This window comes from Aphelocoma coerulescens, chromosome 2 (genome assembly GCF_041296385.1).
Source record: "Aphelocoma coerulescens isolate FSJ_1873_10779 chromosome 2, UR_Acoe_1.0, whole genome shotgun sequence".
Taxonomy (NCBI): Eukaryota; Metazoa; Chordata; class Aves; order Passeriformes; family Corvidae; genus Aphelocoma; species Aphelocoma coerulescens.
Window position 1 is genome coordinate 51,465,363 of NC_091015.1, and position 70,783 is coordinate 51,536,145.

Here is a 70,783-nt window from a genome sequence, read left to right on the forward strand (position 1 = left end):
AAATGAAGGTGACAAAAGTTAGATTATGCTACACTGGGGAAAAGCTCACATCTTACAAAAAGCAGGTACAAAGAGCAAGAGGCTGGACTGCTGCCACAGTTCAACCTTCAAGTGAAGCAGGGGTATTTATCTTCTATGTCCAGACCTCATACTTTCGCTACGGAGGTGTAAGGCATAAAACAGTTTCCTTTCCTGTAAAATCATAGGATATGCGCTGCCAAAACCTTATGTGAATGAAGGACATCATAGCTCATTAGGGGTGCAGAAGGGGTCCAGGGAGTGAGGATGATCTGTGGCATAAACAGTCTTAAAGGAAGAAAATTAAAATTCTCTCTTGTGTGACGGAGAGTACCGATGTCAGTAATCTCTCAGGATTTCAGCAGGGTGGCCTGGAAGAGATGGCTGAAGAGAGGGTCTCCAAAGAACTGCTCATTTTGGTGAATTTCAGGTGTCAGTTTAAACTTCAGCCTCCGAGCTAACCAGTGACAAACTAGGCATCCCAAAATATATTCTAGCCACAAGCTACCAGTTATTTTTCTGAGAGTTACAGATGGATACTTGGGAGCCACGATGCGTGCTTAAAAAAAAATGGAAAGCAAATATTCTGTTAACCACAAGTTGGTAGAAAGAACTGTTGAAAATCCTGTCCCCAAAGAGCTCATGAATAAAGGAAAGAAGCTCTTTGAAAAGAGAGACAGAGGGTGTGAAAGTCGAGGTGAACCACATCTTTATTTGTTATCACCAGCCTGAAGAGCTAAACACTCTTTTATTTTGTTACAAACACTCACATGTAGAAAAAAGGAAACTACTCCTCTGTGAAGACTTTGTTTTGTTATTTTATTAAAGAACAAATTCCATTTCAAGTTACCATTTGCTGGTGTTAGTTTTATTTCTCAAACAGAAGCAGGGAAGCCCTGTGGTACTGAAACCCAGCTGATACTGGGTGCTTTTAGCAGTAACATCTAGATGGTATTTTATTTAATTTACAAAATCAGATGCTTAAGGCTTTGCAAAGGCAGATCTGCAGCCTTAATCCATCCCCTTGTGACAACAGGCTGGAATCAGCCTTTATACATGCACAGTGTAGAGGAAGAGGCAGAAGGAACAGATAGGCATATTAATTAAAAACAAAAAATGAATTGATAAATTATACCTCACAATATACAAAAAGGAAGGTAAGACCAGATGTATCAAGCCAAGTCAAAGACCAAAATTTGTGTAGTCACAGTGTGGTGAACACACAGAGATATTGCACATTTTCAGTCATGTCTCTTACCAACAGTGATTCTCATGGAAGCAGGACACAGTCCTCTGTTAGAGGAATTCCTGCCAGGAAGGGTGGGAGGATGAAAGAAGTTGTGGTGATAGGAACCCCTTTTTATGCAGAACAGCAGGTGTGAGAGAGTAGGTCAGAGTACATAGGGCTGGGAAAGCAAGAGGCAGGAACCTCATTGAATATGGGAGCCATTCTCAATGACAGGGATGCTGAGCACTGCAGTTGGAGGATTTGTAATGACAAGACATGGTTAGCAGGTCTCATAAACATCCCATGTGGAAGAAGAGTGATTAAACGGATCACCTTCCCCCTGCATCTAGAGCCCTCTCATGCTGTGCCAGTGGCAACAGCCAGCATTGCTCCTGCCACTTCCAAAAATGCCTCGGGTTGGACATTGCTTGGTGCGGAAGGGAACTGGTCTCTTACGACCTGGGTAATGTTTCTCATGGATTCTGGGCCCATGCTCTCCCACTTTCTGCTGGACAGCTCTCCACACCTCAGCAGTTAAATACACGACAGTGCTGTCACCTTAAACAGGCAGACTACAGAACACCACAAAGAGCAGAGCACCATCAATTCAGTCACTGAGTGACACGAGCTACTAAGAGTGATGAATCTTTCCTACACGGACAAGAAATGATTGATTTGAATAATTGCCTGGAATATTCACATGACACTCGAACACAGTCGCTGTCATGATTACCAATGTCTCTCTTTCTCACAGCAAGTCTATAATTGGCAGGAGTGTCTTAGATAATTTATACAGCAACAAGATTTTCACACTTTCCCAGTTTTGGATAGTTGCTAATATTTCATGAGACAGTCATTTTGTCATACAAGGGAGATTTTGGCACATCTGTTGTGCCGACTGTCATTGGATTTCTCCAGTTTCCTGTCTTTTTTATTCATTGTCACTGGTACCCACCTATTCCTTTTTTGTATTGTGGAGATTTATATTTAGTCATGGTATTAGATTAGTGCAAATCTTTTTCTGTATTTAACAGGAACTTCTACCTCAAGTCCATATGTGAATGGATTTCCTGTTATAAGGAAAAACCCCTTATTTCTTAGTACTTTGCCTGTACCACGTGGTTAAATAAGTGAATGGCTAAATAAATCAGGTGTTTGCTTATCTAACTGTCCTGCATTCCAAACTAAGCAGACCGCTCCAAAAACCAAGCAGAAGCTGTCACTACTCCACGAGGAGCTGGCGTTTCTTTGCTGTCATGCTAGCTCAGATTGCCACATGCTGCTCACTTCTGTGCTCAGTGGGATCCGACTGCTAACAGCAGAAGCAGGGGCCGGTGCCCTGCTTGTGGGACTGGAAGGTCTTTTTGTTCTTGTAATATCACCGTGAAACTAGTTGATAGCTTTAACTGTCATCCTTAGAAGTTTTTTGTTGATCTTTCTTTGTATAGAATAGTCAGGTTTACTTACCTGTTTAACAGCACATGTGCTCTTTTCACCTCATTTTACCTGCAACAAGATAAACAAAGCCTTAACCACCTTTGGCAACACCAGCAATTACCCAGCCCTTGGACTCAAGGAGTTAAACACTGGGATCAGAACTGTGCTTTCAGAACGCCCAGTGTCCTCACCACCTCGTAGGGACAAGTCATTTCAGTGGCAGAGTTTCTCAGCAGCAGATTTATTTCTTTTTCTACTCCTGCATGTGTTCGACATCAGTGTGTGAAAAATTGCTACTAGAGGGCAGATACTGATCATGATACAGCTATTACTGGCTGCCAGATACTGCAGAGATTGGGGTCACTGCTTCCTTTTTCCAAAAGAGAGACAGTTTAATGAAATCTTGCTCTTTGGAAGCAAGAAAGCGTTTATCCCCTCCAAACAAGTTCATAGTCCTGAGGTAGAATGACATGAATATGTATGATTTCTTTAGTGAATTACATGAATTTGTAAGAGAGGTTTGAGGCATATAGCACTTTCAAAGTCCCTCGTTCAGCTCTCTCTGCTGTCTGCATTTAGCATATGCTGAGCAGATGTGCAGAGTTCCATGGTGCCTTCAGTCCCCAAAGGTTTCACTGATGTTTTTGGCTGAAATGGTTTTCCTTCGCAGGATGATTAAGCAGCAGCACACTCCATGGATGTTGCTTATTACCTCTTACAAGACTGGAATCACTAGTGCTCATCCAGTTTTACAATACTGGCTGGTTGGCCTGCAAGCTCTGCTGAGCTATGATTATACCACAGGCAGACTGCCACATCCCTTGGGCTTGTGTGTCCCACTACCCCCACCAAATGCATTTTACAAGGCTGACATTTAAAAAAATCTGAGTGGCTAAATCCCAGCAAGATCCTACCAACAACTTGTGTAGACCCTTCTCTCTGTCCCGCTGCAGAAAGGTTAAGAGCACAAGTGCCCACAATTTGTGCAGCACATAGAGGTAGTGAAAAGCAAGGCAAAGCAGAGGCAATAGGTAAATGACCAAAAAAGCTGAGGCAGCATCACACAGAGACACGCAACAAAGAAGCCAGTGGATCTAGTTGACTTCAGCTGAGCAAGGCTTGGAGTGCTGTAGTCCAATGTGTTGATGTTCATGAGCAGGCACATCAGTGACTCTGGTGGGTGGAGTCAGCTTCCAGGACCCAGCCCTGTGATATTTTCTCATTCAAAGAGGCTGCACATACAGAGAGAGCAATAGTCCAAGTGTAGAAGGTGATGTGAGGAGAGGATGTATGAGTTGGAAACATTCCAATGTTTACTTCAGGTTGGAGATACAGCTCCATCTGTTGAACCATAAAGGTTGGCTCAACTGTTCCAGCTCCCAGTTGTGAGCTCATCCCCTGCCTGTGTCTGTAAAAGCTGATTTATTCCCTGAATGGTCACATCAGAAGTAACTTGGGCAATATGACTGTGTGATACAACGCTGAAGTAACTTGGGCAATATGACTGTGTGATACAACGCTGAAGCTCAAGTTCAAGCCAGGCAGAGTCTTCTTATAGGTCCCGTGTTGTATTTACCAACCTTGTGCAGATGTCTTGGGCAACCTAAACTGTCCAAAATTGCACTAGGCACCTATGCCTGGGCACCTGAAGGGCCTGTCTCTACCATTAGCACGTTCACACTCCTTCCAATAGGTACCCCCTGTAAAACCTTGCATTAAGGAAAACGCATCCCTACCCCTTATAGACGATGGACTTAAACAGATGTGGGTCTACAAACTTCTTACTCCAGGAATAACAAATGAATGGTTTTGCATGAAAAGTTTATCAGATTATGCTCCTTTTCCCATCACAGGTTATTCTGAAGCAGACATGACAATAAACCACCACAATCCTATGAATATTTCACAGAAACACATTTCAGCTTATGGGTGTTCTTTTTTCTTGAACGATTAGGTCTGTGTCTTTGGCCATTCATCATCTGTGATACGTGACTAGCCACTTGATCCAAATTACTGTAGTGTCTGGCTTTTGACTGGTTCATTAAATATTTCATAACAAGGAGGAAAAGTAGCACTGCAGATGACATTTATGTGAATATGCAAGCAGGTATTTGTGAAATTTTAGTCAGGATTTCTACTCACAAATGTTTTGGGAAGATTTATAGATACCTCTAAACATTGTTGAAATAGTGACTTTTTATTCCAGTGAAAATTCCAATGAGATAATGAAAATTATGATGATAATGATTATTTGGCACTGTTACTCTAGTTAAAGGCATGGGGGTCCAGCATTCTGAAGTGTCTCCAAGACTGGACTATAACTCAGAAACTTATGGAGAAACAGAGTGGATGGTATCTCTCGCAATGGATTTCATTAGTGTAATAGCTCTTGAACAAACTGGAAAACAAATCTCAGAAGCCTGACATTTGCCTTGTCAGTCCATGGGAGCTCAACACTAAAATTCATAGAGATGTAATGAAATTAAATTTTAAGTAGCAATATGCATTCCTGAAAACCCTCAGTTCTTGTGTGTATCTCTTGTAACCCAAGTTAATTCTTCAGATCATAAGCTACAAAATCTGTAAGGCAGAAAAAAAGAGGCTGGAGGAAGAAGTACTAAGCTTTTATATTTGATTTCCCCCAAATGACTATCAGCTTTTCAGGATCGAACTTTTCAACAGTTAAACTTTTATATTAAACTCCTGCATGCATGTTCAGCAGTCCTGTCACTCTGGAAGCATTTAGCTATGCATACAAACACCAGCTGATGTGAAAAATGCTACCAAACCACTATCTGTCCTTCCCATTGAGTGAGAGCTCTGTCGGGGCCTGGGAATGGGAAGCTCCCATGAGAAACAAAAGCCTCAGTGAAGTGAATGACAAAAGCCCCATTGACTTTGGGAGAGGCTGGGAGCAGAGGTACTGTTACACACACGTGTCCACCTGCTCAGACGACTCAACCTCTTGTTGCAGGCTCAGCATGCTCTCGGTGGTTTATTCAAGCTGTAATGGTCTCTGGGTTGCTCTGGTGAAGCCTGACCCTAGCAAACCCCACCATGTGAATGGGACCCGCCACTGCTGTCACAATTTCCCCGGTGGGAAGGAACCTTCCTCCACTAAGGATGCAGGTGCCTGCGATCTGTCAGGTTTTCCTGGTGGATTTGGAGCTATGTACTCATCATAAGGATGGCTGCCCTCTGCTTTAGCACCTCCTTCTCACTGGAAGAGGGCAGGGAGTGTGGGCAGCAAGCAAGAAAGGACCCTGTCAGGCAGGGAGAGCAGAGGGTGAGGAAGGGACCCAAAGGGACAGGGGAAGGCCAGTGTGAGGAGGTGCTGGGAGGGACAGCAGAAGAGGAGGCTCAGAGGGGACCTCATTGCTCTCTACAACCACCTGAAGGGAGGTTGCAGTGAGGCGGGGCCGGTCTCTTTTGCTATGCCTAGCGTAAGAGGACAAGAGGAAATGGCCTTAAGCTGGGACGGGGGAGATTCAGATAAGATATTAGAAACAAATTTTTCACTGTTAGAGTGGTCAGGCATTGGAATAGGTTGCCCAAGGGCGTGTTCAAACCACCATGCCTGGAGGTGTTCAAGGGACACTTGGATCTGGTGCTGGGTGAAGAGGTTTAGGGGTTTACAGTGGTAGTGCTGGGTGGACACTTGGACTGGATGATCTGAAAGGTCTCTCCCAGCCTTGATGATTCGATGATTCTATGATTCTGTGGAGGCTGGAGGAAACTTGGGAGAAGGACGACAAGCAGACGGCTGGGAAAATCAGAGGGCTCCAGGAAACCGATCAGCCGAGGAGCCAAGGGCTGGGCAGCCCGGAAGAAAGCCGGGAGGGGAACCCGCCGGGCTGCGGTGGGAGCAGGGGTGGGAGCTGGGACCGGGTGCAGGCTGTGCGCTGAACGCGGGGCAGGAGCGAGGGCAGGGTGTGCGCTGAGCGCCCGGGCAGGACGCCCGCCGTGCAGGCCCCGCGAACTGCAGCTTCCACAATGCCCTTCGCCCGCACCGGGCATGCGCGGCCGCCGCCTGCGAGGGCCACCCGCCCCGTCCCCTCCTGGCGGCGGGCGGGGACACCGGGAGCGAGGAGGTGGCCGGGGCGGCGGGGCCGGGCCGGGCCGAGGGGCGGTCGCTGCCGCGGGCGGCAGGTGAGGCGGTGCGGGGCGGCCGCGGGGCGGGGGCCGGTCCGGGTACTCGCAGAGGGCGGTTCGCGGGGGCTGGCGGCGGCTGCCGCCTCCCGCCCGAAGGGAGAACGGGTGATGGGGAAGCGGGGGGAGCGGGGCCATGTCCCTCGTTGTCGGCGGCGACCCCACGGCGAGGAGGCGGACAAGCCAGTGAACCCACCGGAGCGGGGCTGGCGCCGCGGCCGTGGACACCTCCGCAGAGCCGGGCAGCGAGAGCGGTCCGGCCCGACAGCCCGCGGTGAGGGTGAGCGGTGCCTGCTCTTAGAGGCAGCTGGTCAATTACAACTCCAATAACCTCCCCAGAGGTCAAAGGCGCTGCAGGTTTAAAGCCTACTGGGGCAGGTAGAGATGTAATTATGTTCTCCTGACAGTTTTCCTTGATGGCTGAGTGCCTTGGGACTTCCCTCCCCCCCCCCCCCCCCCCGACACCTGTCTTCGGCTTTGAAAGCTTAGCAATGAATTTGTGAGTTTGGCCCCAATGGATACGGATGCTGGGTTTATCACATCTTGCACCTTTTTAATTATTGCGTGCTGACTAAGCATGGTGAGAAAGTTTCTCTTGGCTGCGTCAGCTCTGGATGCATTGCACATGCATGTTCCGAGGTCGGGATCAGCGGTGTCTGCTGGGTCCCCTTGCTTCCTTCCAGCCCCCCTCAATTAATCCAGTGTTTAAATGGGCTATGAAGATGAAGGCTGCATGTTGGGAAAAATAAATAAATTGGAGAGGCACACTCTCCTCTGGCGATGAGAATAAGGACTGTATCTGAACAACTGCTCAAGCCAAGGGAACATATCAGTGTTTTCACACCAGTGCCATAGTTGGGTAACTATTGACAAATGCTGACTTTAAAACGGTGACTGCTGACTTTGGTAATAAAACAGAAACGGCTCCTTTTAAGAGCGATCTCAAAACACTTGAACTGATGGATTGGCTTGTTAGCTCAAGCCTTGACTTAGCTGGGAACCAGAAGAGCTCTTGTTCTCTGCAAGGACGTTCTCTGTGAAACAAATCTGACTTATGCTAAACACATCAGCTGTAAGACAGGGTGTTTATTTTGCAATGTCATTTTCAAAACCGTGGTAGATAGCAAATGCGTGAACTAGATATAGGAAAGCTGCCTTGCAGTCTGCTTTTCTGCCAGAGTGCATTTTGAACGGTTTATGATTGCAAGGTGGCAGTTTTTACTTTTGTGTTTTAATTAGCTGTCATCAGAGCTGGAGGTCAGCTTCCAACACTTGTGAAGTGTGCCGTGAACGTGCAGTCTAGGTACCTGGGTAATGTTTTGGGACTAATTACTTAGAGCCCATTCTCTATTAAGCAATGTGCAAAATGGATTGACTGTATGAAAATCTCTTTCCAGTTAAACTTCCAATCTCCTGAGTTGCATCTCACTGTGAACTTACTGAGGTTTGCTTCAATCATCTGGCAATTGAATATTCTTACTCCCTTCTTTCTCACCCCCTTTCTCTTAAAAATCGTTGCTTTAAAGCGTTCTATAAGTGCTGTGGGTTTAAATGTTCCCTGTGACAGCAGCCCACATTCAGTTGCTGTTCCCCAGAGTTTTTAGTGTGTGGCCTGTGCTCTAACATAGGAGGTGTTTTAAAACATAGAGGCTTGGAGCTTTTCCACAAGTAAAACTATCAAATGATCAGAGATTACTTTTCTCAGCAGAAGAAACTGCTTTCTACTTAAAATGGCTTTTCCAGTCAGGGTGTATCTAGGCTGTGAAGGAATGGATTTTTCTAGGAAGTAGTGGGAGGCAGGAAGAATCATGAAAAAGAAGGTGGTGCAAAGGAGAGCATTAAACCACAGAGCCAGAACCAGATCAGAGGTCCTTAGCTACACAGATAAAATTTCTTAAAGAGGACAAAGAATCTTCTCACACTGTGGGATGGTATTTTCTTAGCTTATGTTCCAGGGTGGCTGCAGAATTCAGTGCTGTAGCTCACACTGAGAGGTAGAGTGAGTCTGTGGATCCACAAAGGTCAGGGAAGAGTGGGCTAGGAAGGGTCAGTGGAATTTTGGGGAAGATGAGTGATGCTTTCCCTGTTTTGCTGGCTACCTTCCTGGGGAAGCCAGTGGCTGTCCCTAAGGGACTTTGCACAGAGCACTGACTGAGGGTTAGCATTTGGTGGTGGTTCTGGTGTGCTGGATGAAGACATGACATGGGACCCTCTTCCGCCTCCTTTTAGGTCTTCCCCTGCCTTTCCTTCACCTTCTGTGGTAGAACATGTTCCCTTCTTCTCCATCAGCACACCACCTCCTCTGCCACCACTCTGCCACCTTCCCTACACAGCTGTCTCTCCCTGTCCTGGAAGCCACCTGGTAGGTGTGGGGGGCTGGAAGAAAGTAGGTTTCTTTCTTTGCCTTCCAAGTAGGCAGACTGGGCCTGGTGGCACAGGCAGGGGAGAGAGGGCCATTCACACCTGGTCGTGCCAGACAGTGCCCGGCTCCGCCTGTGTTTGGCACAAGCTTTGAGCAGGGCATTGAGCTCAGCATGGGGGAGTCTCAACTGCGAGTGTTCAGAGCCAATTACTGGATGCAGTCTGTGTATGACAAGCTTCAGTTTCATTAGCTACCTCCCAGGAGTATTGAGCTGTGCGGCTCACCTTTGCAGAGATCAGAGTCTCCTCTGTGGTGTTATTAGGTGTTTTTAAAAATAACTTCATCAATCCACTTTAAAAGAGCTGGTCTGCTCTGGTAACAGTGCCTGCTGGTGCTTTTCCAGATAAGGAACTTGTCACTTTTCCTGCTGTCATACAGGCAGCTTCTGCCCTATTTAGAATACAGTATAAAAAAGGACTACAGAATAACCACCAGTCTTGAGTAAAGATGTATGTGTTTAGTTTAGAACAACTGAACACTCCTTATTTAACTGCTTTGGACAGTATTGGCTTATGAAGAAGTTAGGATCAAGCTAAATACAGAGTTGAAGATAATAACTTCGCATACCGGTGTCTTGAGGAAACCTTCATGATAATCTCTCTTATATAACAAAATGACAACAGGCCAAAGATATCTTTTTTCTTTCTGTCCCAATTAGAAATTCATTGGCTTTAAAAAGAATCTGAAATACTGCTTTGTGCATGTATGTGTATCATCTATACAATGGTGGGAAGCAACCAGATGAAATAGTGTAAAACCAATTTCAGTCTCTTTTGGGGGTCTGAAAAGTAGTTCCCAGCAATATCATGAGGAAACTGCAATTGCAGGACATACGTAGTAATTCATTCTGTAATGGTGTATGCAGGAGCAGTGTTCTAATTTGCACATTTCTTTGATGTTTTGTGAACAGATGGCATTTTTAGAAAGGTCTGTTAATTCTGTGGGAACTTAGTAATGGCTAATTGCTGGGGGATCAGAAAAGAGTAGTAGTCAAAGTCTGACTTCTCTGCTCTCAAAAGGGAGACAGCCCTCTGCAGCCTCATTTTTAAGCTACTATGCTTTTAGAAAACCTTGCTTAAGAATATTTACCAGTGCCCTCAGCATAAATTTGGAACTTGTTGATTGGTCTTCATTAATTGGACTGTTCTCCATGAACCCATCACCTGTTTTTACAGGTAAAAAGTACTGGGGTGATCATGGCTTATTGTGGGACACAGTGCACTGTGGATTTTCGTAGGAAAGTCCTTTACTCTTTCCCTCTTTCCCTTTTTTCCACTTGTTTCAGGGTTCCTTTCCTTTCATTTTTCCTTTCTCTGTTTCTGTCTCTTTCATTGCACCTTTGACTTGGTTCATGTACTTCAGGCACTTGCCTAAAGTGTTTTCAGCACAGGACCTAAGTACCTATTTGCACTGTGACATGAAAGGATCACTTTTTGAAATTACAACTTTTCCTTTGAACAAGAAGAAAAAAAGGTTCCTGGTTGCTATGGTGACAAGCACTATATAAGTGCCTATAAATAAATAAAGTAAACAGCTGATTCATGGACTTTGATTTGCACTATTTTTTGCTTTTCTAATGAGATATAATTAAATATCAGAATGTGAGGAAGTGACTTTCTATCAATTTTATTAAATACATGTTATGCCTTCTCTTTTACAGTATTTCAGCTGAGAACAATTAAATAGTAAGATGTATATTTTTCTCTCTGTGGGAAGTTAATGGTTTGGAAAATCATGGTCTAGTATTTATAGTAAAAACTTTCAGATGCCAAAAGGCACTCTAGTAAAAAGGTGGTGTCCATTTTCAGTTTAATCAGAACAGACATTTTGAGCTAAATGCCTATTTTTCTTATCTCTAAGAGACTATTATAGTTGTTGCAACCTTTAAGTTCCAGTCACAAGTGTCTGTAAATGTAATTATGTTCTTCTGCAGTATTTGAAACCCCACTGGTGCACAACAACAAAACTTGAAAATGTCACTGACTTTTATGTCAAAATGACAGAGTGAAAAATCAGATATTCCTTGTTAAAGTTTGAAGAGGAGGGGAGAATTGGCTTTTTCATAAGCCTTTTGTTCTCAGGTCTATGATGTAAAAGTAGCTTTCTCTCTGTGAGAAAGGTGATAATTGTAAAATGGATTGGATGGAGACAATAAACTGCTTCTTCAGAAGTCAGGGAGTAGCCATCAGCCATTGCTAAGAAGGCCCTTTTCATTATTAAGCTCTGGAGCCAGTCCACTCAGGTGCAGTTCCTGAAGCAGGACTTGAGCCCAGTTCCCCACCAGTGCACTGGAGGAATCCCACACACAGGTGTTTCTCACTCAGGAAACGGGTGCACTTTGATTAACAGCAAAGGAGAGTCTATAATGGAAGGAGCTGTCCTTAGGGGAAGGAAAAAAGGTAGGTGTAATATACAGAACTACTCCTTGGTTAAAGGATTAGTCTGGTTTCTTGGTGGGAACTGATTTTGCCACAGTGGCCTGAAGAGAGATTTCCTCAGCCCTGAGCTGAGGAGTGCAGCTTGTGCACTGACGGGGAGTAGATCCGCTTTCTACCACAGTCACAGCTTTGTATTCAAAAGAGCTGTCAGATTTCCAAAGGACTTTGGAGCACTATCCTGTTCTATTAAACAGTGATAAAATAACACCACATCCTTCACTGTCTTCCTTCCCTTGGTGCATTCAGATTCATGTCTGTTTGCTTTACCAATTAAATGTATATTTGACTAAATACCTCTTACTTCCAAGCGTGTGTAATTGGGAGGACAAGGATATGTGGTAGTTTTTTGCAGTTATGCACAACTACTTCTCACAGGGCCAAACATGCATCTGCACACAGCTATTGAAGGCAGGGGCAGAACAGGAGCAAGGAATGGTGTCCCCGACAGTCTCACTTGAGCAGTGACAGCCTACTCCAGTTTGATTTATGTTTCGTAGGCCTGACACTTTTGTCACAGCTGAGCTGCTGCTGTGGCCAGGCTGTTGGTGCTCACCTGAAGAACAGTGACAGCTTCAGTGAAATAGCCATAGAGCTGCTTCTGAACCTGGTGTTTTGTGCCATGGGACTGTGCTGATCTCTCAGAGGGTGGCAATGTCCCAGTCCTGACCCTGTGCCTGCCACAGCACTTTGTGTTTCATGTGTATCAAAGGCAGTTTTACCTGGATTGAGGGTAGGTTTGGACTGTCAGTGTTTGACCTGCATGACTGACAGTGGAGAAGGCAATCCAAGGTCTCTCCTGAAAGGGTCGCTGCAGAGGCTGATGAGGTTTGTAGGCAGCCTGAACCCAAGCAATCTGCTCCTTGCAAGAGAACAGGGATATGGGAAGGGTGCCAAACAGGGAGTCTTGAATGTGCTTCAAGTTTGCAGCAACTGCCAGGGCTAACCACATGGGTTTGGTGTTCCTGGAGACCAGGTTGGTGCTAAAGGAACTGGAGTCATTGATGGAATTTTCTCAATTGAAAAGCAGCACTATTAGTAGCACATACTGCCTTTAATGGAGAGGCATCTTTATTTAGAAGTCTTTTCTTTGGAGAGGAGGATGAAATATACATATAGATACTAATGACAGGACAAACTGTTGAGGACAAGCTGGAGCTGTTGTTTATCTCCTTTTTTGGCATGGTTAGGACAAAGGGTGAAACAGTGCATATACCAGATTTTTTTTTTTTCATTCCTCAGAAGCTCTGCTTATGTGTGGTTAGGACTTTTTTTCTGTCAGAATTTTTTTTAATAGATAGATATGATCCAGGACCATCTGGTGGAATTTGCTGTTGTCACATCTAGGTTTTCTGATGTATTGCCTGTCAAGTTATGTTGTATGTTCAGATGAATTTCTCATATGATCTGCTGACAGCTACTGACAGCCCTGAGATGGGAAGTTGGAAGCCTGGGGGGAAGAACAGAGGGGCAGAGCTAGCTTTAAAAATGTGACTTTGATTGCTTTTGATTGGTGGGCTTTTATTTCTGGTATTTATGGGTGACTTTTTTAGTTAAGAAAGGTGAATGAGTGAACTTTAAACCAACTACATCTAAGTGCACCTAAAGTACTGTACTTTTACTTGGAAGGTCTTGGAAGTCCACCTGCAGTTTTGTTGTTGATTTTTTTTTCTTTGACATTGGGCTCCTCAGTCTTTCTCTATCCTTAGCTCTCCATCTGTAGACAATCTCACACCTACTTAAATTGCAGCCTTTTCTTCCTCCTTTACTCCTCAATCCTTATCTGGTCCCTCTTTGGAAAGATCTCAAAACATTTTTGTATTTATTAGGATACCATTAGGTATCCTAATAATCATAGTATCTGTCTGCTAATTCTAAATCCTAATGCCATAATAATTCTGTAGTAAAATGAACTTAGATTTTTGACAAATTAGTATTAACCTTTGCAGACAGATCACATATAAAAGCAATAAGCAGCTCTGAAATAATGACAGTAATTCTTTTCTTGCTGGTATAATACTCAAATAATTAATTAAAGTAGATGTTTTTGATGTAGAGGTCCACAGAGCAATTGCATTTCCTCACACACTGACAAAGATAATGCTGTACTTTGTAAACCAGAATCCAAACAAGCCATAAGCACTTCGGTTTTGTTCTTCATTTTTTTTCTGCTATAATTTGAAGCGCCAAGTAGCAATTATAGGCTGGTGACAAGATAAATTTCACAACTTGTTGTAATTTGTCATTTTTTAATTGGCCAGATCAGAAAAGAAGTGATTTGTGTTTGAACTTTAAAGGTTTTTAGTTTATGTAGTGCTGGTAGAAAGCATAGTACAGGTAATTCTGAATGGGTTGGGAGGAAGCCCATTTGTAGACAGAGGTGGGATTGCACTGCAAAGGCATGTCCAGGTGTGGCTCTAAACAAAGACTCCCCCCTTCTCTCTCAAAGCTGTGCTGGGTATACCGGGCCTCCTGCTTGTTCCATCCTGCCTAAATGTTGATGAAGTTGGATGTCACCCTTGAAAAGGAAAAAGCTTTCTTCCATGGGAATTTGGATCTTAAGATGACAGTCCCCAAGCTCAGGGGACTCCTGCTGAGGAAGAAGCTGGAAAGCATTTACTTGCCTCTCATTACTCCTGTGACTCCCTGATGCTACTTCCTGGTCTGGGGACTGCGAGTGCCCTTCTGTAGCAGTAGAGAGAGACATTGTATTAAGCTGGCCAGTAGAACCTGAATATAGGGACTACTGTTGTGTACTCCACTCTTGTTCCTAGAATATCAGATTAAGGAGATTTGAGACTTGGAAATGATCCCACTCCTGTGATGTCATAGGGGATGAATTGGGTGTGCAAGGGTCACTGTAAAGATACAGCAGCTCTCCATGGTGGTGGTCTGTGTTGGATGGAGCACTGTTCTCATACTGCTCAAGCATCAGCTTAGCTATTTTCAGAAGAAGTGGACTTTGAAGGAAACCCCATAGATGGAATATGGCCAAATTCTCTGCCTGTAACATGTTTGATAGCACTGCAGGGTGGCAAAGCTGGTCTTCAGTCCTTAAACGCATTAAATTAACTCTAGGCAAGCTTGCTGAGAAAAGGGTAATGAAGCAGGTCCAAAATGGGGCGTGTGTGCTCAAGCGGATGCAGTGGCCTTAATACTCCAGGCAGCATTCCCGCAGGCATGTGGCTCGGGAGCAGCCAGGTCATGGAGCACACTGTGCTGTTTGTCAAATGTATTCCAGACCCCAGGTGCAGCCAAAATGTAGCCAGGCATAAAAGAGAAAGTCACTTAGGAGGGAGGGCAATCCCAACAGGAGAAACTTGTGATGCAGCCTGGCATAAGGCTGGCTGTGGAGGATGTGTTCTAGTCAGCACCCTCTCAGGACCTGCCTGAGCCCATTGCAGCAAACATTTCAGCTTCTGGTAATAGAGAGTGATGATGATCTCAGCACATGGATTGTATTGTTTCAGGTAGAGGCAGCATCTGAACAGATCTGACATTGTGCAGTCTTCAGCTTTATTTCATGTGATGAAGAGGTGGGAAGGAGGAGATTACTTGAAGCACCTGGCTAGAGGCAGAATGTAATTTATCAGAGTTCATTTGTCTGGAGGAGTACACAGCCCATATATAATTTAGAAACATGTTAAAAAATAGGGAGCTGTTGTCTTTTAAAATCAGTGAGCACTCAAGTCTGTTGGTTTAAAATCTTGCAATATGTCTAAAATTAACTAGGAAAGTGTGTATAAATAGTACTGATAAAACTAAGCCCTTGATAAACTCAGAATAATGTGTATTTTCCACATTTAGGCTGAAGTACCTGGAGCTGCACGTGGATTTATCAGTTCTTCTGACATCACATTTAATAGAGATGTTCTTTTCAGATGTGATCTGTAAACATATTTTTTTGTTTTTCTTTTTCAGTAAATGTTGCTTCCCCTACATTTTTTCTTTTCCCTTCTTCAAGTGTTTTCTCCCTTCTTCTGATTTAAACCTGATGATGTTATGCTATAGTTAAATTATCAAAGAGGGTGAGCGATATCTGTGTCCTCCACCTTGTAAAAAAAATCTATATTTTTGTTTTCTGCAGCGTATTGAGAGCAAGATGAACGAGTAGGGTGTTGCCATCCTTTATCACAGTCAGAATGATAAATGACATGTCCTGGAAAGTTTAAAGATGCGTAAGAACGCAAATCCTTGGCCCACAAGGATGTGTGGTTGAAAGTGCTGATCCAGCCGGGAGTTAGGCACACTCTTAAATCTGAGCAGAAGCATTGCCTCCATTGGGCATATATACCTGGTGCTGTGCTGTGTGGGGTAAGCAAAACTCATTCTGTGAAAGGAGGTTTCACTTGTTGTAGTGGCTTGAAGTGGGATAAGGACTGGAAGAGCAGTCTTGAGAGTAGTGCAGGTGTTGCTGTTCTGTGTTACTGTCCTTGGCTCAACAGTGTAACTGATGTAGATGGAAACCCTGATGGTTTGGTGTTTGCTACCTTACAGTGCCTCCCTCCACTTCTCCTCTCTTTTCACATTCTGCCTGTGTCTGGTAACCATAAGCAGAACGCCTTGTTTGTAGCAGGTGATACAGCACCCCAACACCTCTGCCTAGCAGGGTGGAAGCACTAGAAGAGACTGAGGATATTACACAGTCTCCTCCCTAGCAAACAGCAAAATATGTATAAATTTTCAATAATTTACAATTCAGCAAGGAGGGCCAACAATATCCTGGGGGGCATCAGGCACAGCATCACCAGCTGGGCAGGGAGGGGATTGTCCCGCTCTGCCCTGCAATGGGGCAGCCTCACCTCGAGTGCTGCGGGCAGTTTTGGGAGCCACAATGTAAAGAAGATGTTAAGCCATTAGAGAGTGTCCAAACAAGGGCCACAGGGACGGTAAAGAGTCTGTAGGGGAACTCTGGTGAGGAGTGGCTGAGGTCACTTGGTCTGTTCAGCCTGGAGAAGGGGAGACTGAGGGGAGACCTCACTGTGGTGTTCAGCATCCTCAGGAGGGGAAGAGGAGGAGCAGGTACAGATCTCTTCATTCTCGTGACCAGTGATAGGACCTGAGGAAATGGCCTGAAGCTGAGTCAGAGAAGGTTTAGGTTGGATATCAGGGAAAAGTTTTTCACTCAAGGGGTGGCTGAACGCTGGAAGAGGCTCCCCAGGGAAGTGGTCACAGCACCAAGCCTGACAGAGTTCAAGAAGCATTTAGACAATGCTCTCAGTCATGTGGTGATGCTTGGGATGTTCTGCATGGGACCAGGGGTTGGACTCAATCTTTACAGGTCCCTTCCAACTCAGCGTATTCTATGATTCTATGATTCTATGATTCTATGATTCTATGATTCTATGATCTTTTCTCTATCTGGTTCTTTTTCTGGGTCCTTTAGTGGAAGTACTCTTTTTGGCTCTGTTTTCTTTCCTCCCCTTTGGTTCATTTTCATGCCATGTTTCTTACTTTGTATTTGATGTCATGTGTGCTTTCTGAGGATGCAGTGTATTCTCTGCACTGGTTGCTGTCCACATATTCCTGGTAGCGTGAAGTCATCTATTTCTTTCCTCATGGATTTGAGCTTGCTTTCTAACTGGGAGATGATATATCATTTTTGTATACAGATGTAAATGTTTTTATTGGTTTTTTTTGGTACTGAATTAGATGTCATCCCTCTTGCATCCTTGAGATTCTAAGAGAGATGGAGGCTGAGTTTTCCTGATGCACTGATTTTATAGCATCAGTTTCACTGAATTACCACCAACTGATCTCACAGCATTGCAGCTGGCACTGAAGTTCTCACATTCATCTCCTGTGTTTTAAGTGATTTTGCTTACTTCATACAGTGCAATGAGGTCTCAAGCTCATGAGTGGAAATTTCTTGGTATTTTATTGATAAATACAGATCAAAAAGATAATCTCCCAGTCTCATCTTTTTTTTTTTTTTCTAGAGTAGTCTCTGAAAGTTGCACATTCTTCTATTGTACATCCTTTGTCCAAGTGTGTTTTCTTTTTGTTCTCTATTCCCCGCCTACTTGTTTCTTCTCTTCCTTTCCTTCATTGCAGTCTTAGGTCTTCTTTATTCTTTTGGGTTGTTTTGTTTAGGTTTGAGAAGAGACACACCTGAGTTTAAGTATAGTTGGCTATTTGGAAGTTTTCCTTAAAAATGCCATGTAAGCAAAGAGCTCAGTAATTTGCTCCTTCATCTCTTCAAGCTTTTTCCAGTGTCAACTGAAAAGTTTCACAAACTTTTCCCATCCTGCCTCCAGCTTTCATTGCCTTTTGACCATTCTGTGCTCCAAAGCTTGCTTTGTCATACCTGTGAGAGGGTGTGCTGCACAATTCTCACATCCAAACCAACTGATGTTTACCTTTTCCATTGTAAAATGTTTCAACTTTTCCTTTCAAAACACACGTCCAAGTGTTCTCCTCTCTTCTGGCCTTTGACTCTACCTTATAAAACTGCAACAGAGATCTAGGTACTCACTGGCAGCTGGACTTCTCTGCTCTGTTGCATCCAGGAGCCCCTTCTTCAGCTGCTAGATGTTCTGAAGGCCACATTTGCATAAAAAGGGGACAAGGCGCATTTTGATATTAAACAAGGATTTCTTTGTTCTTGTGTGGAGGTGGCATATATGGAGCTTGAGATTAAACATGAGAGGAATAAGAGTTTATTTGATAACAGAAGGGGTTTCTCATATTTATGAAAAAGTGTTTTTTGTACCACCCAGCTTACTTGCCGAAGTTCAACTGCGAAAATGTAATTCTCAGTGAAAATGGTTCATTTTTGCAGTTTCAGAGATTTCTTTGTATACAGTGTTAATTGCCTTTCCATCTTTTTACTGTTTTACCTTAACAATTTGATTACACATGTGTTTTTGCTCTCGAGAGACAGTGGGTGTGATGCAATCTCTGTTTTAAACTGCTGTCATGTAATTAGCAGGGAAAGATGTCTCTAAAGTCTGCTCTGCTGTCTTTGCTGCTCAAGAAGCAAAGAGGAGCTGAATTACGGGATTTGAATCCTCGACTGGAAGTCCTTGTTGTGTAAGTTTGGCGTAGGCTACTGCTGTTTCAGAGAACCATCTCTTTCTTCAGCTTAGAGCTGTGTGCTAGGACCATGCTTTAATGATGTCAAGGAGTTATGATGAGTTTCTTGGTTATGCTCTATGTACCTCTTGTATAAAGTGGGCTTGCACATAGATCCTTCTTATTCATCTAGTTGTGCTCTCTGATAGTAAACCGTAAGATACCTCTTGGGAAGTCTTACAACTAACACTGAAAAGTAATCTTTGCTCTCCCTTCTCAGAGCTTCCTGTCTTCTAAACAGACTGTTTGGGATGTTTCTGCTACATTCTTCTCAAAGCCTTGTTGTGAGTTTTTAATGTCTTTCAGTGCTAAAATTTCACTCATGTGCAGTTGTGAGGAATGAGACAACTCTTAGTAAAAATTTAAATAATTTAATGAAAACAGAAAAGTAAAAAAAATTACAGAAATTAGAAAAATATAAAAATTTGGGATCCGATGGCTTGATAGATGGTATGCCCCAGGAGCGCAGGGATTTTAGATCTTCTGGCTGAAACAGCACTAGACCTCAGGTAGAGAAAAAGGACTTACAGTGCTAGGCTGGCTTTTGGCTGGTCCAAAAGCCAAAAATATTTCTAAAGGCTCCTTAATAGGAGTAGGCTTTCCCAGCACTGACCTCCACCTCAGCAAGGCTGGAGGGAGGAAAAAGGGGTGTGTCCCTCGCGGCCTCGTTGTTTTATAGTGCCTTTGCTCCGCCCACAGCCCGCCCCTTCGGTTTGAAGTGATTCGTGCTTTCCCTTTGACAGATTATCTCTGTCCACCAATGGCTCATCGTTGTCAGAAGGGTGGTATTAGTTGAGATAAGGGTTATTAAGATTCAGGTTGCCACGGTGCTTGCCTACAGGGTGGTGGCTATGGGGCTAAAAATAGCTGCTGGCTGTTAGAAACTGGGGTTTTGAAGTTGGTCCTGAGGCTAAAGTGCGAAGTAGAACCTTAAAAAAATATTAAAATACATCTAATACCTCTTAAAACACTTATAAAAGTAGACAATGAACATAGGAGAAACAACTCTTACAGTGTACAAGTGGTTTAAAGTTTGAAAAGGGATTTTAACTGGGGAACTTTTAACTGGGGAATTTTAACTGGGACTGGTGCAAATCAACTGCTTTGAACAAGTGAAAACCATAATAATAAAACTTGATTTGTGTACCTGGGCTGATGGGTTAACTTTAACACTCAATTAAAAAAATTGTTTAACTCAAAATTAACTAATTAAAGCACTTAACATGCAAAGACCAAGCTAATTAGGGATTTCATGTATGACACAGTCTTAAGCTGTATGTGAGTTTTGAATTACAGGTGACCAATGAAATACTTGAGCACAGTCTGTGTAACATACCTTGGAAATGCCTTGAAGGAATTTGAAATCAACTGCTTTTGTCCCAGGAAAAAAGCCCTCCTGAGTCTGTGTGTAGGGACTGCACTCCCCCTTCAGAAGAGAATGCACTGTGTATTGTCAGTGATTCCCTGGATGTGATGGGGTTTTGCATGTGCTTCTGGCAAGCAGTCAGTCAGATGTAGTTACAGAATGACCACAGTCTGTCACACAGAACATTCATTGGTAAGCCTTTGATGCGTTGGAAATGAGTTAGTTGTGAATTGCTTCATGCCTTACTTTGCTGTTGTTTTCCCCTCTCCCATCTGGCCACTTGTAACGTAAATTGAGTGGGATGGTGGTGATTTGTGAATTGAAATCCCTTTGCACTGGAAAATTTGTTTCCCTGAGCAGATGAGGCTTTCATCTGTAGCTATGTGGACAAAAAGCCCTCTCCAGAAAGGTGTGTGACAGCACTTTCATGACCTCTTTTTTTTGCACTGACTCAAGTGTATCATAAACTCCCTTTTGTGAGCCCAACTGGACTCAGGCTGTTCCTGCTGTTGTCATTTATTTCAATTTTAATTTCAATATTTTCCTGCTTACCTTTCACAATGGATAGGAGGAGTGGCAGGAGGGAAGAGGAGGACCAGTGAAAAATAAAAAGGTGCACAAAGATTAATTTGTGTAATTTTCTCTTTTAGAAGGAGGGAGAGACACCTGGGAAAATAGGTTTTCAGACCTCTAAGCACGCAGATGAAATACTGCCCTTTCTAAGCAGACACTGTGGTGTTGCACTGAAGCAGTCACTTTAGCACTAAAATGATATGACCAGATTCATTTTGAGGAGGCATGATGTGGTTTTCTCCGTGTGTCTGCATTTTTACTGCCTTTAGCTAAGTTAGAGCCTTTGGTGCTTATCAGTTTTTAATGATTTGTTCTTACCTCTGCTCCTTGCTTCTGGCTGTTTGTTCTTTACTACTTAGGTTGTTACTCATGTTCATGTAGAGACCTGAGAGTTAATAGAAAATGAAGATTGGCATTGCTGTCACCTTCCCTTCTTCTGTAAGGTTGCCTGGGACAGTTCCACAGACATTTATATATGGCTTTTCAGCATCTTGGCTTCTGACTCTGTTATGGTTGTGTCAAAGTATAAAGCTAAAGCTGGGAAGCTAGCAGCTCATTGAAATTAATTTCTTTGGATTTATAAAACCACTGATTAATCATCTTTTAATGTGGGTATAAACTTAAAAGAAGTATGTAGTCTCTGTGTTAATTGTAATCTTTTATATGAATTTTGCAATAGTCATACATATGTATTATGTACAAATATATATGTACTTAGCACAGAGGTCACAAGGCAAGCTATTATGCACAAAGTTCTCTAGTCCTTGCTTAATTTATGTGCATGTATTGTCCCATTGGAACGCAGGACTCTTATGTACAGGCTTATTTTTAAGCATTAAAAATATTCAAGCAAATGAGAGAAGAGGGTTTTTATTTCAGTATATTTTGGACTTTAGTTTGGTGTATTTCATCACCTTGATGGTAAAGAAATGGTGGTTATTTTGTGTAACTGTAAGTCACTTTAGCAAGATGGTTGTTTTCTAGTCAGCCCTCAGTCCCTGACTTTGGTGCTTTCTCCTTTCACATACTTGCTGCAGTAATACCAGTGCAGATTTGGGTCTTCGTAGTTGCAAGAGAAGCTTTTTGTGCTGTAGCTTTAATCCCTCTGCCTGGAAAGAAGGGTTGGCTACCTCAGCAGATTGCTCCTGTCAGCCTTCAGGACAGATTATAAGCACATCATTCTGCCATAGAAGGGGGGAAGCAGGATGAGCCAAGGCAGGAAGGTTGTAAATGTCCTCTCTCTGACATCTCCAGACCTGGGATAGGATTCACTGCCTGTGGCCAGTGCATATGTGCATTTTTGTCTTGTCTTCAAGGTCACAAGAACCTTCCTCTTTGAGGCTGATGGGTGTGACAACACCCCATGCCTTTACTATGGCTCATCTTGGGAATGCTTTGCTACTGAGAGGGTTCAGCCCTGCTTCAACCCTCCCTGTGCTAGGTGGCTTCTGTGGGAACGGCTGCATCAATGCTAGTAGAAGCCTAGAGATGGAAAAGCACATCCTGATGTAGGAAGCTATCTGGAGAGCCCTTGATGTCTTGAAATACCCTGTAAAGTAGCTGAAAGACCACTCTGTTCTTGGCTTTGCAAATATTAGCACATGGACCCAGAGCTGTACAAAATGAATGAGGGCAGATGTTTTTAACTGGAGCTGTCTTAAACAGCAGTTGGTTTGTTGGGCTGATGTTGCTCTTCTCTCAGTGACAGTCAGGTTACACTTCAGTTATTTGAAGAGATGCTCATTGCCAAAGACTTGACTCAGCATTTGATGCAACAGAGGCAGCAGATCTTGCTGGTAGGAAGGAAGGGAACAGAAATGAGCTGCTGTGGCAGGGTTGGGTAAGGAATCTCCCATCATTGAAGGGCCACAAGTGAATAACAACTGTGTCAGTAGTTTTGCAGGTGTTCCTCTTTCAACAAATACTTCCTACTTTTTCTCTGAAACTTTCACCTTCTTCTGTGTATTGAATGTCATATCATCTATTTATGGGGGTGTGAAAACCTCCACACAAATGGGTCACAAGGAGGGCTTGTAGGGGAATGATACACTGATTTATTGGTGGGAAAAATGGGGCAAAAATTAACCACTTTGGTTTTTATTACTATTCAAATAAATACAACAGCAAGTCTAATACAAAAATTTCCCATCAAGTCAGGCTTGGACTTCTTCTTCTTACTGCTGTGCCCTTGATAAGTATGCCTAGATTCAGTATTTCCATGAATTTTCAAGCTGCTAAGAGCATGAAGAAGCTCTTCTTAGGTATTGAACTGTAAATTGTTGCATATGACACCTGGAGGAGTTGAAATGGGTTTTTACAATTAATTCAGTGTATTCATCACACTTTCCCTATTGTGTGCAGTGGTTCATGTTGAAGCTGAGAAAGATGATTCATTTGCTTTCTTCTCCCTCCTGTCAGTAGCAGCGGTAGCCCTCAGAGCAACATTTGAAACAGTAAATGCCTGGCCTGCAGCCATGTGTTACTACTTCTCAGCTGGGTGTTCTGATGATACTGTAATCAGATGAGGGACAAGGTAAGAATTCTTCTTTTCCGTGGGGAAGATCAGACTGGGGTATTTAAGTACTAATCAAAACCCAATTGTTAGGATATTTTTTAATTGGCCAGCAGATATTTTTCAGTTCTGTGGCCTGTGCTGTCAGGAAACACCCTTTTTTTTTTTACTTCCTTGTATAAGTTGTTTTACTATTTGTGAGACCTAATGCTCTGTTCTGAGATTTCATGTGACTGTCAGTACCCCTGGGATATGCTCCCCATCCAGAACATGGATGTTTTGTGCTCCCTTAGCATCAGTCTAAATGGTTACACTACAGGGAGGGTGTCCTCTGATACTGTGCTCCTATCTGTTGTTAATATTACACTGCTGCCCTAGGAGTAGGGATGGGTTGTGTGCTGTCTGCATCCTTAAAAATGTGAGGATGTGTTGTACAGGTGTGGCTGAAGGGGGCGTTGGAGGCAAAACAATCTGTTTGCAATTAAGGGACTCAAAATGACAGTAAACCTTTTTATTTCCCCTGATTTGATTTAGATTCTCCTTTAGCTTGGCTCTGAACTATATTCCTGTCATGCTACTGTTGCAGCTACTTCCAGGCATTTGTCAGACTGGCTAATTGAAGCACACACTGCAGCTTGGATCGAAACTGCTGTTTTGATCAAGACTGTAGATGCTGCTACTGCTTCTTGTGGAGTTCTTTCCATGAAGTACTAGTGATGCCTTAGGTTTTAACTTTTATATTTTTGAAATCCTGTGCTGCCTAGTGTGTAACTGATGTTTCTTGTGGCCTGTTAGCTGCTGTTCTCTCATGCTGGTTAGACATAACAAACCCTCTCTAGGTTTCCACCTCAAAGACACCAGGCCCCAAAATGTGTAAACTAAAAGCCTCTAAAGAGGGGGGAAAACCTGGGGTAATTACATCATGAACTGAGGTTATAATTGGAGAATTAATGCTGATATGCAAATGAACCAAACTTATAAAAGTGTGAAGAACTTGTGACCCAGAGTCCATCTTGGGTGTAGCCTTTTGACTGCTCAGGGTGTACCTTTGAAGGCCCTTCAAATAAGTACCTCTTTTTTTATTCTCTTATTCTTGTCTAGTCTCTGTGTTTTAGGTGGCCACCTCGGGCATCACTAGGACTTTGGTCTGTAGGTTTGGGTTCTCAAGGTTTTTAAAAAAGCACAAAGTCTCTGAACATAGAAAAAGTGGAAGGTTAGAACAAAGGCAGCTCAGGAAAAAGTCTTATCATAGAATATTCTGAGTTGGAAGGCACCCACAAAAACAGTCAAGGTCCTAGACCCCGATCCTCAAAGCCCTCCTGTAATCCTGCTTATTGAACCGAGATGTTCGAGTCAATTCTGGAGCAACTGCAGCCCACTTGCAAACCAGTTGCATAATCCAGTGAAGGCAGTTAAATTCTTGTACATCTTAAGCCCCATCCTTTGGATACTTCCATGCAGTTACCCTATAGATCCAAGGGCCTGACGGTTCGTGAAAAGCAAGTTTTGTGTTTCTGTTATGTCTCTTCCATACCTTGGTACCCCTATGATGTTCACATTCAGGAGTGTTTTTCAAGAGCTGTATTTTGCTGTGATATTAACATCTTGGTTTCCTAAGACATCTGTAAGACTTGTTGGTTGTGACTGCCCTGTTTGTCTCAACAGACAGAAAAAGGGGCTCTCTTCCTTTTCCTCCAAAATTCCCAGGACAAGTTGTTCTGACAGGGCCTCCAACTTGAGGCTAAATTGTGGGTCCAAGGGGGTTTCCCAGGCACGCAGGAGGCCCCTGGACCCTCTGCCTTGCAAGTATGGTGGGAATAGAAGATGGAAGGAGGGTGTGTGGGTAGCAGAGCATGTCAGGCTTATGGCTGCTCTTCTAGCAGCTCTTTGAGAGCAATAGTGACAGAGCTGGTAACTTATTCCTCTCTGTCCTTTGCCGTGTTTACTCTGTCACCTGTGGTCTTGGAGGCCCCAGCTTCTGTCCTGAGCCCTGAAGCCCATGAATACAACCTTGGAGTACACAAGAGGTTTTGATTGTTGGTGGATTTTTCACAGGAAGCTACTCCCATATTAATGGATGCTGGTGTGGTACATCCCACCCAGATCCCTTTGACAATTTCAGTCTTTTTATCTGTAAAATGGAAGATGCGTTTCTTCAGGTGAGGTTGTGTCTTAATATCGAAGTGTCATCTGAGAGAGGGGCAGATGATCTCCTTGCTGCCTGGACAAAAATAGTTAACAAATAGTGGCTGTGGGAAGCACCAGGGTGAGGCCATACCGAGGGATCTCAGGCAATGTTTTACCCTTGGTTTCTCATGTCAGTCTTGGTGAACATCATTTACTTACCAAAATGCTCTTCTAAGCATGAATTATCTCAGATTCTCTTGCAGACACGTTGGCACTAATTAAATGTGCAGGTGCGCAGTTGACAAAGCTGGAGGAAAGGGAATTGGTTTGTCTCTGTCACCCTGTTGACCTGTCATTACTGATGGCAGAATGGGAACTGGAAGAGCACAAGTGACATCTAACTTGAATCAGAACAGCTGCCAAAGCCATGTCTCCCAGTCTCCTGCCTTGGGAACTGGCAGGTGACTCTCCCACACCATTCCTTTCCACACACACTGCAGGAGCAGGCCAGTGTGTCCCTGCAATACTGCTGTGGTGGTTCCTAATAGGGATAGAGGGATTATTAGAGTGAATAGTTTAGGATATGACAAATTCAGATAGCAGGCAAGTATATATTTTATATGTATAAAACATGCCCGTATCTGCAGAGGAGAATACATATCTATGAATTTGTCAGGTTGATGTCAAGACATGTAATGTGTGTGTGTGTGTGTGTGTGTGTGTTTGATCATACTTAAACCTTTTTAAACCTAGTATTTATGTAAAACTTGCACCCTACATCTCTTAAGCCTTGGGAGTATGTCATTCTTGAGGCAGTTGAGGAAAGTGATGTTTGGCCCTTGAGATATTCTTCAGAAAAATACCTTTTACCCTGTCGAAGTATATTCTTGCTTAGGAATTTTCAGTATTTGGCTGAAGTCCTGGTCCTTTCGACATGAGTTTTAATGTTAGCTTCTGCAGAATCAAAATGTCATCCTCTCTGTGTGAAGTCCCAATCTTGGTGTCCAGAAACCAAATGCTTCCTTTGTCTCCTTTTGTATTTATCAGTACAAAGACTTTTTTTGTTAGTTCAGGCATACTTTTTTTTTTGTGTGCTCTTAAACTGAAATGCACTTTTGGTTCAAAAGCACTGCAGGAAGAACAATTTCTTATAGAGAGTCCTTCTGGGACTATAAATAATAAATGCTGTGACTCAGAGTGACGCAGGCACCCCTGCAACATATATGTGCAAGGCAAAGATTCAGTAAATAATGATTTACCTGCTCTCTGTCAGCCCTAAACCAAGAGGGACCTATTCAGACTTTCTTGCTAGCTTGATGAGTTTTGTTTGTGCTGTACTGCTTTTTAGGAGTTCTAAAATGTGATGCTGTTTTTGAAGGATGCAACTTTATGAGGGGTATTAAATATTTATCAAATGCTTAGTTCTGAGCCAAGACCTCCTTCCTATTCAAACCTTACCAGCCTGTAGTAGGTGCTGACTGTGAAGAGCTTGGGACTGCCACACTCAGTGCTTTATGGTGCAATGGTAATGGACAGTTATTATTTCACAGTTGCTGGAATTATTTGGTTATGGTTCCTCCCCCACCCCTTAATGATGTAGTTTTGGTGTGGCAGTACTTTGTAATGATGTACTTTGTGGTGTGGCAGATTGACAACAGGACCGTCTTCAGGACGCAGGTTAAACTCTCTAATTCTGTGCAATGTGATAAATTGTACCTAAGAAATCCATTAACATAACTCATTGCAGAGGTAGAGGATAAGCTTATTCAAAAATAGAAGACCGGTCTGTATATGTTGTCCTTTCTTCTCCAGTAAAATAAAAGCTTGTCTAAGATAAAGAGACCAACATGGTATGTCTGGGTTATCAGGGGTCCCACTGATAAAGTCGCTAGCCAAGATCTGTGGGGTCAGCAGAAAGGCTCCCATTAGCATTGGTGGAAGGTAGGTCATGCAGTGGAGCTTTCTGAAGTGCAAAGAACACCAAGTCAAGATGTGTTTTCTCAAGTGAAGCGAGCTCCAAATCTCCAAATCACTCCTAGAGTTTCAAAATTCAGAGGAAAAATATCAGACTTGTTCCACACAAGGCAACATCTCTGTATTCAGAGGGGCAACGGGACAATGAGATGACCTTAAAAAGAGATGGGTGACTCTGAATTTCCTTAGTACCAATAGGACAGGCTGAGGGCACTGGGTGGGCTCTCTTCTCTTTGCTCTTTTTTTATTATTTATTTCCACCAGGCAGATGTGACTGACCAGTGTCTCTCTGAGATCCTCTCAGGACAGACATAAGCTCATGCTGTAGTTCAAAGTCCACCTTGAGTGTGTGGGAAGAGGTGTCAGAGAACTTTTCTTCTTTTTCATCCTTCTTATTCTACCTGTTAGGTCTCAAAGGGAAAATCCTCACAGACAGATATTCAACAAGATGTGTCCTGCAAATATACAGTCAACACGTTTGCAGAGTGCCTCATATGTTTGCTTGTGATCTGCCTGCAAGAGTGTCCCTGCGGGGCTGAGATCTCACTCCTGTGTTTAGTGGTGTGACTTCCTGCCATGAGCCTTTTGGTGGGCTATGGTCTGCATGTAGATCCCACTGTGGGATAAGAACTGGAAATGTTCCCAGTCAGTACTATCTGCTTTGCCGTCTTCATGAAGCTGCTCAGTCCCCCACAGGTTCAAGCTCTGCTCTGAAGGTTGGTGTAAGGGACTCACCTCCATGAGCTTGCGTGCAGTAGGAGATTCTCTTATAAGCTCCTGGATAATTTCTGTGCCTTTGTGTTTAGGAATTACTTGTTTCCACCATAAAAAATAACTTTAGTTTGAAAATACTGTTCCCTGGGTCTCTAAAGGAGGGCAATCACAGCCTTGTTCAATTCTAAGCCATTTGCTGACCATCACAGCTGGGAAATTCCTTCCTTGGTGCCAAGGGAATTACTAGAAAGCATGACAAAAGGCTTTCATGTCCTCTAGCAAAGGGGCATTTTTTTCCTTTCTCTCCTATTGTTTTCGTCTCTTGTGTGAGGTGTTTGGTGTAGCAGTGGCATTAATGATCCTCAAAAGCAGGATTTCTAAAATGCGTGTGTCCCCCCTCCCCAAAGCAGTTTGCCGCCTGTCTCCCAAGACATGCTCAGCTCCGTGAAACAGCACGGTGGTGTTTGTTTCAGTGTGGCCGCCCGTCGGGGATTTGCAGGAATACTGCAGCAAATCATCCTGCATGCAAGGCTGACCTCTGGGAGGCTAACAAATTGAGGTGAGCCAGCTGGAGCGATAGGACACTGCCGGTAGACAGAGCATGCTCAGACCTGGGGGAGAGAGGTAGCTCAGGCTGCAGATGGTGCACGGGTTACGGCGCCGAGAGCTCTTAGATGGGATTTTTGCTTTTTCTTTGTGGTGGTGAGGAAAGAAGAAGACTGGAGAGTGCTCGTTCCCCTGCAAAGCATAGCTTTAAGGTGTCTTCTTTTTTCTTTCTCCTGTGAAAGAGAGGCACCGGATAGCATTTCCTGTTATTTAGCAACACCAGGTATGCGTGCATGTGCTGAAACACTGATCTACCAGTGATAGTACTTCCAAGACTAAAAAGGTTGCAGATGCTCTGAATTACTGCATTTCTTTGCTGGGTGTCATTGTAACTGTGCTGTGTTTGCTGTGCTGATCACATACGGCTCTGAATTCAGTTTTGTTGGCAGTCCTGGTTGCAGTGTTCTGAGGGGAGGGGGGAGGTTAGCATGTTTTTGATATCTCCTCGCTCCCCCTTCTCCTCAAGTTCACACTGAATCCCTCCTCTATGTGTGTGCACATGTGGGAAGGGAGTCAGTAGTTCATTTGTAATCCCACGTTTTTGTAGTCCCTCTTTGTTTGACAAGCGGTTTGCTTTATCATTTTTAAACAAAAGTCTCATGGGGAAAACACCTCTGATGTGGATTAAATTCTGTAGGTTTGCAGAAGTGTGTTTCTTGCTGGACGGGTGCTGCTATGGGATTACTCTTTTTTTTTACCCTCCCCTAAAAGCATGCTAATGTGGAGCTTGTGGTAACCAAGGAGGGATTTTTACTGTTCTTATTGGCTGTGCTGTGCTCCAAACAATTTTGGCTCCTGCTTAGAATTTGCAGCACACGGAGCAGTCCTGGGCACCATGCTGATGGAAAGCAGGGAGAGCTTAGGCTGTAAATGCTGCTAAGCACCAGTCCCAGTATCCAAATTACACAGGTACTCTACCCGCTGGAGAACAGAGAAAGAAAGGATAGATAAAGTACAGAGAATAACAAATGGCAGCTAAAGCCCAGAGGCATAGTTGGAGTGGCTGAAGATCGTCTTGTTCAGTACTTTGGGATTTCGCATCATATTCTTTTAAATTCAGCTTTGCAGCATTAGTAAATTTTCCCTTCAGCCACCCCCGCTCCATCTTTCCTTTAGGCAGACCACTGAAGTAAGATAAACCTGCTGCTCTCTTGACATTTTTTTTTCTGACAAAAGTATCTTGCTTACAGAGTAAAAGCAAGAAACCAGGCAAAAGGGGAGATTTTTACTCATATGACAGGTCTGTTAATGACAATGTAACCAGATAGGTTACTTTGTTCACTTGGGTGAACGAAGATTAGCTGGAATGAACTCTATCTGTTAAGCTTCCCCCTCGTCTAGCCATGGTTATTTTGAGAAACTTGGGTTTTCATCTTTAGGCTTGGAACTCTCAGAAGGTGAACAAGACCTGAGGGCTGAGATGAATACCTTCTTTTCTTTGCCTTTTTAGCTCGTTTTTCTTACATCTCTCGCCTCAAGCTTGTTTATCAGAAATGCATCTTATTTACGGGAATTTTCTGGAGATCTGGGATTTTGTTTGGGGAAAGGATTTTGTACTCCATTATGGATGGAGGAGAGAAATTGGAAATGCAGATCTTAAAAGCCCAAGAAATATTCTTTTTAGATTTATGCTTTTAGCTCAGCTTTGTGATTTGCTTCTATGCATTGACTGCTTAGTGTTGGAATTTTTTAACCTTTTGTTTTGTAGATCAAAACAGGAGTATCAGCAAATACTAAATCAATGGCTGCTAGTCATTGTGAAGGGTTGGATTTCTTCTTGTCCCAGCTCTCACTCTGAAACTAAATAGAAGAAAACTTAAGTTTTCTATCCATAAGTGCAACTGGTAGGTGTCCTGTAGCCACCAGACTTCTCCTCTTCATACTGAAGGTACATTTGCAGTAGGGACCATTGCACAGAGCCTCAGTCTCCTTGGTTTCAGTCTCGTATAGAAAGATTAACAGTTTTGCTTTCTATTCCTCACTTATGCTAAACCATAAAAACTGAAGATAGACCTAATTTTGATCACAACTCTCTATAGATAAGGTTTTTATAAGACAGGGTTTTTTTTAAGTATATTGTAATATTTTGATTTTTTTTTCTGAATAAAGCTCTATTTTTAAAATTCTTCTTGAGACTACGTAGTCAAGATATTCTTATTTGTTGTGTCCCTTCTTTGTATCAGGCTTCATTAATGATATTTTTATCTTTAACTGCTGAGCTTACTCCCTCTACAAGAATCTGCTCTTTTCCTGTTTAAAAAGTCAGCACTTCTACAGTTGGCTGCTTTTTACAAAGAAAATGTTCCAGTATATCAATCATTCAGTGTACCATCCTTTCTTTAATATGCTATGTACTGTGAAAGATATATGTATCTCATTAAATAAATAGAGTGAATAAGATGATAGCAGCTTTTTGGTCTGTGGGGATTGACTTGCTTGTAGTTCTGTGGGAATCTGTGACAGAGATGAGAATAAAAGCAAATTCTTGGCTGCTGAATCCCAACTCCCCCTCCTTCCAATTGGGAAAGTTGCCTTCTAGCAACTTCTGCTTTGAGCATGAATGAAGTAGGTATTTAAAACTGCATGTGTTACATACACTGAATCCTTAGCTAAGCCTCTTGCATCAGGGATGGGAGAAAGAACAGAAGACATTTTGCAGGGGGAGTGTGAAATGCCATGTTTGCATGCTTTTCTCTTCCTGTACTGGTCCTGGAAAGCCAGTCTAGCAAGGGATGGATCCAGGGGTAGGAAGTGCTGATGGGGAAAATGTCCTTGAGGAGGGAATATCTGCTCCTACCCCTCCCAGTGTGTTACCATAACAATAAGCCCGTTTCCTTCCCATGCAGCTCTGCCGTAATTCCTTCGCTGTCCTGTGGCAAGGGCAGCCCCAGTCCACTTCCAATTGTGTTGCATTTCTGGGAACTGTGGAGATGGTTCTGTTTGGACATCCTGCCACCACTGGCAGGCTGTGTGCACAGGAGCTGACCAGCTGGGCCAAGTTGGCCTCCATGAGGAGGCATTTCTCTCTGTGCACAGAGTGGTGATGCTCTCTGGAAATGTGTCTCCTTCGTGCTTTTTGTTTTTCCATTTTATGAGGCTTTTTAGCCTGCTGTAGCTCTGGGAAGCAGAACATTGGCCTGGAAAATGTTTGGGCAGTTGGTAACAAAAGCTTGTCAAGGCCTAAATAGACAAAACCAGCACTTCTCGTTCTTTTAATACCTGCAAGAATAGGTGACCCCTCTTTAGGCATGCTGGTCGCCCTTGTTCTCCCTAATCAAGCTCTTGGTTTCTCCCTTTGGGGGTTTTAGTAGTGTGTGTTTGTCTTTTTTGTAGTTGGGGTTTTTTGATGTGGATTTTGTAGCTTTTCTCCCCATTTCTTACTTAGATTGTATTCTTTAAAATTGAGAGATTTGGAACACTGTCCATCATATTAATAGCTTTAGTGATTCATCCTACTGTAGCTTCACAATTAAAAAAAGAACAACAGAACTCATCTCCTAAATGAATCCAAACAGTTCTTTATGCCAGCTGCCTATTAGTGGAAATTCCTCTCTCTCATCCCACCCACTCTGATCTCCTAGACATGTTAATAGGAGATGGAGAGCAGTGTCTCCATCTACGTTTCCTGTGTCCTTACCACTTCCTCAGGATGTTTAATACATCAGATAACCTGTAGCTAACAGGCAGAAGGTGCTGCTGTGTCCAGACTTGAATGAGAGTATTATGGACCTGCAAGACACTGGAGGGCTCTGCCAGAAGTGCCTGCTGAACACACCAGATGAATGTTCCTGAAGACTTCACCTGGTCACCAGCAGCCAGTGCTAGTTAGAGGAGAGGTAGCTGGGCTGTGAGAATGAAACTGGGATGCTTTTGCTAAGTGAATGGGGATAAAGGAAGAAAATGGGGTAAGCTCTTCATGCCTGTGAACTCTTGGAAAAAGAGTAAAGATGAGCTGACCAAAAATAGAGTCCCTCCCACAGGCTCTTAGCCACTGGAGCGGCATCCATTGTGGCTGAGCTGCAGGCTTCAGGATATGCTCTTAATTCCATTGCACAGTCTTGAGCTGCCCCCACACCAGTGTTTTTGGTGAACTCCCCATGTCTGGCTCTAAGTCTGCTGCCCCCTGCCCTGTCAGCATCACTGGCAGGGAAATCTGCCTCTTCTGCTTCCCTCTCTCACTCTGCTGCTCCCCTGCAGGCCACTTGTCTTGGGCATCCTCAAGGGCACATCCCATCCCCTCCCATGGGACGGACATCACTGCCCTTTGCCAGCTTGGCAGCGAGAAGCTCTGTGCAGCTTTTGCATGCATGTCTCTTCTGGCTTGGCTCTGGTCTATCAGCTGTCATGTCTCCTGGTGCTGAAGGATGATGCTTTAGCATTTCAAAGCAGAGTGGAAAAATGTCAGTCCATGCAATTTCCTTGGTATGATGCCATGAAGATTTTTTCCCTTTTCTTTTATACCCCTGTTATACCTTTGCACAACTTCTGTATTCTTAGTGCTTTTTGCCTACATTCTTGGACTTGTTTGTTCAGCTAGAAGACTAAACATTTTAGAAGATTCGTAGGTAAGGGTTAGTGTGCCCCAGACCCCAAGGTCCTCTCCAGAACACATTCTGTAAACCAAGATAGAACCATCCAGGGCAAGGCTCCTTGGGGAGGGGGGCTCATTTAAGCCTCTCATTGGGGAATTTTTGATAGATATGCTAATTAGTAAGACCTATAATGTTATACCAGATCTTTTGGGGGGGCATTGTGGTGTGCATTTTGGTGCATTCGACCTGGACATAGTGCACCTAAGGATCCTTAAAATAAATACCAAGGTAAAATCCCTTTTCCCCTTCTAACCTTGTTTGACTCTTGATTTTAAGACCAGGAAAAGGCATCAGGTAACTGGGGTGTATTACTCACGTGGAGCAGAGCCCTGGTTATCCCAGCATCACTGGGAAGTGAGAGGGTGGATGAGTGTGGTAGGGATGGGGAGGAGGGAGTCTGTGAGCAGCTCGGGGGGTGACTGGCCTAGAGGCTGCCCTCTATGGAGAACGAAAAGGCACAGAGCACTCTGCTCTTGAGAAAAGTAACAGTGTGTCTGGCCTGCCACTTCTGCAAGTGCCTTTCAGTTCTTAGGATGTTCTCTCTCTGGGAATGGCAGCTCTAGACCCATTTTGTGAGGGAGATTTAGTAATGAAATTTTCTTTTATTGTGAAGCAGCTCTCTTCAGGCAGAAAACTAAATGCTTTCACCTGTTTCAGTGTTACCCTCTGCCTCCTGGGAAAGTTTCCTATCCCATGTCTACTGCTGCTGACAGCACTTTATGGCTGATCTCGGCTTGGGGGACTGAGGAACCAGGGGACATGGAGAGTGATTGCTTGCCTTTCCTCCCTTGGTGCAGCCTCTCCTGGGTATGTAAAAGCAAACTGTGGGATTGTTTGTTACTATTTATGCTCTATCATTCCCTGAGGGACCAAAAATTATCGTTCTTGAAGGTCTGTTTTCACCAAAAGTGTCAGATTAAAAAAAAGGTGGATGATAAAATGTGGGAAAACAGGCAAAGAATTAAGACAGCTCTATGAGTACCTGTGAAATTCTCCTTTCACTCTGCCTGTGGCACCCCTTCCTGTCCACATCCCCTTGTTCACTTCCAGCAAAAGCAGCTTTCTCCCAAGCAGCATGAACCAGGATTTAGGAATTGGCAATGAGGAACAGAAATAAAGATGGATTATTTTAGCATTGCTAACATTTAACACATATTCCTGACACCTGGTTGGCTAAAGTACATACGCTCACTTTAGCTAAGTGCAGGGAAGTGAAAGAGCTGTAATGAGGGAAGAGGTGGAAGAGGGCCTTGCAGGTGATTTTTACTAAAAAGCTGAGTTGTTCATTCCTAGCCATTTAGCAGGTGTGGCTGTGGCAGAGTCTGAAATGAAAATTGCTAACCTCTGAACATTGGCTGCATCCATCAGGCTGCATCTCTGAAGTGCCTCTTATGCCCTTCCCTTGGGGCTGGAGGGGAGAGAACAAATCAGTCAGGGGTGAAACATTTGAACAGGCTGTTTTCAAGAGGGCCTGTTTGGCTCAAGGGGTTTGTAATGGTCAGCAGAGCTCTCTACCACCAAAATGCCTGTGAAATGCAGGTGGTATCAGTGGTGTTTTTATGGACTGTGGGCTTCTTATGCCTTTGAAACATGCACACATACACACTCACCTTGCCATAATGGAATAATAAAGAAGCCATGTGATTTTCCTTCCTCTGCCGAGTTGTTGCAACTTGCATTGACTCCACTGAATTTGTAGGTGCTTTGTTCTTGTGACCCAGAGAAGTTAACTTTCACAATGCCTGTGGACTGGCCTTCCTTTAAGTGTGTGCTTGCAGCAGAGGACTTGCTTGTTAAAGGTCTCCTCCATGTACTGATTGTCAGGCTTTGCATATGGCTGCTGGGGCTCGATCCTTTCCTTGGTGATGCTGTTGAAGTCACTTAAAGCTGTGCTCACAAGATGAGAGGTTTGTAGGGGAGAGGTTATGTACAGTGCTGGATGATATCATTAGACATCTTTCAAAGACAGTGAAGAAGTAAAATAAAGCTTTGAAAGTCGGTACCAACAAAATAATTTAGGATCTGTCCCCATCAAAAATTTCTCTTTCTGAAAACTGTTTTCACCGAAAACAGGTTTGATTGCATTAGCAGAACCTGAGTGATGTACTGCTGTCCCCAGTGGGTTTCCATTCCAGGCTTTTCCATGGAATAGCCATAGTTGAGAGTTGCAAAGCCATCAGGAGCAGCAGTCATCCCCTGTTGACAGAGGAGGACAGAGTGATATGTGATGTGACAGCCTTCATTTTTCTGTGTAGGATATCTGTGGCACCCGGGACAAGGCCCGGTTAAAATTGCTGTGGTGGGAACAAAGGCTAAGTGTTAGAAAAGAGTTTATCACAGTCCTTCATGCCTCTCTTGACAGAGACTGGCTGAAGAGGTGAATTAGTACTAAGAATGAGATAGAGACCCATCCTTGGGGCATGGTTTATGGAGAGTTGATCCTGCCCTGATAATCAGATGACCACTCTTAAGTTCCTTTCCTTTTTTTTTCCATGGTTCAAATCAAAACAATACCTTTTTAATTTGCTGCTTACGAAAGTTTCTAAATGAAGCAGTTTTTCAGACCACTTGCCTATGGAGGTGGACTTCATTTCTGTTTCATTTGAGTAGCTAGAAATTGAAATGAATTTGCTCAGATCCCCCAAGATCACCTTTCGAGTTTGCGTGGCTTACAGCTAGTACTCATTTCTTCAGCATTATTCAGACTCCCACGTACCTTCAGTTCTTCCTAAGACAGATCCCACAGGCTGTTGGGATCTCATGAGGTATAGGAATCCCTTTGGACTTCACTGAATTCCATGAATGATTCTCCATTCAATTCCAAGTTGCAGGATCAAGCTTTTAGGTTGCAATATCTCTTTTCAAAGGAACTCCTTTGACAGTAGAGGAGTTGTTTGCTTTGGTCCCAAATATGCCTGGCTAACTTCCTCCACTTTGCCATGTAAGAAGTGTTTCTTGGTTAAAATGCTAAAGGATGCTTGGGATGTCAGAACATGTACTTGAGACATAGCTTTTTTTTTCCCCCCATGGCAAACTTGTATCAAAGGAAGCTTAAAGTTGCTACCTTTAAAAATGGCAGCTAGAACAATCTAGTGGGGTAAATACTAATCAGAAATTTCCCTTGCTAAAATTCCCCATGAGTCATGGATGCAATTATTTACAGCGTGTGAATTTTGCCTATTTACATCAGTGAATCTTGATGCATAATGAAAATCGAAGCCCATAAATTCTGTAGGTGAAGTTGAAGTTCACAGTTGAAATTATAATCAATACTCTGATATAAGCCAGTAGTGTTTCTGCATAGAAAGAAAGTGGCAGGCTCTAAAAGAAAAAGAATCATGGAGGCCTTGGAGCAGCACAGAAAAGGTTCTCAGACTGGGATGGGAAAATGCCAACAGTGAAACCCTTCATGCATTAGCTTATCATTTGTATAAGAGTTGGCTGTGCTGGTGCGAGCCAGACTCTCACTAAATGAAGGTTTGATTGCTTTAATGACACATCAGTTCCTCTCATAAAGAGCAGAGCTCTCCTCTCTCCCATGCCAATATTTCTTTTGGAAGGTGATGGCAGTTCCTAGATTGATCCTGGATTGCAGCCAAAGCAACACCCAGGTGACTCAGGATTCTCCCACAGGGCAGTCCATAGACCTGCAAGTCCTTCCCCCACCCCTGGATAAAATGAAATTGAGTGTGATGTTCACTAGTTCACATTCCATGTGGAGTGTAGCGAAATCTGTCCTGGAAATGCTCCTCGAGCTATCGCTACCTGCACAGTGAAGGTGAGAGGCACTGCTGAGTGCTCTCAGCCACACAGAGCAGAAGGAGGAGCTTGGTCTCCAAGTCCTCTGCAGGTGGCCCAGTGACTGCAGTGCTCTATTTCCTCTCACTGTGGGAGTGGTCTGCAAAGAGCAGAGTGATCCAGAATCCCAGAGAACATACTTTTCTTTCTAACAGATCTTTGTAGAGCCCATCCTTAAGCTCTTTTACATTTTCTTTTTCAAAAGCATAGAAATGAAAATGAGAGAGGAGCCTTCCTGTAGAGCAGCTCCCAGTTCTGTTTGCTTCGTATTTTTTTACAGTTTTGGGGAGACCTTTGGCACTTCTTTCTTCTTTCCCCTCATTCCCTGGAAAGGGGAAAAATTACTGAAAGAAGCTTAAACTCTCTTGAATAGTCCATAAAATATGATTCATGGTGGAGCTGTAAACCTGATGTTTAAATGGTTCCTTTCTTGTTTTATTTTCCACAGGTCTTTGCCCTCACCATGTCAAAGAGTGTTAATGATGTGTTCCCTCTCCATTGCATTCCCCACCTGTCATCCTGCTAGGATCTAACTACAGAATGAACATAGCAGCTGTGTTCAATGCCCTGCTCGTGTCTGTCCTTGCTGCCGTGCTCTGGAAATACATCAAACTGCACGAGCATGCCGCCATGGTGGAGGAGGAGCTGGTCCTCATGCGCCAGTCTCAGGAACTTTCTGAGGCTCAGATTGACTACCATGCAGCTCTGCAGGCCCTGGTGGAGAACGGTACCAGGATGGTGTGCACTGGCAGGATGCACACTGACCGCATCTGCCGCTTTGAGTCCCTGTGCTACTCTACCGAGGCTGAGGAGTTTGTCTACTTCCACAGCAACTCCTCCGTCATGCTGCCCAACCTGGGCTCCCGGAGGTTCCAGCCGGCTCTGCTTGACCTCTCCTCTGTGGAAGATCACAACACCCAGTACTTCAACTTCGTGGAGCTGCCAGCTGCTGCGCTGAAATTTATGCCAAAGCCGGTCTTTGTGCCTGATGTGGCGCTGATCGCCAACAGGTTCAACCCAGACAACCTGATGCACGTCTTTCATGACGACCTCCTCCCCATCTATTACACCATGCAGCAGTTCTCCGACTTAGATCTGGAGGCGCGACTCTTCTTCATGGAAGGCTGGAGTGAAGGTGTTCACTTTGACCTGTACAAGTTACTGAGTAACAAGCAGCCGCTCCTCAGGGAGGAGCTTAAAACCCTGGGCAGGCTCCTCTGCTTTACCAAATCCTATGTGGGACTATCCAAAATCACCACCTGGTACCAGTATGGATTTGTCCAGCCACAAGGGCCAAAGGCTAACATCTTGGTTTCTGGTAATGAGATCAGGCAGTTCACCAAATTCATGATGCAGAAACTGAACATCAGCTTGGAGGAAAGCTCCAGTGAGGAGTACATCGTAGTGTTCAGTCGGACAATCAACAGACTTATCCTAAATGAGGCAGAACTAATCCTGGCTCTCGCTCAGGAGTTTCAGATGAAAACCATTTCCGTCTCTCTGGAGGAGCATTCATTTTCTGACATCGCCCGGTTGATCAGCAATGCGTCCATGCTGGTCAGCATGCACGGGGCCCAATTAGTCATGGCGCTCTTCCTGCCAAGAGGGGCCACGGTGGTGGAGCTCTTCCCATATGCTATCAACCCTGAACACTACACCCCTTACAAAACCCTGGCAACCCTTCCTGGCATGGACCTGCAGTACATTGCCTGGCAGAACACCGACAGGGAAGACACCGTAACCTACCCGGACAGACCTTGGGATCAGGGTGGGATTGCTCACCTGGACAAAGCTGAGCAGGAGCGCATCATTAAGAGCACGGAGGTGCCACGGCACCTCTGCTGCCGCAACCCCGAGTGGCTGTTCCGTGCCTACCAGGACACAAAGGTGAACATCCCGTCTCTCATACACGTGATTAGGCAGACTGTGAAGACTAAGCCCGGACCCAAGAAGCAGAAGTGGTCTGGTAGCCTCTACCCTGGCAAAGTGAGGGATGCCAAGTGTCAGGCCTCCGTCCAGGGCACGAGTGAAGCTAAGCTTGCTGTGTCCTGGCAGATCCCCTGGAATCTGAGGTATCTCAAGGTCAGAGAAGTAAAATATGAAGTGTGGATACAAGAGCAAGGGGAAAACACTTACATGCCTTATATATTGTCCCATCAGAATCACACCTTCTCAGAAAACATTAAGCCCTTCACGATATACCTGGTGTGGATACGCTGCATCTTCAACAAAAATCTCCTGGGACCTTTTGCAGATGTGCTCTTGTGTAGTACATAACCTGCTGCACTACCTGTACAGCTCTAACCTGCTCTCCATTCCATCTGTGGTTTAAAACTTCTCGTCTTGTAGTTTGTAGAGGGCTGAAGAGGACTAGACTGTACCAGTGCCTAAGTGTCCATTCTATTGCACTCCACATGTATTCTTTCAATGGTATTTATTTCCAGTGAGTGTTTGGAGAAAAAAAAAAAAAAAAAGAGAAACCTCTATGTTCTTCAGAGTAACTTCCAGAGGTTAAATTACATGCTGAATACGTGTAATTGAAAACAGAATGGAAGTGAATTGTGTGTACCTTGGTCGTGATTTAAATTTGTTCCTATTGTGTGGTGACTATTTAAGCACAGCGTTAAAGCGCAGTTAATTCCATGGCTAAGTGGGCAATTCTCATCTGCTTTTTCACTGTAAGTTATTTTTTTCAGTAACTCTTGACTGTAACTTTGAGTTCAAGATTTTGTATGAGAGCCTTCATTAAACTGCTGTGAACCTCCTCAATACCTTTTTGCATTTTATTATTTGTCAAAAGTATTTCTGTGATAGATTTGTCCATTGCTGTGATAAAATGTGTATGTGTAGCTTTTTATTTTTTGTATTTTGACTGAAGAGAATGAGACTACAGTGTCAACTTCACGTTTAAAATCAGATTTAACAGCACCCCTATTGCAAAAGGTTGTAGTAACAGGAGGTAGAAGGGATGGAGTAGATAAAATAATTTACTGTGTTTGAGGAGTTTTCATTTTGTGAGTTTTGTTTAGGTGTGTGAGAAAGAAGTGGGGTGATTTGGGAGAGGTGATGGGGAAGAGATTGCACTTAGAACAATCTGCTTAAGAAAATCCATTTTTTTGGTGTTTGATCAGAATAATCTGTTGATAATAGCTACTAATAGGTACGTGTTTTGCTAGGGAATAGGCAGGTGGTGGCAAAGGGAAGCTTTCTGTGCACAGGTGTTCCTGGATGTTGGTGGAAGGAAGGGGAGTCAGGCAGGAAACAGGTAGGTGGTGCCAGGGCATTGGGCTGGCCAGAGCACATGGCAAGGATCAGGCTGATGACACTCATACCTCTGTTATTCCAGTGAGGGGAGTAGTTTATTCTAGACTTAAATTCATTTTCCCTGAGATCAGAATCTGGCTTCAGTGCCAGGGTAAAATACTGAGTACTTTGGACCTGATCCTGCTCAGATCTGCTTTAGCTGCATACCCTAAATGGCACTGTCTTTGAAAAATGGCTCTGAATCACAAGTGCAGCTCTTGAGGAGGGGAGAAAGAAAGGGGCAGGACTGTGAGATGTTTCCCTGATAGATGTGAGCATCGTCCATAGTTTATCACCAGTGTTAAAGCAACAGGAAAAGTGCCTTCTTCTCCTCTCCTTCCCCAGTCCAATGGATGTTTGAAGAGTAGGATAAGTCTTGCTTTCTGGGCTGATAGATGAGCATCTCAGTGCAGGATTATAATTAGGAGTTCTAGGGAGAGGGGGAGTAAAACATGGTTGCACATATTCAGACAAGAAACAGAAGGAATGAAAAATGAGCAAAACACCACAGCGCAACATTGGACCTTCGGGCAAGTGCTACTTCTGTATATCCATTTTCATTATGTCTCGCTTTGTTTTCAAACATGTTTATGATTTAAAGGAGGGGAAGAAACAGAACATGAGTCCCAAAGTTTGCATTTCCTTTGAAATTGTAACCTTGCAAACTAATAGTTTTTGCCTTGATATTTTAAAGGGGCACAGGAATATTCATTCCTATTGTTGTTTTCTTAGGACAAAATAGGCTTCTTGCTGAAGTGAGTATTTGAGCTGTGCCCCAAAGTCTCCATGTGGCTGCATATTCCGTGCCATATATGTCAGAGCTGAGGTGAGAAAAACTTCCTAAAAGATGACAGTGAAAGAAGCTGTTCAGGGAAACCTCCAGGACCTGTGGCTCCCCAGGAACTCACTGGCTGATGAGCTCCCGCTCACAGAAGGGTTTCGCAGCAGTCCTGCGTCCCTACATCCCAGTGGCCATGCTGCTGGCTGTTGCAAAGGTGGTATTGTTGGTATCCTATTTGGTAGCGAATGAGTCTTCAGACATCAGAAATTTAGTCAGCATTCATTTTGTATCAGTTCTCAAAAGTAATTTTCTTTGGGTGTGTGAGCTGCCTGTGTTCTCCAAACCATTGTTCATCCTCAGCAGGATATTGATCTGCTTGTTGCCTTCCTGCCTGCTTTTCTCCATGCCTTTTGTAGTAATCCTGCCTGTAATTTTTAGATCATCCCATTTCACTTAAAATTAGTTCCATATGATTGCAGATTTTATAACATTTGCAGATTGGTTACAGCACATTAACTATTTTCTTCTCATATCCTAATGACTAATCAACAAAATTTGCTACAGAGCAATGAAGTATCATATACGTAGGTTTCTGTGCTCTTAACTCTGGCATGAAACATTCTCTCGTGTTCAGAGAGAGACTCATTTTTTCCAGAAGATAATCAAATGTGCTTTCCAAAAATGTGCATTCAGGTTCTGTCTTCCTCATCAGTGCTATGAGTACTTTATGAGGCAGAAAGAAAATGAAGGGAATTTTCCTTTTCAAATTCTGATAGCTGAGCACTGAAATTGAGCTGGTGATGTCATTTGCCTCCAACACCTGCCCAGTGTAAGTGTGTCTGTGCTGGCACCTCACTTGCTATACCTGAATTCCTCTTCTGCCAGAGCACACAGCACTGAGAGCCCCTGGTCCAGCCTGTAGCTGTCATAAATTGGGCACGGTAATGTTATGCTGATTTATACTACCTCAAGAACTGCTCTGGAGTGCTGGCATCTTTCCATAGTAAATTTTCCTTTTAATAACTTTGCCATCAGTGCTTTGCAGGCCCATTCCATTTCTCACCTCCAGTCCTCCCATTTCCCACGGGCTCTTTGTTTCCCTTTGTTTTCTCTGTCAATGCCACTTCTTGATGGATCAGAAGGAATGTTTGCCTGGCGTTATTTAAAGTTCTGTCCTATAGTGAATGCAGACTCTCTGTGTACAGGGGCTGAGGCTGCATCTCTCACGTGGGCAGGAAGGCAGGGCTGGAGTTGGATTAGTCTATTTCCAGGAGAGCGTCTTCCTTGGGTGAGCTTGTGGGGCTCCTTTTGACAAGCTGCTTTGTGCAAGAGACTTGGAACTTCTACCGCTGCATCTTTTGTTTCTGCTGCCAAAGCAAATACATTATGCTCTCTGGTGCTCTCTGGCCACGCTGTCCTGGAAGAAGAGAAATAGCTGGGATTAAATCCAGAGCCCTTTGGGGACAGTGCAGGATGCTGGTCTTGAACTCGCTGCTGCTGCTGGGCTTGTCTGTGCTTGCAGAGATGGATCATCCAGGAGGATTTCCTCTGGCTGCAGTTTCGTTTCTCCTAATTAACCCAAGGGCGAGGACCAGCCAGTGGCTGCGGTGCTGGGAGGGCTCTTACTGACATGTATGAGGATGAAGAGGGACTGAATGGAGCACTTGGACCCGTGAGGTGTTGGAGCAGGAACTGCAGGTTGATGGTAGTACCACCATGGGTGGTAGGGGCAGGCAGTGATGGGCTAGTTGCAGCCCTGAGTGGTCATGCAGGGTGGGTTTTGCACCTCCAGAAGGTGACTAGAGGTAGTTAATCAAAATTCTTGGGTCCACAGAGTTCAATTTGAGATTTTTCTGCCTCCTTCCTCTCCCCTCTCCTGATTCTTTTTTGACAGATCCTTTTCTTAAGCAAATTTTAATTCTTGAGAGCAGTAACTTGTGACTTTAAAGAACTACTGTGGAGGCAAGGAAAATTAAAACCAAAAAACCCAAGATCTTTGAAAGACAGTTTATAAAATGTCTGCAGAAGAAACCAGATCATTTTTAGAAGATGCTGGTAAGAAATAATGCAAAGTGCCTTTTTTGGCTTTATCCCCTCAATCCCTAACAGCTAAATACATTACTCAAGGTAAATGTATGACAGGAATATTTGTTAAAGCTGTCTATTGATTTTTAAAATTTTTATTCTTTCTTCCATTTCAGGCTGCTTTTCTGCCCCCATCTCTTAAGGCTTTGCATATCCACTGCTCTGGGATCTGTGGATGTCTCTTGTCCCAAGACACCAACGCCTCGCAGGACCCAAATTAAGTGAAGACACTTAGGATATTTTTAATTTCAACACCCTGTAGGCTGTTGGTGTAGATGGCTCCGAGGCAGAGGCACATTTACCCAGGTGGACTGGCAAGGGCCCTGACACAAGTCTTTAGCCTCCTCAGCGCAGGAGTTGGTCCAAGTGCACAGCAAGGTGATTGTTGCTCTCCGACATCCCTGGGTGAAAGGAACTCTGTAAGCACACCATCATTTAACTTGCATTGAACAAAAGGGTGACTTCAGCATCTTTATTGCTGTATCTCTTCTGCTGAGCTGTATAAATAGCAGACCTATTTCTATAATATTTTTACTTCTGGTGTCTATGCTGGTGTAAGGCATGGTAGGTTTAGTGGATAAAAGAGGACTTAATTTTTCCCTGCTGGACTTGGGGTAGGCACACTCTTGGAAGGGCTTTCAATGTGATGACTGACAGTCCATCTGTGCTGTGGGTGGTATGAGAAGCATCACCATCTGCACGTGTGTGAGGCACATCACCGTCCTTATGTAAGAGAAGTCACCTCCCCCAGCATGTCCCTGCTGAGGGGCTTTCAGCCAAACCCTCTGCTAGCATGGGGCCGGCTGCAACGTAGAAAGCCATGGTGAAATTACACTGATCGAGGGCCTAGCCCTCCTTGTCACCTTCTCAAGTCGTCCCTTCAAAGCATGCTGATTACTAAATTAATTGTTGGCACTTCAAACAGATGCATGGAATAGCCTCCTGTTTGCTCGAAATAACTTGGCAATGATCACCACCTTTAAATGCTGCTTAGTCCTGCCATTTTCAAATGTGTTGCCTTTAAAATTTAATTGAGTTTCCCTTTGTTGGGTGTGTATTCAAACAGCTCGCTCCAATTGCCTGATTTACCTTCTGGGTTAGCCATGTCCCTGTATGCATAATGTAGCATCCACCGACAGATCCGCTCAGGGTAACATCTCTCTTCTCTGCCCTAGAGACTCCCTGCTCCTTTGTCTGTCCTTGCTTTAGTATTATCCCAGCCTCTGGCAAGTGCCAGCCAGCATGTGGGTAAGGTGGATGGAGGTGGGACAGTCTGCAAGGCATTCCATCCCCAGCAGCAATGTTGTTTTCCCTCTGTGGATTTCCAACAGTGCTATCCTGTGGACGTTCCTAGCGGTGTGATGTTTCTGTGATGAGTCAATTCCTCCTGTTTCTTCAGTCTGCCTGGCAAAAACCTGCCAGGTCCCTGTTGCTATCCACAAATAGTGCTGGGGCAGCAGCTGCTGTGTGGACTCTGATGGATCTCCTGCTTTGGGGTGATCTCACCTGTGCTAAAAAACCAGAGCTGGATACTGGCCTTTCCCTACCCACCACCTCCAGGGGCTTGTGTGGATGGCAAGGTGTGACAGACCTGGCTTAGGAGACACAGGCTCAGGCTGCTGCTCAAGCTGCCTAGCACGGTAGGGCACTGGTGGCCATCTGGCTAAGGTTTTCATGAAATATGTCTGGGTTTTTTGTGGGATTCTCACTCCAAGAGACATGGAGGAGAGGGAGGTGGCATGTGGGGAGCTGTAATCTGGAGTGAATTACTGGAAGATCTCTATTTTTTAGGTGAGACACCAGCGGAGGATGGTAGGTCCAATCCTTTTGTTTTAGCTAGGGACTCCAAGATTTGCTGTTCGTGCAAGCCTTCTTCCCAATCCTGCTCCTCTGTTTCAAGGATTTATATCACTCTCCATTACTTTGCCCTTTTTATTTGCTCTTCTCTGGATTCCATCTTCTGTTCTGCCATTAGCAGATGAAAAATTTGAGCTGGACTTCAGGCAGAGGGGAGCAGGGGGAGAGCTCAATGAGAAAACACCTGCATGTGTCCAGCTGTGGCCACGAAGTCCCTGACAGCATCACTTGTGCAGGACAATGGAAGATGAGTGCTGCCCTCCATATTTCATAATATTTTTTTTCATCTATTTCCTTCTGACAGAGAAAGCTGCTTTCCTCCACACTTGAATACTTTTCAGTTTCAGAGCCAGACAGCTGTGAAAAATCTCTTCCTTTCTTCTTCCTCCAAATTCCTTCCTCAGGATGGTGATGATGCTTCAGAGGAGCAATTTGAAATGCCTTTTGCTTAGGGGGAAGAATGGGATTCAGTTGTCTGGAAGTGGGAGCTTCAGATGCTTTGGGTTCTTGTTCTTTTCCCACCTCTCACTTCCTAAATTTTGGGCAGGAGGTGACTCTGTAGGACATCCTTTGGTTAATGCTGATGCCTGGAAGATGCTGTGTCCTTGAAGAAAGGGGACAAAGGGATTCGTGCTGCAGCTCCAAAGGGCCAAACACCACTGTCACATGTCCCAGCTGCTTCTGTGAGTAGCATTTTGTTTCTCTGACAACTTTTCCTTCCTCCACAAAAAAACCCCAAACAAACAAAACCAAACCAAACCAAAGAACCAAACTATTATGGAGACTTTTTGATGAAATATCTAAATCCCAGAGCTATCTTTCCATTCAAAGCTGGTTTTGAAACAATTTTCAGTAATTGATTAGGGTCTCGAGGGGGTGTTTCTGATTAAATAGTGATTTATTTAGACCATTTTCCTTTTCCCAGGCTTGAGGAAGGGCTGGGAAATTGGTGGGGCTGACCTGATAGTGCCTGTCTGCAGTGAAGAGTTTTTGGTGGAAATCTCAGGGCCACCTTTGCCTCCCAAAACTGCACTGCAAAGCTTGTAGGCAGGAAGAAAACTACCAAAGAGAAATTAGCTTCATTCTCTACATCGCATGTTCCCCTTCTAGGTGTCATCATCTTTTTGAGCAAGGACCTAATTTAAGAGTGTTCTCCTCAGAAAAAAACCAAGCTATTTCTTACAGCCCAGGTTTAGGAAATCTCTGACCAGCAGAGTACACTTACTGTAGCAGTGGTTTAGGGAAGGGTGGCAGGTATGTAACATCAGGCTCTGATGGACACAGCTGCCTGTGTGGTTTATCCCAGGGTGAGCAGCACTGCTCTTTCCCTGCTCCTGCTGAGTTAATCCTTATCCCATAAAAAGCAAGAGCGTATTGGTGGCCAGTTTGATGCATCCTCACCAGTAGCTCAGGTGAGGGCCACCTAGGTGAGCACCACACACAAATAAGCTGCACAGTTCTAGGCAAGGATTTTGGCTCTGCTTTCTCAGTGCTCTTTCAAAGCAGTAACATTTCAGGGGGGGGAAAGACCCACAAAATTACCCACGTGGAGCAGTAGTGCCCCTCAGTTTGTGCTGCTCCAGGCCAGACAAGCCATTTACCTGGAAACCCTCTCTTCTTGGTGGAATTAAAGAGTACCTTACAGCCAGTCCCATATAATCTGTAGGAAAATCAGATCACCATTAGGTGATCAGCAGCTTCAGGAGCAAGCAAACATGCCTGAACACAGCCAGGTGCAGCTAGTGCATCCAGCTGTAGCTGCACGAAGCTTTTCCCTTTTTATGCCTGGTCTGATAGCTCTTTTCATACCCTTTGCCTTCATGTAAACAACCACATGGGTTGCAGTGGAATAAACAAAATCAAGCCCTTGAATGTCATTGCTTACTGGGAAAGAGACCAACCCAGAGCTCCATGAAATACGTGTGCAGCGCTGCAGGCACAGCCACCTTTGCTGGGGCTCTGCCATAGTGGGGGGCTCCATTCACCTGGACTGCCTTGGGAGCCTCCTTACCTTTGCAGGGATATACAGCAGAAGGAGAAATCTGACAGTGACTGTAAAAGGGATCCGTTTATTGTTTAACTCTGAAGTTCCCTGACTCACAGGGGAACCTGTTCCTCGCCACAAAATCTAAACAGAGTGGAAATGCATGTTTTTAGGCTGAAGTGTTTTGAAACACTTTTCAAATCTAAACTATCCATAAATGCAAACTAATTGCAAATCTACAGCTTGAAGCAGGGGCAGCAAGAAGCATAACCCCAGTGCAGTTTATTTTAATAAGTTTTGTCAGTTTCCATTTAAAATGTTTAAATAACCACACTGGTACCTCTACACCCACCTGATGTGCACCTGCTGCTACCCCAGCCCAGCTCTCCAGCTGCCAAGAGCTCCAGCTATTTCAGACATCGATGTACGGTGTTTCTTTTAACATCCTGCCTACTGGAAGGCATGGTCCTAGAGCACACCAAACAATGAGGTGCTGGACTGCTCTGCTGAGCTTGATTCAGTTGCTTGAGACCAGGCATCACCAAGACTGAGCTGCCATTGTTCACTTGGAGGTGTGGCTTGGGGTAATTAATTTCCCAATTTAGCTAAGAAGGCAGCTCAAGCTCTGCCAGTCTGGGATCCTACATGTGATGGCAGGGCTTCAAAAGAAAATGCTGCTGACAGTGGGCTCACTCTGTTTCCCATTATCCAGGCTGCATCTGTGGTGACACCAGAGTGATGTTCCAGGGCCGAGGCTGGGAAAGAGCAGGGGGTTGGCACATGGTGGTGGTTTTCATCTGGTGTCCCCTGCCAAGCCCCCCAGGTCGCCTTGTCCCTGAGCTGTGAGCCATTTTCCCCTCAGTTAACTCAGTTTGACAGTTCCAGCTGGTCCCAAGCCATCACAATTAATGCCACGTCTTTCCCGTTTCTCTCTGGCTTTCAAACACGTGCCCAGGCTCCTGCCAGCTCTCATCAGCCACTCCCCTGGTGCCAGCAGAGTAGCAGCAAGCCAAGGAAAGGACCAAGTGTGCTTGCACCAACAGTGCAAGGCCAGGCTTTGCCAGGTCTGGATGGGACTGGTGCATCACCTCCCACCTCAAAAGTTTGCTCTTGGACTCCTTGCAAAAGTGGGATTAAAGCTTCTCTGCGTTTGGTGGCAGCTTCCCTGTCCTCTTCCACTGTTTCCTGGCCAGGTCAAAGGACTCTGGAGAACCTGTGGGTGTGCTGGCCTTACTCCCCATCATTTATCAGAGTTGCTCCTGCTCGAAGTGTTTCAAGCTCTCCACCCAGAGAGAGGACCTCTGCCACACAAGAGGGTTATCTCAGCAGAGCCACTTATGTTCCCCTTTATTCTCTACATTTGGTTTCTTTCCTCCCATCTTCAGAGACAGTGCAATGAATTAAAAAAGACACTGATTAAGGGTTTCATTTGAGGGGACTGTAAAAAAAATTGTGGAGTAGAACATGTTTTGCTCAGTTTTGCTAAAATGGAGATAAAAGTTTGTCCAAACTCATTCCACACCTGGAGCTGAGAACTGCTTGAGGAGTTCTCTGCAGGCATTCAAGGACCTGATTTATAACTACCAGGTTTTAGGTGAAACATTTCATTCTACCTGATGGCAAAAGTGAAAGATTAAGCCCTCTAAGCTCTGGCTCTTCCCAGGCACATTGAGGAAATGGACGTATTCCTGTCACGTTTGGGGGCTGACATTTCAACATCGAGTTCGATGCTTGGGTTTAAGGATTTCTTTGGCATCTTGCTGGGATTTTATTGGGGTTGAAAGACAGAGCTTGTGAGTGTTTTATTAGCTGTTCCTTCACCTTTGAAGGGAACATCTATTGTTTATTAGTTTAAGAGAAGCACAGACGATACATTGAGTTCTCGTTTAATAGCTTCCCCAGTGCTCCAACACAATGGCAACTTAATCTCAGTGTAGGGTCCTCTCTGGAGCTGGAGAGGATTCTAAAACCATGGAAAAAACCCCATGCAAACCTCCATCCCCTTGGGCAGGAGAAGCCTGTGACAGGAATGGTTGCAGAAGGGTTGCAGACACTGGTGGTGGGGGCCTGCAGAGTGTCAATTTTTACTAATAGCTGACTATGTAAAAAAAAATATGTCTGGGTCTCCTCATGGATAATTCACAAGCAGAAAATTAAACATTGTTTTGCTGGGAACATCTTGCCTTGTGTTTTTGTCACATGTATCTTGTGTATGTTGCCACCTGGAAGTTTAGCTGTCTGCATGTGTTTGGTACTGACATCTCTATAAAATCCAAGGAAAATAAGCTGTGAAGAGCCAGAGAGCTTTTAAAAGAGGAATGCTTTACAGAGGAAAAAAATACGGCATTGAAAAGACATCCAGCAGATACTTCTTCTCTTGGGCTAGTTATGTTTTAAGATTTATTTGTTACAGGAGTAGTGAAGTTGGACCCAAGCTATTAATCCAAACCAGGGGGAGAGTGTTCAGCTGAGAAATATTTTCCTACCTGCCAAACCCCCCAACATGTAGAAAAGCTGTTTCCCTGCTTGTGCAGTTGGGTTTAGCTGTGCTTTGTGTCTCAAGGGACCTATGATTTTTTAAATTTCTCAGTGGTATTTAATATTTAAATTCTCTTCCTGTGCAGAGGAAGAAAGAAAGGAGAAATGATGGTGGTTGTGAGAAGGGCCACAGGTGAAGGATCTCATGGAGGGATGTAGGACAAAGCCAGCCTTGGTGAGGGCTCCCTGGGCTCCAGTAAGGTGTTGGCCCCAACGTCCTCCAGACAACACAGTCTTACCTGGACATAGGTGTGACCCCTCAGTCCCAGTATCCTCATAACTGAGACTGGGCTGAGCATCTGGGTTGGGGATAAGAATTTTGGGGGGAAGATTAGGGAATAGTAAGACTAATAGGACTTGAATGGAAGTATATGTTTGCCCCAGGATTTTCATTTTTTTGATTAACCTGGAAAAGCTGCAGCAGGCTCATTAGAAACCAGCTCAAGCATTGGTTTCATCTGCAGTCTCCTTTGCTCTTCTGGAGAGGGGGAGTTCCACCTTCTCCCCACTCCAGCCTAATTCCACAAACACTACCTACAGAACAGAGATGGGTGTGTTTTTTAATGTTTAAGTTAACTATTTTTAAAATATTTATTCATTGTGCATCTGTTGGTGCCTCATTAGGATGTTGGTTGAATGAATGATTTAATCTTTATGGAAAAAAGCTGGGGAATATCTTCTCTTCCTGTCTGATATCTGAGTGCTAATTAAAATGAATCCCAGAACTGTGGGGGGCTTATGCAGTGCGGCCTGGGCTCTTCCCATTAGCTGGGTACCACACTACCCCTTATTAGCCCATTTTTACAAATTAACTTTGATGCCCTTAGTTCCAGAATTGGCTCATCAGACACTTCATACCAGCCTCACGAAACCCAAACCTTTAGAGAGCTCCAGCCCAAGTACCTCCATGAAGATACCATGCAGAACTCCCTGTGGGTGTGTAAGGGGTAGGAAGGTGGGAGACAAGGGGGTATTTCCTTTACTGATTCCCCATTAAATGGTTTCCACGCAAGCCATGCTGCTTTCGTGCCCTCACCCCATCCAATTAATTAATGTGTGGCCCAGCTGCAACCTCCACTGCACTGCAGAGGTGGGAGGAAAAACATTTTGAGCAAAATGAATGATTTTGTGTAAAATGAATGCCCTGACTCATGTGAACCAAGGATGCAGGTTTGCTTCTGCAGTGTGTCAGAAGATGCTGACAAGAGGCACCTTTCTTCTCCTGTACCCTTGCAAAAGCTTAAACTCGAATGCCATCACATTCAAAAAATTAATGGTTGCATCATTATAACCATTAGATTTGGGTTTTGATGAGCTGACAGGACTTGACTCGTCCCAGGATATGACTGCTCAAACCACCCTCTTGTGATGTGATAATACACAGTCTGGGAGGATGCTCTTCTTTTGTGTAAAATGGCAGGGGTGAGTCACCTGTGGGACAGCTGTGAGGAGCCATCCTGCCTGGCAAATCTCCTTTTTGAGGACGGAGGAGAAGGGGCAGAGATTTGTTTCAAAGCTTCCAGCAAGTAACACTGGGCTCTGTCTGCTCTGCCCCTGTGGGTTCCTCTGATGGGAGTCAAAACTTGGCAATGCCAACTAATAAATAACCATGTTTTTAGAGGCTTTGCTAAGCTCTTTTTTGAAAAATAAGTCCACAGAGGCTGCGGATAAAAGAGCTGTATCTCCCCACGGACAGGCTGTGATCAGCCCTGCCATTGGTGCTCAGAGGGTATTGCTTTTTTAATAAACCAACATGATTTTATGGTATTGTTTTCATACAAGGAAGAAGAAAACAAATTATTGATCCTTTACTCACAAAGAAGTTGCTTTGCAGCCTCCCTGTAATACCAGCAATGATTTTGCAATATATAATGATTTGAAAAAAGGGACAAGGACAGTTCACCTGTACCTGTGACCATCCTTGACAGTGTACTTTTATTATTGTGGGAATACATTGTTTGTCTTACAGAACTGTGTAAGGGCTGTACAAGATCAGACAGAGTCAGATCTTGTGCCATTTCCCTCCCTGGCTCTCTCCCCCACTGCCCACTGCAACCTACTGCAGCAGCCCTTGGAACACACGTGTTACCCACCAGGCAAGCCTGTAGCTGGTGTGAATCAGGCACTGGCAGCACCAGAGGAAACAGCAACTCCAACACCAGCGCCTCTGCAATCTGTGGCTTCACTTTTCATGGAGCAAAACTGGATCTTGGAGGTGCCTCAGTCCTGACTCAGTGGTGTCCTTCATTATGGGAGCCTCTGTGCCCATGCTGGATGCAGATACACTGCAGAGTGAGTGTGTTGGGGAGGGAGGTCAGCTGGGAGGCGAGAAACAGATCTGCACTTACCTGATCAATTCAGGCATGGCCTAAGCTGTTTTCCACCATCAGCCAGGAAATCTGTGAGAGGGGGAGAAACTGGATTTCAGCCTCCCTGGTATGAAGCTGGGGCCCTAATGACTAACCTGTCTCAGAAATGTAAATTTTGCAGAGTAGCTCCTGCAGACCTGGTTTGCAGCACTCAGCTGGAGACAGACCTCTCCCTGAGATTATTAAAATCTGATTTACAAGGCATGGTGGACAGATGGCATCTGTTTTCTGCAGTCAGTGGTCCCTACAGAATAAAAGAGGCAAACTTCAAGGCTGTAGCTCTGGAAAGACAGAGATATTATTGCCCATATCCATGCAGGTGCCTCCACTGACACATCTGCTCCCACCGAGCCAGGGCTTGAATCCACCAAGCCAGTAGATACCTGCTTACCCTCCTTCCTCTGCCTCTCAGCACCCAAATGTTCCCTATTTCCAAGCCCTTCGCCTGCCCCAAAACCCCTTAAGCTAATGTGAGGGCAAGCCAGGAGGTGGGCAAAAGCAGTTAAAACAGAAGACAGTGCCTGGCTGCTTTGTGGAGCATGCAGGAGGCAGCTCCAGCAGGCAGGGGCAGGGAAGGGATGATGCTGCAGGCATAAAAAGGGCAGCCTCTACCTAGAGCAAACAAAACACCTCAGGAAGATGAAATTTTTTAGAAGGGCAAGTGCAAAGGCATCACAAGGTGGGAAAGGAAGGGAAGGACTGAGCAGATTTTCTCTCTACACAGCCTGGGGCTGGGCTGGAGTGGAACCCCAGGACATGAAGGTAGCACACCCAGGGGCTATCACCACAGAAGCACGGCTGTGCCTTTAAGGAGCTTTTTTTCCCACCTCTGGAACTGTGATCAGGCTTGAAAAGGCCATGACCAGCTGAAGTAGAGATATCTCCCACCTGTTGATTGTTTCCCATTTCTGGAAGAGGAGAAAAAATAAAGGCAGGGAAGAGGTTGCAGCTGATATGATGCCCCCAACAAGGGCACTGAGTGCTACCTTCCAGTTAGGCTCCTCAGCAAATTGCTCCAGCCTTCAGTAGAAGCCTTTGATCTCTGCCCTCTTAGTTCACAACTTCGACTCAAATGGGCAGGATGAACTCTTCCTGAACACCGAATTATGGCTCTTTCCCTGTGATGCCATGTTTCATGCTCAGAGAGTAAAGCAGGAAGTGTCTGACCTAACCTGTCCATTCTGTGCATAGATGTTGTGCCACCTCTCCCCCACACTCCAAATCAAGTAAAACCTTGCTGAATTGGCTTAAATTTAATATAATCACCAATTCCCTGCTCCCAGACTATTTACCGTTGGCAAGGAGCAGAGCTGGCAGACTCCAGTGAACTGAATGAAAGCCATTAAAAAAGATTTGTCCCAATTGTGGCAAATCTCAGCTTCCTGGTATCTTGTTGGCACCTAGATGCGCTTCCTAGAAGCCAAAATCTGCAGCTCAGCTTATTAGATCCCTTTTTTCCCCCAAGATTTAACTCAGAGGAGCCAAGAACTTGTTTCAGGGAAGGTCAAGGCAATAAACCTCCAGTTGTTTATGTACATAAAGAGTCCTGGGATGTAACATGCTTTGCTTACTCCAAGCTTTCCCAGATGCCCAGAATGGGCAATTAAAATCAAACACCTGCAAAAATACAGCAACATTTATAGTGTAGTCTGCTCCACTCTATCCACTCACCTCATCCTCAATAAAAACTCCATCCCTGCTTGGATATAGCCAAACATTAAATCCAAGGGAGCAAAACTCACGCAAAAAGCAGGACTGGAAGAGGTGGTGCCGTGCCTGCTCAAGAAGGGAGCCTGGCCAGCAGCACCGTGGAGTCGTACTCACCTCTTGCCAGGGAAATGCCCCTGCATGGGCACATCCTGTTCCATTTCTCTGCAGAGTCAGGACTTAGGCTCACTCTCTCTTGGGTCTTTCAAACCCTGTATCTGGTTTGAAACCCCACCATATTCATCTGGCTGCACTGGGGACAGGATTCAACCATTGTCCATGGAGAATTTCTCTTTGCTTTCCCAGTGCTGAGCACCTAGTAAGAAAAAGTCTTCACCCACCCCTTTTAGGTGCTTCCTGAAGGCGTCACCATGCGCTGCCTCCTCCAGGCAGCCCCTATGCTGTGTTAATACCTCTGCAGATTGACATAATAGCTCCTGGTATGGGCAAGGAAACTCACGGATTGAAAGAAAAGAGTTGATGTCTCAGTCCTTCCTTCTGCTCACCTCTCCTACCACAGGAGTCTGCCTTCTGCCTGGTGATGCAGAGACATCACCAGTTACAGCCTTGCATCCCAAAAGGAAGTAAAATGGTGAGTCTGATTGCCTTGAAACTTGGACAGGGACTGAGGAGTGGAAAAAAGCTCATGTGGTATCCCAACCCAAGCCATGGTCAGAAGTTGGAGGCACATGCATTACCTCACCACCCCATGCATGGGGGCACGAGCAGCAGGGGGCTGTGGCTGGCAGCAGGGGGCCCCAGAAGAGTCAAGGGCAAGAAATCCCTTTGCACCCACGTCATCTCTTGGATTAGTGATGCTGGGTGTGGCCCAGGGGAATAAAAACTGGCTCAACTCAGAAGAGGAGAAAAAGTGAGGCTGGTCCTTCAGTGAAGGAGTGAAGCAAAAAACCTGGGGAAATCCCCAAGGACCACATGGTGATAGTCTGGGGATAGAAAACTACTCCTTTCTGGGAGAGGCTGTTCCCGTCTTTGCCTTGTCTTGCTTACAAACCAGTGGATTTCAAAGCCCCAGAGCATGGTTGGATTTGTGTTTTCTGCCAGTTGGATGCGCACAGCTCTAAGAGATGTATCTTTTTAAAATCCATCCCAGGGACAGCTGCACAGCCCATTCAAAATGTCCTGAACTTTATGAGTTCTCTGGAACAGAGACAATCCTACCAAAGCAGCAGCTATCCTAAGTAGCTCTAGGGAAAAACTCCTGGACTGGACCACCATTTGAGATCTTCAGTCCAAAAATCCTGTGGGTGCTGTGCACCTGGGTCCACACTTGGGTGGGAAGAGCCCTGGGTGCTGTGGCATTTCGTTCTTCAAGCAGCTGCTTGCTCTGCCTTGCTCCCAGCATGGAGCAATGCTCTGCTTCCACAAATCTAGATTTCTGTTGGAGTCATGGGGCGGGGGGAAAGGTGGTGCTGGTGAAGAGATATAAAGTACAGCTGGGCAGATTAGGCTACAGAGGAATTAGGGCATTAATGATGCTTTAGCAGCTTGAAATCAGCCAGTCCAGAGATGAAACTTTTAAGACGCTCTTGGCAAGCACTGGGAAAAGACAGCCTGTCGAGCCAATGCCACCTGCTGGAGACAGCACTCGGAGACCAAGACTCATGGCACCAGTTAAACTCATGTTTCTTAGTCGTCCTTGCACCCAAAATCCCTGTTCTGAAGCTTGAAAACCTGAGCCCATGCCTGGCCGGGCAGAGACCTTTGGGAACCCACAAGCACAGCCCCTCTGCCATCCCCAGGAATGTTTCCTTTCTCCCAGGTTTCCTATCTCCTTTTTTCCATTTGCCTTATCTGACAGGTAATTACTCTTCCAGAGGTAATTGCTGCAGGAGCCATATGGGATCCATAAGCTGCTAAAGCTGGGGGATTTTTTACAAAGAATCATAAGACCTGTACATTATTGATGTTGATATTGGCACGATTATCACTGGTGTAAAAGCAGCCAAAATTGCCAAAACAGGTTGCAGAAATGGTTACAGCAATGCAGACATGGAGACAAGGTTATAATCTCTGAAGTCTTAGGGGTTTTTAATTGGGAGGAAATCATATGTTCACAAGCTCAAATGAGAGAGTTACAGAATAAACACAGACCTAAAGGGAGGAAATGAGGAGGGAGGTGAAGCTTCAGTGTGGGGACCACCCCACTGGGATTTGGGAAGCAGCCACTGACAATGAGGCAGACCCGGGGGGGGGGCTCAGCACTTACCTGTGTGTGTACATGGTGGTTATCTAATAAGCCATTTCTTGAGCTCCACCAATACTGCTACTTATATCATAAATTCAATGATCTTCACTTTACTGGCCATTAATCTGCTTCTTTTCCTGACAATTTTATACTCTTTTGATAAACTGTTTGTCTAACTGCATGGAAGAAACAATGTCAAGAGCTGTACCTTAGGCGTTTGCCCAGCTAATGAAGAAAATCCATCACAAGGAGAGTTTATCTATTGCTTTGCTGGATGTAAATAAAACATCAGGCTAATTTACTTCCATTAATCTCAAAGACCGTTGCTACAACAATAGTCCTATGTCAGAGCAGACTTTTTTTCCCTTTTTCACATAAATATTTAAGTAAGTACTGAAAGCATAAATAAATTGCTTTCTAAAAGCCAGATTATTTTTATATCCAGAGATTTAACAATAAATTTGGATTTACTTGCTAGCTCTTGCCTTTCAGGCAGCAGTCAGCCCACTGAGCGCAGCACGGGGATGCTTAGGTGGGTTTTGCAGAGCATCTTGTGGGGTCTCTGCGTGTCACCTGTGACAACCCACCCTTAAGGGCAAGGAAGCACAAGGGTGGGTCATCATCTCACGCCTGAGTGCCACCCCACTGGTGTCATCCCTGACCACTGCATGGGTTCAGTGAGTGCTGGGGCTGCTCTGTGAGGTCCATATAGAGCTGCAGAAAAGGCTATTTAGTGTCCTGTATCCAGCTCAAGAAGCGGCCCTTAAATGCAGCAAATGGGCATTTAGTTTATGGAGGGTGAGGCCAGCAAAGCACTGGAGCAGGCTGCTGGGGGTGCCCGGGGATCACCAGCTTTGGGGGGGTTAAGATCAGGCTGCACAGGAGCAGTGACACAGCGTGTTTGCCTGCGCACGTGTGAGGGTCTGTGCTCGGCCGGTTGGAGCCAATCTGGCCCCTGCCTTCCAACCCCCAGCCCCATTTTCTGCCAGCTGAAGGGCTGTGCACAGCCAGGGAGATGTTAAACATGGATCATGGTACTCGGATCACTGCGGAATGAAGGACACAGTCTTAAGCTGTGCCAAGGGAAATATTGGTTGGATATCAGGAAAAAGTTTTTCACGGAAAGAGTGGTGAAGTACTGGAATTGTCTGCCCAGGGAGGTGGTGGAATCACCATCCCTGGATGTGTTTAAAAAAAGGTTGGATGTGGCACTCAGTGCCATGGTTTAGTTGAGGTGTTAGGACATGGGTTGGACTCGATGATCTTAGAGGTCTCTTCTAACCTGGTGATTCTGTGATTCTGTGATCCTGTGAAGGAGTTCCCTCCTGGTGGAGCTCTGTGGAGGTGCATGCCCATGCTCCCAAATGCTGTTCTCAGAGCACATTCCCATGGTGCCAAGGGTGAGCAGGAGGGTGCTGCAGGGATTTCCCCCGCCAAGGAGCCCATGTTTCTCCAGTGCTTTTTCCTTTGCTTAGCTGCTGCTGTCACTGCCTTCTTAAAGACAAAGCCATCCTGCAGCCGGTTTGGACAATCTTTTTTTGTGACCACACCTCAACACAATCCATGATGATGTGCAGTAAAATTTGGTAAAACAGCATCCTTGCTCAGATGAAATCTTGTTTGTCAAGCATGGCCCCACATGAATATTTATAACTATAAAGTAGTTATAACCACAAAAGTAAGTTTATCATAGGAAATACGACATGTTGATAGCTGGAGCAAACCAAACCCAACACAACGTGGTAAAGGCTGACACAAGCAGTCCACAGGATTCCTCTGAACAGCCATGACCGCCGTGCAGAGCCTGTGCTGGTTACATAGGCAAGCCCATGGAAAAAATGGACTAATTAGAGAAGATTAATGATCAGTCTCAGCAAGATCTTGGCTTTTGCTTCTCTCATTTATCCGTACATGGCTCTTTGTTAAATCACGAGGGATTTTTATTCACATGTATTACTGCTTACAGATGTTCCCACACGTGTTTAGCCAGCAAACTCATGTTACAACTAAAGAAACGCAAAAAAAAGCCCCACTACTTTGTGCAATGTTAAGGCTGAGCAGATGCAACCAGAGGCAAGGCAAAAGCTGTTGGTCCAGCACAGCAAAGTCCACAGCTTTGGCCACTGCGCAGACCCTCCACCTGTCTCTTGATTCTTGCTGAGGACTTGGCTTACATGGGATGAAAACCACACTTTTAATGAAATGTCTCCCTTTAATGAGAAAAAAACAACTCTGACTGATGCTGCACATCCTAACTAATGCTCTTGTTACCTCACAGTTTTTCACAGCATATTTTTTTGATTTAATCATGTTATATTTTGTATCCTTTACTCTTACACAGCCATGCCTGGGTATGGTTTTTCATAGGACCCAGGATGAGTTATTTTGTTCTCTTCCAAGCTTACAAGCTAAGCTCACCTCCCAGGTAATAAATCCCCACAATTCAGGCTTTACCGGGGCTTCCATGACCCATCCATCCCATGGTGCAGCAAATGGGATGATAACTCACAGGGTGGAGAGAGTGCTGGGGGAAAGGCTCTCCCTGGATAATTGGAGGGCAGGGCTCCAGGAACAAGCTGATGGCACTTTGGATGCTGCTGTGCCTGTGATGCTGAGTGCTGATGCTTCCTGAGAGCACTCATGCCTGCTTGTTGATTCATCTCACCCACATCTTGCTTCACCCTCTCTTCAGCAAGAGGGAAAAGAAGGAAAAAAGGTAATTGATTGTGCTTATCAGCATGGGTGTTAAAGCATCCCCTTGCAGGCTCTCAAATTGACGTAGTGCTGAGAAGGATGGAGCAGGGAAGGTACCCATACCCAGCTTTTCCACTCCCACTGCATGGGTGGCCGTGTTCTCCAAAGCTATTGCAATGGGACAGCTGCACCATGGTGCAGCTAGGCACCCATGCCAGTCTCACTGACACTTTCCAAAGGCACAAGTGAATCTGAGTGCCTGAAGCATGGAAGTTCTGCCTGTAACACTGGAGAAATGGAGAAGTGGAGAAATGGAGAAATGGAGAAATGGAGAAATGGAGGGCTGCTCCCAGAGGCCCCTTTAAAAAGCCTCCTGGTGGCAAACCATAAACCCACAGGCCAGGAACTGACTGCTCCGGGCATGCAAACACTAGCTGCATGCATCAGGTGGGAAACACTGCAGGGAATGATAGAGCCCATCCCGGCATCTTTTTTCCTCCTGTTCATTTTGATTTTGAATTATCTCTCAGCCCTGGCACTTGAGGACCTGCCTAGCTGGGATGCTGCTGTGCTTTATCACAGCAGGCTGCTGGGCAAGAGCCTGAGGGGTGACAGGAGCCGGATGGGCTCTGCCGGAGGTGCCAGCATGCTCAGAAAGCATTTTGCACTCGACTGCCTTCTGTTAAAATAGCCTGGCATTTTTGTTAAAACATTTTTCTGCAATCCTGGGGAAGAGTTAAGTGCAATTATGCCCAAGAGAGCAGCCAGGAGTGCTTTTCAGAAGTGGGGTAGTTTTGCCTTTCATCCCCTGACAGCAAAGGGAAAGGGTGAATGAGAGATTTAAGTCTCCAAATCCAACATTGAGAGCATGCCTTGGCAGCAGCCCAGGCCCACCAGGGTACATGCATGGATCATGGCATATGGCACACGGCACACGGCTACCAGGGATGGTACCATGGGCTACATGAGGGCAGCTGCTGGCCAGTGCTGCTGAGCTCCAGGGTCCTGCCTAGTCTAGCTTCAGGCAGTGGCTCACACTCTCCCCCTGCAGAAGAGGAGATGTGTGCCTGGGAGTAAGGCAGAGCTCAGCTCTAGTGTCTTGTCTTTGCTTAATCCACTTAGAAAGCTCCCCTCTGCTTTCCCCCTGCCTCTCTGCCTGGGATGTTTTGGAAATAGTGAAGGCATCATGAAAAAGCCCAGTACAAACCTGGAAAGGCTGCCAGTGACTTCTTCCACTGCTTCTTTAACTCTTCCCAGGGTCCCTGCCAGCTGTTCAACTGTCCAAGCCTCCAGCTTTCACAGTTGCTGTGTGTTTGTGTGTGAGTGAAGGCGCCCAAAAAACCTCATGGATGTGCCCTTCCTTTGAAAATCCATGCTGAGACCATAACTTGATGAGTGTTGCCTTTCTCAAGCAGTTGTGGGTTGTCTTAGGAGACATCTCCTCCCCATCTTTCCTACTCCCTGTGATTCCATCTGCTTCTCCAGAGCATCCTACAAGGTGGGGGGGGAAACACCTTGCGGAGAGCCAAGCACCAGCACGGAGCCTCACAACATCCATGCCGAGGGCACGAGGTCCATCCATGGCTAATGGGATGTGCAAGGCAGGCACTCTGAGCCGCCTGGATGGTCGGTTCAGCGCGGCGAGTCCTCAAACAGCGTCAGGTTGTGCTGCCGGATGTGGCGGAGCAGGACGCGTGCCCGCCTGTCAATGGTGCGGAGCAGGGGTCTCAGCCCCTCGGCGCCGCCCTGACTCTCCCAGAGCTCCCGGTCCAGGCGCAGCGACTCCAGCAGAAGGCTCTGCAGTCTGCCTGACCGCAGTGTGGCCACCGCCGCCGCTGGGAAGCTGCAGTGGAGAAGCAGAGGAGACAGGGAGGGAAGGGGTTATCCGGGGAAGGCTGAGCAGAGAGGAAGGGAGCAGGGGGGCACTCAAGCAAAGATGCTTCAAGGGGAAATGCACATCTACCCAGAGGAACGCAGGATGAGGAGCCTCCTGATTAAAACTCTGCCCATGGTGAGCACAGACACAGATCCAAATAAATTCCAAATCAAGAGGCCTCTAGCATGCCAAAATGCCTCATGGGCAATGGCGCAAGAAATGCTGAAATACCTGATTATTCATTATTTTTGTGCAGCTGCCAATTAAAGAGGGGAAATAGGCTTTGGAGCCTGCCATCAGCCATCCAGAGCAGGATAAAGAGTTAGTCTCAGGGCAGGGGCACATGGGATGTTTTTGTGGGCCTACCCTCCCACCCTGTTCTGGGTGGGAGGTGGCCCTGATTCACAGGGATGGCCCACCAGGGCAGCCAGGAGCGGCAAGAAGGTGAGAACACACAGGGCTGCTGGACATCCCGTGTGTGCCAGCTCAGCCCTTGCCCAGCACTGCACATTGCTACCTGTCTATGCCTTGCAGCAGCCTGAAGTTGAGCTTCTCCTCGGGGTGCTGTGGCCTCCCCGCGTTGTCGATGAACACCAGGCGGGACGGCGCGCTCCTCCGGACCTGCCAGCAGGATGGGAAGGAGAAGTTCACTTACTGCAGAGAGCCACCAATGTGGGGGTTTAGGCTGCTTCTTAATGCAGTGAGAAAGCCTGAGAGCATCTGGGGGAAAGCAGATGCCAAAGTCTAGGTCTCTCCATGCCCAGGCACACCTCCCACCAGGGACCCAGCATCACCATGGGACCTACATTCCCTTTGCTACCACCTCAGCCCTGCAAGTGCCTCCCAGGCACTTTCATGTTAGCCACAGAGCAGCCCTTGGACAGTAGGGAGACATACCAGGATGTGGACCAGGACCAGCTCTGCTGGATTCCGGCACTTCTCATGGAGCATCTCCTCCACGCAGGGCTCAGAGGGATCTGGCTGAAACCCACAGCAGTAGCGGTCCAGGCGGTCATGAACCTGCAGGAGACATTTGGGGACCTTAGCAGGGACATGTGCCTGGGATGGGGAGGTCCTGTTGTGAGCTGTTCTTGTACAGAGGAAAATAAAACATTTCTAGGGATCCTCAGCAGATGTGCAGTGGAAAAGCTGCATACACTGGTGCATGAGAGGAATGGAAGCACACATGCAAAACCCCTTTGGCATGAAGAAGGTGATGACAAAGGTGATGGTGACAGGCTTTTCGGATGCAGTTCAGATACCTGGTACCTCCACATTCTGTATCTGCACAGAATGAAGGGGTTGTGCTTCCAGCTGAAATGAAGGGAAGACGTACACGATGATGAATGAATTAACAAAACCAGCAAAAGCACCCAAGGAAACCTAGAGTCTGAAACCTCAAAAAGAATTTCTTTTTCCAAGTCTTGGTACTCTGGATGATGGTTTCATCTGGTTCCTGCCACACATGCAACCTTTCATCCATCCCTATGGTAACCTGAGGAGCTCTCAATGGAAAGATGAATGGAAAAGTATCAGCAAGGGAAAAAGCGGCCTGTGCATACACAGAGCATGCCTGACATTTAAGTTGGGCCACAGTGACTTGTTTTAGCTACATTTGCATTTAATAATTTGCAGGTGCTGCTAAGGCTCCATACTGTCCAGGCTGTCAAACCTCCTGCTTCGCAGCCCAGTTCCCTGCAGAAACCCTGATGGTGCTTGGCAACTTCCAGTGTTTCAACCACACCCTTGGAGGAATGAAGGGCATATAAAAGACATAAATCTCTGTCAGACCCGGCCTCAGTGTTTATGGAACTTCCTCAGCTTTGTCAGAAGCAGCTGGTACATCCTCTGGGGTGGTTTGTGGGGCAGACAGGACCTTGTTGGCTGTCAACAGACCTCCCCATGGCTGCGTGTTGACATGACCCTGTAGGGGAGCTGCCTCTCCTCCTCCCGCTCTCGAGGCCTGTTTACAAAAAACCCTCCAATATATATATATACTCCATTAAAGACATATAAAATATATATCATATATAAATATATATAAAATATAAAATATAAAATATAAAATATAAAATATAAAATATAAAATATAAAATATAAAATATAAAATATAAAATATAAAATATAAAATATATCTATTTTGTGGTTGCAGCATGAAAATGTCCAACTTGCTGAATTGCTCAGTATTGCTGGTGCCAGCCCAGGAGGCAGGGCTCAGGGTGCAGAGAGGCTCCTGGAGCCACTGGGAGGGTGACCCAGAAGGGATCTACAGGTGACAATAAGACAGAAGCCAAATGACCCACAGTGGCTGTCTATTGCCTTCACCCTGGTAATTAGGACAACTTAACAATTACAGGATGTACTTTGACAGAGTTCAGTCTGAACCCAGACACTGACCAAGCACTGGAGAAGATGCTGCAGGAAACATGAATTGTGATCTCCATGGCCATTCCATTCATAACCCTTTGAGAAGAAGGATTAGTTCCACACTGGAGCCTCTTAAACCTCTCTGTTTTCTGAGGTTTAATGAAGCACTCAGGTCAGTATTTCTCCATTTCTCCATTAACACTCCAGTTAAAAAGGGCTTGAGCATCTTGTCACAAAACACATGGAAACAGAAGAAAATATCACATTTCGTCCACACATCTCCTTGATCTGCCTACTGGAGAGCTCAGCACGCCAGTTTTTCTCACCTGCTATGTAATTTTGCAGGCTGCACAGAAGGTGAAGACAACCTGAGATAACTTACAGGGACATTAAATAGGCTCAGCTCTCCACTCACCCACCCACAAGCACCTGTGAAACCAAGGGGGATTGGTGCTGGACCCGCAGAGGTGTGAGGTGGAGGCAGATCTGGTGTTCACGTGAAGCCCCAGGAGAGGCATCAGATGGCTGTGGAAATGCTGAGAGTGCTCTGACATGCTGACAAGCCCTCCCTCTGCCAGCCCTTGCCTGATTTTTTTGTATTAATTTCTTCTTTCCAGAGCTTAAACAGCTCTAATTCATGGGAATTTTGGTATTATTGCAAGAACACAAATACATGAGCCACACCTTGTCCCACCCAAGCTCAAACCCTGTGAGAAGCTCACCTTCAGCCACTCTTATGCCCACCCTGGGGCATCCCCTTGTGTCTGACAGGTTTTTCTAGTTATGATTCAGCCCTGGATGGCATCCCCTGGGGAAAGATTCCTTGCTCTCCCCCTGGCTGGGAAGAGGGTGTCCCAGGACAGGGATGTGGCTGCAGAGTTGATTTGCTTTTGACCCTCTTTAAAGAGCAGGACAAAGCCATCAGCAGTAGCCCCTTTTCTACCAGGCTCAGCATTTTGCCCCCAGTAAAACTTTGTGCATAGTGAGGGGTTCCCTTACGGCAAACACCAAGAGAAATCAACACAGAAGAAGCCCAATTTTAAGAGCAATTGGAGAAAGCTACCAAGATTTCAATACCAATATACAACAGGGCTCAGATCTCACAACTTCTCCCTCCCAAGCAAGGGTGTGAGATGCTAAAGCCATTTCTGAAAGATGCTACTCCACTTCTGTAATATCCCACAGACTCTTTACCTTTATGTGACTTTTATGCATGGGAGGATTCCATTAGAATTATTGAGGAGAACCTGTGGATTGCCCTTGGATTTATCATTGCATTGCTTCAGCCCTTGAAGAAGAACTCTCCTTAGAACTAGATACTTTCTCCTGCAGTCTTGGCCATTCCACTGCACTCAGCGGCATTTTGGCCTGGGGAAGGGAAGGGGATTGGTTAATCTTCTCATTTCTCTGGTTGTTTCAGCTAAAATATTTCCAAGCCCAGCCAGAACTGCTCCACCTCTGCCAGACATAGTTGAAGTTATAAAGATTAATGGTCAGGCTTCACAAAAAAAAAAACAAAAAAAACCCAAAAACCAATAAAAAAGAGAAAGAATAAGGAGAACACATTTTATTAGTTTGGGTTTTTTTCTTTCTTCCTTTCATTCTTTTTTTTTATATTAATACTTGCCCTTTCAGGCAGTTTTCTCTTGTCTGATAAGCAGCCCCCAGGTACCTAAACAGGCTTTCTTTTTCTGCACAGAAATCACTTCTGCCTTCTCACAGCTGCCCTCCAAGACCTGATAACTCTCTGGGATACTGTTGTAGTCCCTCATAGCAGCAGGGTATGATTTTCCAGACAGAAGATTAAGTACTATTAATGCCAAGGAGGAGGAAGGCAGTGCTGTCCAAAGGGGCAGGGCTCCTTATTCCCAGTGCCAGTAGCACATCCCTGAGGCTGGATGTGATGGGGCTGATGTAAGACATGCTGCTTGTCACTAGGGATGCCCTAGGGATGTCTCTAGGGATGTCCCAAGCCTCTCCAGCATCTGCACAAAATGAACAGCAGAAAGCTCGCCCATGTGAGGACAGACTCACTGCATCTGAAACCTGCCTGTGTTTCCCTTGCAAGTCCCAAACATGGACCATACTCAGGCCAAAGTGCTTCTGCACAAAGTTCTGCCGCTCCCCATTAGCTGATGAGTGAAAATAGATCCCAAAAAACCACAGCCTATGTGACCCCACAGAGCAGAAGGAGACCATGGTCAGACAACAGAGGTGCAGGGGCAGGGGAACCTGGGTGGCACAGCTGATGGGACAGGTGGCCTCAATCACCACAGCCCTACCTGGAGAAGAAAGTCAAAGAGGGCCAGGCGGCTCCACTCGCTGTGTGGGATGCTGGAGCAGGGAGCGTCCCCGGCCACCAGTGTCGGTCTGTGGGGCTGGAGCATCTCCTGGTACTGCAGCCATCCCAGGGCGCAGGAGTTCTGGTCATTGTTGGCATCCTCCAGGTGCTGGAGGTCAGGAGCCCACCAGATGATGGGGCGCAGGGCGCCGTCGGTGTAGCTGTAGGGCAGGAGGCGGCTGGTGAAGCGCCGGGCCACGGCGGGCAGGCTGCGGTTCAGGCCCAGCACCCTGTCCAGGTGGAAGGCCAGCACCTCATACAGGTCCCCAGGGCGCTTGATGAGCCCACAGCGCCCATCCTGGCAGTCTCCTTCTGGGCTGGCTGGAGTAACATCTCCCTTGGCATCTCCCTTGGCATCTCCCTTGGCATCCCCCATGGCACGCAGCCCCACCCGCATGATTTGCCCATGGGCAGGGACGCGGGTTTTGGAGACCACCTGCCCACTGGACAGCAGCCGCATCTTCTGGAGGTCGTCAGCAGAGAGCCATGGGGGAGTGTCCCTCTCCACCCCCCGCCGCCTCCTGCTCCGGCCAGGGGCCTGCTCCTGCTGCAGGTGAGTGAGGGGCATGGGGAGCCTTTTTCTGTGGGCTTGTCCTCCAGAGAGGGGGGCAACCACCTCCCTTGGGGGCCCTGGGGGGGACGAGGCTGGCAGCGGGAGCGGGGAGCAGGCCGGTGGTGGGGGCAGGTGGATGAGAGCCAGCAGGGCCAGGGCCAACAGCAGCCCGACAGCCGCTGGGGCTGGGGGCTTCATCCCCGTCCTTCGCCATGGTCGCTGGGCCTGCAGGGACAGAAAGGTGGAACGATGCTGGCGTGTTGCTGCAGGCAGGGTCCCCAACAGGGTTTGCATTCGCTTTAGAGAAGCAGCCCCTCTGCTTGTGTGATCCCTGAGAGAGGTATTCCACAAGCACTCGCTGCCTCCACAGCACTGTAGCAGGAGGGTTATGGCTGGTGCCGTGATTTGTACCAGCAATAAGCTGCAGTCCCTTCAGAAGCAAATCAGAGCAAGGGCCCTGTGGGGAATGCCCACACAGAGGTTGCCATGTCTGCAGTGCTGAGATACGGGATCATCCTATGGAAAATAAATTTTTCATGGTCAAATATTCTGCTTTAAAGACTCAAGAAATTTAAAAACAAAAACAAATAAGAAACCCCCAAAACAACAACAAAAAAAAAACCCAGAGCAAATTCCTGTCTAGATGTGAACACTTTTCAGTTCCTAAGACCTTACTCTGGGCATCCTCACTGGTTCCTATCCTGGTTGCACACTGAACCCATAGCTTGGATATCTCAATATGTGCCGAGACAAGGCCTCTGGACCTCTGCCCATTGCTGTGTCTGGCAAAAGCAAGGCAGCTCCAAGTGTCAGTCAGGACCTGTGACTGTCTGTGTTTTAAAAAAGGATGCAGACTCCTGCAGGGCTGGAACATCTCCCCTATGAAGACAGGCTGAGAGAGTTGGGTTTGTTCAGCCTAGAAGAGAAGGCTCTAGGGAGAACTTACAAGGCCTTCCTGGCACCTACAGGGGCCCACAAGAGAGCTGGAGATGGATTTTTCACAAGGGCATGGAGTGACAGGACAAGGAGAAATGACTTTAAACTGAAAGAGAGTAGGTTTAGATTAGATATTAGGAAAAAATCCTCAACTGTGAGAGTGTTGAGGCATTGAAATAGGTTGCTCAAATAAGCTGGGGAGGTCCCATCCTTGCAGTGTTCAAGGCCAGGTTGAATGAAACTCAGAGCAACCTGGTCTAGCAGAAAGTGTTCTTGCCTGTGACAGGTGGGTTCAAATTAGATATCTTTAAGGTTCCCTCCAACCCAAACCATCTTACAGGTCTATGATACGATCTGTGCTATATGTGAAACCTAAAGTATTCTGATTCCCAGCACTAAGGAGCTGCCTTTAAACATGTACTACCAGCTTTTGGTGTCTATACCTTTATACACACAGCTTTTTTTCACTCCTTTTAGTTACATTTTCTACTGTGACGTGACTTCAATAAATATACGGGCTGGAAAGGCAGCTACAAGTAAACACTGTGCAAGCCTCCCTGCATTGCTAAATTCATATTTCCCCTTCAGCCTTAAGCAACCCCATGCATATGGCGCTGGGGACGCCCTAAGCACAGGACATTCCCATTTAGGCTGAGCTGGAGGGCAGTGGTGGGGCAGCACTGTAAGATTCTTCAAGCCAATCCAGTCCCTGGAGCATGCTGCACCCATGCCTCATCCACCCAGGTTTGGGCAGCTTCACACACTTCAGGAGGCCGGAGCCACAAAAAGCACCTTGGTGCCATTTCTCTGCTTTCAACAGGTATTTCCAAGTGGCTCAAACACACACTGGAAGTCAAGGCAATGGTCAAGTGGATACATTTTTTTGCAATTATTTATTTTGGAAGCACAAGTATATCCATGGCAGACACGGTGGGACAATATATTGCCAAAGAAGGGATAAGAGACTGTTTATAAGAGGAAAAGCTTGAAGAAAAGAGCTAAAAAGCTGGAGAGGTGAGAGCCAGCAGCCAGAATGACTTCCAGAAAGCAGCTGAGCAAGCAGAAGCATTTCCAGCCATGGGACCACAGGCTCCCACTGACCGCAGGGACCCACCACCAGCCCAACTCCTGCCCCAAGAGCAGCTGCCACAGGCAACCCCAGAGCATGAGCTTATGAGCTGACACAGCACTATCCTAAAATCCACCAGGGTTCATGCCCTCACCTTGGGGAGACTGCTTCCGACAGCCTCCTGGTGAGGAGCCACATTCCTTGCAAAGACACTGCATCAGCTGAGATGGGTAAGAGGAGCCACGGCCTCACTTGCCTAGGCCATAGGGGTGTTCCTTCCATGCCTCTCTTTCAAGGACTGAGCAGATTTAATGCAGTTTATAAGAGCTATTGATGGTGCACTTGGAGTGATTCAGCTTTATAGCTCTCACTTAATTGCTTCTCTCACAGAAATACAATGTAGTGCAGCAAAATATATCTGCTGGGCTGAATCCTTTGTTCAGACAGGGCTTACACCAGCCTCTGCCATGAACCAGGGGCTGTCTGGTATGGGGCTTTGGGACCTGCTGGGGGACCCCTGCTTTATCTCTTCCCAGACTGGAAAGGACCTAGTCCAGGGTAAGACTGTCCAGAGAGGGCTGTCCTGTCCTAGATCATCAGCAGGGTTATTCAAGGCTTGGCATTAACTGTCCCAGGCATCGAACTACATGGCTAAATCATTGCCTTAGGTGCCTTTCTGGGGAGGGTATGAGCATGAGCACTCCCAAGTACTCTGAGGGGCAGCAGGACTTTTGTCAAGCAGCTGGTTGTGATGCCTCTCCAGCTCTCTCCCACGTGGATGGGATAATGATTTGCTGTGGAACCACAGCCGACGCCAACTGACACAGGCAAACACCCAAGCTCAGCTACTCGAAACCTTCACGCCCCAGATTTCAAGCAAATTCTGTAGAGTGCAGACACACATTCTTTCCCAAACACCTGCAATTCCCATCTGGCCTCCTGAGCAAGAGTTTAGAGGAGGTGCAAAGTCTAAATCCTAGTTTAACCATAGTAAAATAGCTCTGTGGCATATAAAGAGCTGATCCCGGTATCCTGATACCCATACTCCTTTCAAATCATCACTGTAAATGCCTTGCAATCTGTTCCTCTGGCCTCAAAGTATGCTGAATTAACAGAAGTGATATCTATGGAATTAATCCCAAAGGGTAGGGTTAACTGTAAATCTCAGTGTTCCCATCTGCATCCAGCCAAGTCCCTTCCCAATCCATGCTTTCTTGGGCATGTTTTCCCAGCACGTCCCCTGTCCCACCCCTCTGGAGAGACACAGCCCATCCCACTCTCACCAAAAACCCCTGTAACCCTTTTCTTCAGCACAGAGGATTTTCAGGGTGACTGGTTTTGTTATCCAGCTGATAATAATCCTCTGATTGCTTATACCATCCCTGGGTATCTAAAAAGCCTAGCTGCCAAAACTTCCAGTATCCTGGGGGGAAAATGCATGTGGGAGCCACATGGAGAACCTTCAAAACACTGCAGGAAAAATCCTTTTTAACCCACAGCCAGAGACCAGAGTATGCCAAAGGGATGGCAATGATTGACGAGCTTTTAATGTCAAGTCCATTTACAGTCCAAGTGGTTAAGGAATCATTATTGTCCAAACCCACTTTGTCTTCCTTGTCAGTAAGCTCGGCTTTGGGCACCACAAGTTAGAGCCTCACCACTTTCCCACCCTGAACTTGAAACCCTGGGCTGCAAAGTTAGGCGAGGGCCAGTGCAGGCTCCCTTCCCCAGCACCATTCAGGGTTTCCCTGCCACATCAACAACAAAAAGAAACAAAAAAGGTGCAAGTACAGTCTCTGTGTTATTTCTGGCGCTTGATATTGAAAATTTAATAATAACCTAGGTGATAAAACATTGCAGAAATAATACTGTACTTACAAGCCCTGGGTAAATACTTTTCCAAAGAGTCTTTCTCTGAGCCCTGCTGTAAAAAATTGCTGCAGTTTAAGGTATGGCTTCGATTCAGCCCAAAATGCAAACCATACGTACAGCTCTGCTTTGCCAGGCTGACATACTGACAGTACAGCATGTCTTTGCCAGAAATTAGGTCCTTTTCCCAGCAGGCAAAACCCATAAAAAGGCTTAAGAGAGGTACTACTTGTTCCAGGATGCCAATAAGTAAATAATATATACTCTCACTCATCAGAGAGACATACAGCACAGCCCAGGCTCCGAAGGCACAGTGGAGAGCTGTGCAGCTTTGACGCTAGGAGATAAAACTTTCTAAATGTAGTTGGGGGTGAGGTGGGGGAGGATTATCCTTGACATTGTATTCCCAGGATGCTTGAACCTTGGCAGGATTTGAAGCAGAGAAGCCTGTTTTCAATTTCTTTTCAAAGTGCATCAAATTGGCTTTGTCGAGCTTGAAAAAGAAGAAAAACAAACCCCAAACTTCATTATCCAAGAATGTAAGAAACAGCCCTGAGACTAGAAAGATGCCACGGAAATACGTGGCTGTTGAAAACTGGATTGATTCCTGCTTTCCTCTGGCATTCAAAAGAGTGCTCCTGCCCCTGCACCAGCACTGCAAGACCCCTCCAGCAGTAAATCCCACTGTCCCAAAGAGGTGCCCAAGGGAGCCAGAACGGCTCAGCCATGGCCATGTCACTCTTGGCCACCTGCCTGCCGTAGACTCCCAAGCTCAGACGACTTTGCCAAAAGCAACCTTGCTGATGAGCAGGTTAAAGGCAGGCCTGTGCATTTATCTGGGTGCACACTGAGCGGGGTGCGCTCTGCACAGTGGGTGCAACACACAGGGCTGTGCTCACCCTCCCAGCTCCGTGCTCGCTGCCCGCCCAATGAACCGCAAAACAGCCTGGGCAGCAGGAGGTGCAGCCTGCCGTGACCAGTTTTAACAAAGACTGCTTGAAAAACCAGTGGGAAACCTCCTCTGCCTGCCCCCCACCTCTGGGAACGTCTCCAGAGCCTTGCACCCACACATGGTGCTTGCAGCAGCTCCCAGCGCAATGGGAGAGCGGGCGCGTCAATCAGATCTGGGAGTGGATCAGCCTCTTCTTTTTCATAATGTGCAGGGGGTTTTCTTGGTTTGTTAAGGCCATGGTGAGGACATGGAAGGAGATAAAACCTCTCCA

General features: G+C 45.6%; 2 protein-coding genes across 5 annotated transcripts; one reads left to right on the top strand and one right to left on the bottom strand.

Moving 5' to 3' along the window:
• Positions 1 to 6,767: 6,767 nt before the first annotated feature.
• POMGNT2 (protein O-linked mannose N-acetylglucosaminyltransferase 2 (beta 1,4-)) lies at positions 6,768 to 39,794 on the top strand. 4 transcript variants are annotated; one of them, XM_069007411.1, is made up of 3 exons: positions 28,612 to 28,858; positions 33,885 to 34,034; positions 37,474 to 39,794. In XM_069007411.1, the coding sequence occupies exon 3, from the start codon at positions 37,566 to 37,568 to the stop codon at positions 39,300 to 39,302; it is 1,737 nt and encodes a 578-aa protein (XP_068863512.1). In that variant the 5' UTR covers positions 28,612 to 28,858; positions 33,885 to 34,034; positions 37,474 to 37,565; the 3' UTR covers positions 39,303 to 39,794. The 4 variants fall into 4 exon arrangements, with proteins under 4 accessions (XP_068863513.1, XP_068863514.1, XP_068863512.1 ...); XM_069007412.1 differs by lacking the exons at positions 28,612 to 28,858; positions 33,885 to 34,034 and adding an exon at positions 6,768 to 6,832; XM_069007413.1 differs by lacking the exons at positions 28,612 to 28,858; positions 33,885 to 34,034 and adding an exon at positions 6,992 to 7,112.
• Positions 39,795 to 57,667: 17,873 nt separating this feature from the next.
• On the bottom strand, positions 57,668 to 65,980 carry GASK1A (golgi associated kinase 1A). The gene is made up of 4 exons (XM_069004783.1): positions 65,075 to 65,980; positions 61,323 to 61,445; positions 60,943 to 61,046; positions 57,668 to 60,392 (listed from the first exon to the last, which is right to left on the bottom strand). Exons 1-4 carry the CDS (start codon positions 65,978 to 65,980, stop codon positions 60,182 to 60,184), a joined length of 1,344 nt encoding a protein of 447 aa, XP_068860884.1. The 3' UTR covers positions 57,668 to 60,181.
• Between the last annotated feature and the right edge of the window lie 4,803 nt (positions 65,981 to 70,783).

What these genes read in the sequence shown, in the direction of transcription:
- GASK1A (XM_069004783.1), bottom strand. Translation starts at nt 65,980, where the DNA reads ATGCAAACCCTGTTGGGGACCCTGCCTGCAGCAACACGCCAGCATCGT. An exon ending in TCTTTGACTTTCTTCTCCAG is followed by an intron (nt 61,446 to 65,074) that starts GTAGGGCTGTGG and finishes TGTCTCCTGCAG; the next exon opens with GTTCATGACCGCCTGGACCG. An exon ending in TGGTCCTGGTCCACATCCTG is followed by an intron (nt 61,047 to 61,322) that starts GTATGTCTCCCT and finishes TCCTGCTGGCAG; the next exon opens with GTCCGGAGGAGCGCGCCGTC.
- POMGNT2 (XM_069007412.1), top strand. Translation starts at nt 37,566, where the DNA reads ATGAACATAGCAGCTGTGTTCAATGCCCTGCTCGTGTCTGTCCTTGCT.